Source organism: Amia ocellicauda, chromosome 3, assembly GCF_036373705.1.
Source record: "Amia ocellicauda isolate fAmiCal2 chromosome 3, fAmiCal2.hap1, whole genome shotgun sequence".
NCBI classification, from domain to species: domain Eukaryota; kingdom Metazoa; phylum Chordata; class Actinopteri; order Amiiformes; family Amiidae; genus Amia; species Amia ocellicauda.
The window spans coordinates 640,704-710,000 of record NC_089852.1 but is presented as its reverse complement, the minus strand read 5'-3'; the positions used below and the strand labels follow the sequence as shown (position 1 = coordinate 710,000).

General features: G+C 51.0%; 1 protein-coding gene across 2 annotated transcripts; it reads right to left on the bottom strand.

Moving 5' to 3' along the window:
- Window positions 1-14,931: 14,931 nt before the first annotated feature.
- sema3bl (sema domain, immunoglobulin domain (Ig), short basic domain, secreted, (semaphorin) 3bl) lies at window positions 14,932-53,576 on the bottom strand. Of its 2 annotated transcripts, XM_066697564.1 has the most exons (17): window positions 52,846-53,576; window positions 38,992-39,152; window positions 34,038-34,100; window positions 28,419-28,538; window positions 25,440-25,530; window positions 24,373-24,489; window positions 23,863-24,005; window positions 22,696-22,810; window positions 22,383-22,452; window positions 22,064-22,208; window positions 21,302-21,533; window positions 21,060-21,151; window positions 20,586-20,627; window positions 19,680-19,905; window positions 17,843-17,976; window positions 17,065-17,574; window positions 14,932-16,274 (listed from the first exon to the last, which is right to left on the bottom strand). In XM_066697564.1, exons 1-16 carry the CDS (start codon window positions 52,955-52,957, stop codon window positions 17,095-17,097), a joined length of 2,343 nt encoding a protein of 780 aa, XP_066553661.1. In that variant the 5' UTR covers window positions 52,958-53,576; the 3' UTR covers window positions 14,932-16,274; window positions 17,065-17,094. The 2 variants fall into 2 exon arrangements, with proteins under 2 accessions (XP_066553661.1, XP_066553660.1); XM_066697563.1 differs by having other exon boundaries at window positions 14,932-17,574.
- Between the last annotated feature and the right edge of the window lie 15,721 nt (window positions 53,577-69,297).

The window sequence follows — 69,297 nt, the reverse complement described above, 5'->3', positions numbered from 1 at the left end:
ACGAGCAGGGATCACAGTGATTGGCTGAGGCTGAGATGTTGGGACAAAAGCATTGTGATGTCAACCCAGAGTATCTCTCTTATTGAATTATCATACAGACGTGTGTGTGAGTGTGTGTATATCGGTGTGTGTGCGTTGTGCCTGTGTGAGTGTGTGTGTGTCGGTGTGAGTGCGTTGTGCCTGTGTGAGTGTGTGTGTCGGTGTGTGTGCGTTGTGCCTGTGTGAGTGTGTGTGTGTCGGTGTGAGTGCGTTGTGCCTGTGTGAGTGTGTGTGTCGGTGTGTGTGCGTTGTGCCTGTGTGAGTGTGTGTGTGTCGGTGTGAGTGCGTTGTGCCTGTGTGAGTGTGTGTGTATCGGTGTGAGTGCGTTGTGCCTGTGTGAGTGTGTGTGTATTGGTGTGAGTGTGTGTATTGGTGTGAGTGCGTTGTGCCTGTGTGAGTGTGTGTGTCGGTGTGAGTGCGTTGTGCCTGTGTGAGTGTGTGTGTCGGTGTGTGTGCGTTGTGCCTGTGTGACTGTGTGTGTATTGGTGTGAGTGCGTTGTGCCTGTGTGAGTGTGTGTGTCGGTGTGAGTGCATTGTGCCTGTGTGAGTGTGTGTGTCGGTGTGTGTGCGTTGTGCCTGTGTGAGTGTGTGTGTGTCGGTGTGAGTGCGTTGTGCCTGTGTGAGTGTGTGTGTATCGGTGTGTGTGCGTTGTGCCTGTGTGAGTGTGTGTGTCGGTGTGTGTGCGTTGTGCCTGTGTGAGTGTGTGTGTCGGTGTGAGTGCGTTGTGCCTGTGTGAGTGTGTGTGTATCGGTGTGAGTGCGTTGTGCCTGTGTGAGTGTGTGTGTCGGTGTGTGTGTGTTGTGCCTGTGTGAGTGTGTGTGTATCGGTGTGAGTGCGTTGTGCCTGTGTGAGTGTGTGTGTCGGTGTGTGTGTGTTGTGCCTGTGTGAGTGTGTGTGTGTCGGTGTGAGTGCGTTGTGCCTGTGTGAGTGTGTGTGTATCGGTGTGTGTGCGTTGTGCCTGTGTGAGTGTGTGTGTCGGTGTGTGTGCGTTGTGCCTGTGTGACTGTGTGTGTATTGGTGTGAGTGTGTGTATCGGTGTGAGTGCGTTGTGCCTGTGTGAGTGTGTGTGTCGGTGTGTGTGCGTTGTGCCTGTGTGAGTGTGTGTGTATTGGTGTGAGTGTGTGTATCGGTGTGAGTGCGTTGTGCCTGTGTGAGTGTGTGTGTATCGGTGTGAGTGCGTTGTGCCTGTGTGAGTGTGTGTGTCGGTGTGAGTGCGTTGTGCCTGTGTGAGAGTGTGTGTTGGTGTGTGTGCGTTGTGCCTGTGTGAGTGTGTGTGTCGGTGTGAGTGTGTTGTGCCTGTGTGAGTGTGTGTGTATCGGTGTGAGTGCGTTGTGCCTGTGTGAGTGTGTGTGTATCGGTGTGTGTGCGTTGTGCCTGTGTGAGTGTGTGTGTCGGTGTGTAAGTGTTGTGCCTGTGTGAGTGTGTGTGTGTCGGTGTGAGTGCGTTGTGCCTGTGTGAGTGTGTGTGTATCGGTGTGAGTGCGTTGTGCCTGTGTGAGTGTGTGTGTATCGGTGTGTGGGCGTTGTGCCTGTGTGAGTGTGTGTGTGTCGGTGTGAGTGCGTTGTGCCTGTGTGAGTGTGTGTGTATTGGTGTGAGTGTGTGTGTCGGTGTGTGTGCGTTGTGCCTGTGTGAGTGTGTGTGTCGGTGTGAGTGCGTTGTGCCTGTGTGAGTGTGTGTGTCGGTGTGAGTGCGTTGTGCCTGTGTGAGTGTGTGTGTCGGTGTGAGTGCGTTGTGCCTGTGTGAGTGTGTGTGTCGGTGTGAGTGCGTTGTGCCGGTGTGAGTGCGTTGTGCCTGTGTGAGTGTGTGTGTCGGTGTGTGTGTGTTGTGCCTGTGTGAGTGTGTGTGTATCGGTGTGAGTGCGTTGTGCCTGTGTGAGTGTGTGTGTCGGTGTGTGTGTGTTGTGCCTGTGTGAGTGTGTGTGTGTCGGTGTGTGTGCGTTGTGCCTGTGTGAGTGTGTGTATCGGTGTGAGTGCGTTGTGCCTGTGTGAGTGTGTGTGTCGGTGTGTGTGTGTTGTGCCTGTGTGAGTGTGTGTGTGTCGGTGTGAGTGCGTTGTGCCTGTGTGAGTGTGTGTGTCGGTGTGTGTGTGTTGTGCCTGTGTGAGTGTGTGTGTGTCGGTGTGAGTGCGTTGTGCCTGTGTGAGTGTGTGTGTATCGGTGTGAGTGCGTTGTGCCTGTGAGAGTGTGTGTTGGTGTGTGTGCGTTGTGCCTGTGTGAGTGTGTGTGTCGGTGTGTGTGTGTTGTGCCTGTGTGAGTGTGTGTGTCGGTGTGTGTGTGTTGTGCCTGTGTGAGTGTGTGTGTGTCGGTGTGTGTGCGTTGTGCCTGTGTGAGTGTGTGTGTCGGTGTGAGTGCGTTGTGCCTGTGTGAGTGTGTGTGTCGGTGTGTGTGTGTTGTGCCTGTGTGAGTGTGTGTGTGTCGGTGTGAGTGCGTTGTGCCTGTGTGAGTGTGTGTGTATCTGTGTGAGTGCGTTGTGCCTGTGAGAGTGTGTGTTGGTGTGTGTGCGTTGTGCCTGTGTGAGTGTGTGTGTCGGTGTGAGTGCGTTGTGCCTGTGTGAGTGTGTGTTGGTGTGTGTGCGTTGTGCCTGTGTGAGTGTGTGTGTCGGTGTGAGTGCGTTGTGCCTGTGTGAGTGTGTGTGTATCAGTGTGAGTGCGTTGTGCCTGTGTGAGTGTGTGTGTCGGTGTGAGTGCGTTGTGCCTGTGTGAGTGTGTGTGTATCAGTGTGAGTGCGTTGTGCCTGTGTGAGTCTGTGTGTCGGTGTGTGTGTGTTGTGCCTGTGTGAGTGTGTGTGTCGGTGTGAGTGCGTTGTGCCTGTGTGAGTGTGTGTGTCGGTGTGAGTGCGTTGTGCCTGTGTGAGTGTGTGTGTCGGTGTGAGTGCGTTGTGCCTGTGTGAGTGTGTGTGTATCGGTGTGAGTGTGTTCGTTGTGGCCAAGAGATTGCAGGTGGGGAGTTGTTATCCATTGTTATTGAATTCCCCATCGCTGTGTGGAGCTATTAGAGCTGGAGTCACGCACAAGCACACGAGTCTGCACACACACACAACATCGCAGAGACGGAACTGATTCGTACCCAACCTGTGATGGATGTTCAAAAAGCAGATTTCTGCTGCCACCCCCCCGCCTCCCCATTCCTCAGAGCGCAGAGGAAGCCCCGCCAGTGATCCTGTTACCCGTGAGCTTCTGGCTCCAGCAGCCTGCGGTCTGACAGTGCAGCTCCACGCTCCCGTCCCTAATTCTGTGTACATTAACCCGGCCAAGACATGCTCCCCTGACACAGCTGCGCAGGCAGGCCTGTGGCTTCTCTCCCTTTCACTCCCTCTCTCTCACTCTTTCTCTCAGTCCCTCTCTCTTGCTCCCTCTCTCTCTCTCAGTCCCTGTGGAGGGCAGAGAGAGACAGTTATCCAGCCTAATGACTGGAATTAGAGCAGGAGCTTCAGCAGCAGCCCCGCCCGCCTCCCCATCAGCCCGTGTGTGTATTCCTGTGACCGGACACGCATTTCTCCCTCTCTCACGCTGCACCGTGCCTGCAGAACCGGGCCTTTGAAAAAGTCGAGCTTCCCGTCGCTCTCTCAGTCGACGCCCATCAGTGTGACGGCAGAGGTTCCTGGCAAGCCAAAGAACAGCTTCTGCAAAGTGTGTTAAAAGTGCTGCTTCCTGCCAGTGGTGCGTGTGGACACACAAGCACAGTCAGAGCTTCAGGACACAAGCTGGACACAGTGCAACACGGTCCAACACTGTCCAGCACTGTCCAGCACAGTGCAAAACAAGCTGACAGCAGCACAAAGCCCTGCAGCTGTTGCTCTCCAGACTGACAACCCCATCTGTGCCGGGAAGCGTAAACAATCACACCCAGTGTGTTGTGAGTGTGTATCAGTTTGCATGGCGTGCCCCGCCTCCCTTGTTTGGGAATTCTTCAGTTGGCAGCTGTATGACGGGCTGCTCTCTGCGGTGCTGGACTGTGCTTTGTTTGTGCTGTGCCGTGCCATGACTATGTCTGTATTGTACTATGTCCAAAACTGCTATACTGTCCTGTCCTGTTGTGTTGTGTTGTGTTGTACTGTACTGTGTGGTGTTGTGTCTGTGTGTTGTGCTTTGCTGTGCTGTGTTGTGACTGTGCCATGCCATACTGTGCCATACTGTGCTGTGCTGTGTTATGTTGTGCTGTGTTGTGTTGTGTTGTTCTGAGCTGCGATGGCCTAGCTGTGAGACGCTGTGTGTTGCTCAGAGGGGAGGCAGAGAGAGCGGGGGTGCCGTGTCAGCACTGTGTACAGTCACAGTGCTGATCATTTCCGGGGGGACACAAGCACAGCGGCTCAATTAAAATGAGTTACTCTCAGACAGCTGACCTTGCACACCAGGCAGCCATTAATCTTGTGTGTGTGTGTGTGTTGTATTTGTGCCTGATAGATATTTAAAGTTGGTGTCGGCTGACAAACCGGAGGATTTCCTCTTCTTGTTTAACCAAGCAGAGTGATTAAAACAACAGCCACACACACTGCACGGACACACAGAGTGGGGGGTCTGAGCACAGCCAGTGTGTCGGAGGGGTGTGGCCTTGGGGGGCATCAAGGCTGTCCGTCTGTCTGTCTGTCTATCTAACCATATTTCTCTCTCTCTCCCTCTGTCAGCCACAGTGCTCACAGTGTGTCCACATACAGGTAATTCCTAACTACACACGTGTGCTGTGATGGTCCTCCTCTCAGGCTGCCCCAGGGAGGGCGTCAGGGCTCTGTGTTTAGTGTGTGTGAATGTGTGTGTGTGTGTGTGTGTGTGCGTGTGTGTGTGTGTGCTGTGTGTGTGTGCGTGTGTGTGTGTTGAGGTGAGCAGGTGCTGTGTGTGTTTGGTGGGGGGGCAACCTGAGAGAGCACAGGGGAAGCCTGCCTCTGAAATCAGATCCAGCTGTCTGGCTCTTTGCTGTCAGTATTTTCTGCAACATCTGTATGGAATGCACATCTCCCCTCGGGGTGCCGGGGGTTTGTGTGCGATGAGAGGGAGCGAGGGAGTGAGGAGAGAACAGGGCCGGGGTGTGGAGAGAGAGAGAGAGAGAGAGAGAGAGAGAGAGAGAGAGATTGAGTATCTGTGAGAGTGTGTGGTGCTGCAGTTGTCTGTGTTTTGTGTGTTGAAAGGGCGAGATGTGCGATTGTGTCGAGTCCGTGTGTGATTATGAGAGGCTTGTGTGTACTTATGTGCGCCACTCTTCTGTCTGGCTTTGTGTGTGTGTGAGTGTGTGTGTGTGTGCACATGTGTGTCTGTAAACATGTGCAGGGGTGAGTGGGGTTGTGTCTCGGAGCTCAGAGGCCCTGCGCTGCAGAAGTCAGCACTTTATGATGGCGCTCCTGTGGAAAACAGATTCATTTCCCACATTTGCAATCCCCATGACTGTAGTGGACGGCTTCCAAAAAACAAGGAAAAAAACACTGTTCCACAATCTGTACAGTCCTGCATGTTGTTTTCTTGCAGTCTTTCGTTGGCTTGGAAGGGTCGCATTCCCCACGTCAGGGTTCGCTACATGTGATTGGCACCAGAATGCACGCATGTATGTGCTTTAACACTGTATCGGTCCACAGTGTTTTGCCATATTTGGCTGTGGAGCGTCTTATCTGGGACATCTTTCTTCCCAGATTTAGCAGAAGAATACACACAAACACACAAACACACAAACACACAGACAAACACACACACACACACACACACAAACACACACACAAACACACACACACACAAACACACAAACACACACACAAACACACACACACACACAAACACACAAACACACAAACACACACACACACAGACAAACACACACACACACAAACACACACACAAACACACACACACACACAAACACACACAGACAAACACACACACACGAACACACACACACACAAACACACACACACACACACACACACAGACAAAAACACACACACACACAAACACACACACACACACACAAACACACACAAACACACACAAACACACAAACACACACACACACACACACAAACACACACACACACAAACACACACACAAACACACACATACACACAGACAAAAACACACACACACACAAACACACACACAAACACACAAACACACAAACACACACACACACACACACACAAACACACACACAGACAAACACACACACAAACACACACACAAACACACACACACACAAACACACAAACACACACACAAACACACACACACACAAACACACACACACACAAACACACAAACACACACACAAACACACACACACACACACACACAGACAAAAACACACACACACACAAACACACACACAAACACACAAACACACAAACACACACACACACAAACACACACACACACACACACAAACACACACACAGACAAACACACACACAAACACACACACAAACACACACACACACAAACACACAAACACAAACACACAAACACACACACACACAAACACACAAACACACACACAAACACACAAACACACAAACACACACACACACACAAACACACAAACACACACACAAACACACACACACACACACACACAAACACACAAACACACACACACACACACACACAGACAAACACACACACACACGAACACACACACACACACACAGACAAACACACACACAAACACACACAAACACACACAAACACACACACACAAACACACACACACACACACAAACACAAACACACACACACACAAACACACAAACACACACACACACACACAAACACACAAACACACACACACACACACACACACAGTCCCTCTGTCCCCTGTCTCTTTCCGGCTCCAGTCTGGCTGTTCCTGTCAGTCCAGCAGTTCCTCATCAGACACCCATTGTCCCGCAATGTGGCAGCGCTGCACCCCTGAGTAACTGACTCCCCAGGTTCCCACGCCGGGATCCCCCTCCACAGGCCGGAGCAGAGTGCCAGGACACATACCAGGGCGTTCGCAGGGATGGGCACCCCCCGCCTTGCCTCTGCTGGGCGATGGGAGCTGCTGCTCACCAGCGCTGGTGTCAATGGCGTCCCTGTACTCCCTTTGGCACAGAACGATACCAGCTGTTTCGGAGGGGGTGGGGGGGTGGCATTCCAGTGGATTTGAGCAAATGACACGCAACACAGACAATGAAGACTGATCTGAGTGTAGTGTGCGTGTGCGTGTGCGTGTGCGTGTGCGTGTGTGTGTGTGTGTGAGTGTGAGTGAGTGTATGTGTCCCTGGCACCGATGCAGGGCAGTGGGGAGCTCCTCCAACTCCTCTGGGGTCTGGGTTTTTTGGGACGAGCGGCGCCTCTCAGGGTCTCAGGAGCGTCAGGCCCTGCAGTCCTCGGACGGAGCTGGTCTAATACATCCCATTGCACCCAGTTTCGGGGTGTGTGCGTGTGTGTTGTCTGATCTCCGGGATTATCAGTGCCACTCACTCATGGTCCTGTGACCCCCTGGCCTGCATGTCTGTTTTCCAACTGCACCCTGAATGAATTAACTGAAACCTAAATTTGCTTTACTTTATTGTTATAAGGTTATAAATTACAAAAAGCTGGAGAATCTGGGTGCCTTACATACTTTTATATTTAACCTGACGTCCCCAATGGATTATCTGATTAGGACAATTATGAGTTAATAATTAATTAATTAAGGAACCGAGAGAACATAAAACTAGCAGGACATTGGGACCCCGGGGCCAGGACTGGGAACCACTGTTGTAACTCGTGTTTCTGTGCTGTGTAGTACGGTGTGCTGTACTGCAGTGTCGGGTCGCTCAGCCCTGTCCTCACTGTGCTGGGGTCGGACAGGTCCGCTCAGGCTGGGACATCTCTCTCATGTTCTCTGGCAGTGATGTGCTCCCTCGGTTCGAGGCCTCTGGGACTGTGTGAGCGGCGCCGGCTTTACTCACTTTAATTGCAGTTAACGCCTACTGAGCTATGAAACCCGCTTACTATGTGCGGTTCAAAGGGGCTGATGGAAGAAATATTGCCGTTATTTTTTATTAGTGACTTTTACAGATAGTCTCAGCAGTTCTCCTGCAGCCTGTTGGTAATGAAGGCGGTGTGGGATTTTAAGATGCGATCTCAGTGCAGCCACATCAAAACCAGACTCTGTAAGTCATAAAGAGAGGAGTTACCGACATGCTCCAGCATTGTGCGAGTGCTGGGTGCAAAGTGATGTTTTAATTAAAATTAGCAATAAATAGTTCATAACAACAGTGCAAAGGAAGGTTAGCTGTTGTGTTTAATTAATGTGATGCCAATTAATAGGTCATTTGCAATAGTAGGGGGGGCCAGGGGCAATTTTAACACTTTGTGCTTTTAACCCCATTACTCACACACCACTTCAGCGGCACCATTCATTTTTTAATTTAGGATACTTACATCTGTCTTTTAATTGTTTATAGTTTTTAAAGGCCTCTAGAAAAATCCTTTGGGTTACTATATTGGTTTTTACACAAGTCGTCAGATTTAAGTTCTCCACCATGCATGGGGGCAATTGTAACTATAGATGGGGTCAAATGTAACGCCCTCTTATAAACATGAAAGAATGTAAGTGCACTCCAAATAAAAAACGTTACAGTTAAACCAATTTTTATAGCTTTATTCAGAAATTCAATTAAAACATTTAAATGTTCTTGAACATTACATTATTATTCAAACAAGTTTCTGTTCAGTTGTAGCCAAGGTCTGTATTCAGAGTGCATCCAAAACAACACACAACCAGGAGCAAGGTTGCCATCTGCCATCTCAGTGTTACTCCATGACGCAAAGAAGTTAAACATTGATTTTTCAATTATGCGTCTCATCCAGTCACAACGTGCTTTGATGTAGGGCAATAGGAACACAGTGTTACTGCCCCCAACCCCAACGGCCATGACAAAGCTAACACTGACACATGACGAACATGCCAATATATAAGGTAAAGAAACACCAAAAACATTTTGAATGGATAAATGAATTAGAGCAGTGGTTCCCAAACCGGTCCTGGGGGACCCCCTACCCTGCTGGTTTTTGTTCCAACCGAGCTCTCAATTACTTAATTGAATCCTTAATTGAACTAATAATTTCCTAAATCAGAGACTTTTAATTATTTTAAACAGTAGGGGTTTTAAGTTAAGTATAGAATTATATTAAAAAACATATTGAAGAAACAACTATTTTTTACACAATTTAAAAAGTAAAATCTAAGCAGATTGTTACTTCAATTAAGGTCCAATTAAGTAATTGAAAGCTTGGTTGGAACAAAAACCAGCAGGGTAGGGGGTCCCCCAGGACAGGTTTGGGAACCACTGCATTAGAGCTTAAGGCACCTCCCTCTCTTTAGGCAGGAAGAAGGGGCGTCATGGGGCATGTGCACTTATCTTTTTGCTGATTGGTGCAATTCACAGTGTTACAATTGCCCCCGGTGTCCCTGGATTATACATGAACTATATCATTATCAATATTATTATAGTGAATACAAATATAAGTGTTGGTGGTGTCATCCACGGCGCAGGTGTGCTGGCCATGGCGGCCGGGTCAGGACAGGTCGGGACATGTCTGTATCGTGCTGAAGCAGCCGTGCAGTAAAGCCTGTTTCAATAGAGTCGTCCATCAGAAACAGCACACGCACGTCAAACCCATACGACGTGATGTGAAATATGCACCCGGCGGTACAGATGGCTTGGGCGATGCGCTATATTGCGTGTTTTACCTGTCTGACGCAGTCTGTGGGTGGAGATGGTAAAAAATCTTCGCAAATCGTCGTTTTAATGTCACACAGCAATGGTGTATTAGTTACACAATGATATTAATACTAGTGGATGAAAAGGCTGTATTTCTGGGTTACACGTTTGCTTAAGTTCTGTATATTCCCGAGTGAAGTCAAGTCAACCCACTGGCGCTTTAGACTTATGTGTGTATTATTGTGTGTTATTGTACTGTGTGTGTCTGTCTGTGTGTTTGTTTATTGTGTGTTATTGTACTGTGTGTGTATTATTGTGTGTAATTGTACTGTGTGTGTGTGTGTGTGTGTGTGTGTGTGTGTCTGCAGGCGCTCATTGCCACATTACAAGTGCTGACGTCACTTAATGAACAAGGCATGTGTGTAATATCCCGAATGCCGATCACTGCCTTTTCAACACTATAGTACATCCTTCAGCTTCACCACAATGATATAGGATCACATTACCAAACCGAAAGAGTTCTCATTAACACGCTAATTGCTCCAGTTCAGGTGAAAATTAGTTGGGAACTCATTTGGAGCAAAAAAACTAAATAAATTCAAGGGTCCCCCCAGGAAAAGCCCTTACTCCCATTAAAAGCACATCGGGGTGAAAGTGTTAGACTTTCCCCACACATAATGATTTCTTTTCCACATAAAGATTTATGGGTGCACTGTAAATGTTTCTCGGTGCAAAATTAATAAATAAAGGATTCGCATCAAAGGCGACAGTGAATTCTGATCTTTCATCTGGGGAGGATTAAGTTGTACTGTTTGTGCTCCACAGGCAGGACTGCGAAGCCCAGACAAGCCCAGCCAGATCCTTCAGCGCAGCCCGTTTAACGGCTGGTTGAGCGCCTCTCCGCCGGAAAGCTGTACAGATGGGTTGCATCACTTTGAATAGAGGCGTCGGACAAGTACAGAACAGGAATTACAGTAGTTTATAGATGCTTCCTGGTTCAGTTTCCCAATTGCTGTGCAGAGCAGGATTGTAGGGGACACCGTGTACAGGCATCTTATGAGATCTCTTTCTCTGGTGTGTGTTTATTCTTGTGCTTGTTTACATAGTCATACATAATATATATTATGTATACGCAGATGAGAGAGCCATTCGGACCCCAGCAGGGCCTCCAGCTGTATGCAGCACGGGACCCTCTTTAAAGCCCCACTGCGTCTGTGAGGCTGAGCTGCGCTGGGGCCGCTGCAGTGTAAGGAGAAGGGCATCAGGGCGTTTGTGTGACGTCGAGATTTAAAAAAACGGCAATCTCGAGAGCCAGGCACTCGGCACAACAGGTCCTCAATTAGTGTCGGCACGGGGGGGCGTGCTGCTGAGAGCCGGGCAGGTCTGTGGTGAGAGCGATGATGTATTGCCAACCTGGGGCATGATTTCAGTTTTTTTCCCAGGCCTGGCTGAGGGTCCCCCGCAGTGTCCCCAAGGACCCCGGTGTGAGGGCCCCTACAGCTGGGCGATGTTCATCTGTCTCCATTCACACCGTCCTGGCTGTTGCCCCCGCGGCACGGCACAGATCAGAGGTGAAGCCAGGCGCGCGGGGCCCTGACCCGGCCTGTCGGAGCTCCAGGGTCTCGTGATTTTGCATTCCAGCGCAACCTCTCAATTAACTTTAATTGTTCTAATTATTTGCAGTTGTACAAGTGTGTTTTTTATTAATTACAGTTTATTAGTGGAAAAAAAGCCAGTTTTCTTCTGTTACCTGTACATTGTGTTGAGAGCTGGAGAGACACGTTCAGTTCGTCTCCTTGATCAGTTAATCAAATCATTAAATCCATTAAGTAGTTGGGGGGCAGTGTCGGTGCGGGGCTGGCTGGGTGTAATTATGTAATGAATGAATGAATGTACTTATTTGTTCAGCTTGACATTTAATAACTTTCCAGGGTCACTCATTTGTAATGGTTAAAAAACAAATAAGCACTTGATTCAGAAATGGTTACTGCTTGAACATGCTTATAGAAGAGGGGGCATAGGACTGTTAACTTGTTTTAGGTAATTAAATAATTAGGCCAATTAACTGAAGTGGGAGCTCAAGAAAGTCGAAAAATCACAGCAGGAAGCTGAGCTGAGCTAAGTGTGTGTGTGTGTGTGAGGGGGAGAAGCCTGACTCTCCAAGAACAGGAGGGAGAATCACTTGAGTTTGGGAGTTAAATCACACAGGGAGACACACACAAGGGCCAGGAGAGTTGTTCGGACGGCACTAGAAACATAAGAACGTGTCCAATCGAGAGGAGGCCATTCACCCCATCGTGCTGGTTTGGTGTCCATTAATAACTAAGTGATCAAGGATCCTATCCAGTCTGTTTTTGAATTTTCCCAAATTGTCTCTTCAGCCACATCGCTGGGGAGTTTGTTCAGATTGTGACGCCTCTCTGTGTGAAGAAGCGTCTCCTGCTTTCCGTCTTGAATGCCTTGAAGTCCAATTTCCATTTGTGTCCCGGGTGCGTGTGTCCCTGCTGATCTAAAGTGTTTGTAATCTTGTCCATTGAAGTAGTGTTGTTACAGCTACTGATAGTTGCATTCTGGCAAGAGGTGTAAACCTAAAGTAAAATAATAATAATAATAATAATAATAATAATAATAATAATAATAATAATAATAATAATAATAATATTTTTTTATTTCTTGGCAGACGCCCTTATCCAGGGCGACTTACAACATAAGTGCAAAACAAAGTGTAAAAATACAGTTCAATAAAGGCATCAATCATTACAAATTCAAATTACATAAAACATAGCAATTATAGCAATTCAAAATAAAATACATTTTACAACTTCCAATTTACAATTTACAGTACAGTACACTACAGTAAGTGAGGTCCTACATCCTGGACGGTAAAAGCCAAGTGCTGTCAAGATGTCGGGTCACAGTCAAGGGCTACGGGAAAGGGAGCAAGGAGGAAACAATAAAAAGCACAAGGATCATTATAAAACTGCGAAGTGCTATCTAACGGGGATTAAAAGGACTAATATTACAAGTACTGTCTGAAAAGATGCGTCTTGAGTAAGTGCTGGAAGGAGGTCAAGGACTCACTGTTTTGACTTCGGTGGGCAGGTCGTTCCACCTCTTAGGGTCCAGGGATGAGAAGGAGCGGCTCTGGAGGAAGGAGAGTGAAGAGGAGGCAGTTAGTCTTCTGGCACTGGAGGAGTGCAGTGGTCTGGAGGGGATGTATGGAGAGACGAGTGACTGAAGGTATCTTGGTGCAGTGTGGTCGAGACAGCGGTAGGTGAGGGTCAGTGTCTTGAACTGAATGTGTGCCGGTATCGGGAGCCAGTGGAGGGAGCGGAGCAGAGGAGTAGCGTGTGTGAATCTGGGCAGAGAGACACCAGACGAGCCGCAGAGTTCTGGATGAGCTGCAGCGGCGGGTAGTGGATGCAGGCAGGCCGGCCAGGAGGGAGTTGTAGTAGTCCAGGCGGGAGAGGACCAGGGACTGGACGAGCAGCTGAGTCGAGTAGTCGGTGAGGAAGGGACGGATCCGGCGTATGTTGCTCAGGAATAATACAATATATATTCATATATCTGCTGTATTGTGCAGCACTGTGTGGTCAGACACAGTATGGCACGAGTGCTACAGACCAGAGAGGAGCCCAGAGCAGCTGGCGACAATCGAATCGCAGAGTGGGGGTGCTGCTGAGAAGCCTGGTTTCGATGTGTCAGCAAGGATGGTGGGGGGGATTCACATGGTGGTTTTTTAAACGAAGCCTTTCATCAGCGGCAGGAGGAACAGATCCGCTTCGGCCACAAATCCCCTCAGAAACCAGGGTCTGGATTCTTTCATTTTCAATCTGCTTCTTTTCACCTTCCTCCTCTCTTCGGGACAGTCCGTGTGGGTCTATCGTGTGGGGTGAGGTGGAGAGCAGGGCATGGGCGGGGGGGCGGCAGCGTGCACATATACGGTAACACCAGAGCAGAAACTTAGCACTTGCTGAACGATACTGTAGGAAAGCACGTGTGAAATGTGGCAGATGGTGTAGTATTTGTTGAAATGTTGCAGGAAGCGTGTGCTGCTCTGTGATCATGTGTTACAATGTCATTGTTTTAGTGTTGATTTGGAAGTGTTGTACTTCACTGACTTCTATTTTTATTAAATAATAATAGAACAGTTCACACTCATCTGAGCTCCAAAAGCAATAGAAAGTTATTTAACCATTGAAGGCGAGTCGGAGAAGTTGCAGCTCGATGACTGACAGAGCCGTCGTCTCGTGTGTGGTCGTCTTTCTTCAGTTATGACAGTCGCTGTCTGGACCGCTCTGTGCTGCTGCACCAATCGCCTTCTGTGTTTTTTTAATATACATGATTTCTTTTTAAAATCACTTCCTGATGTGGAGTCCTGGCGAAAGCAGGTCATTAATGAGTAAGATGACCAATAACTAGTGATGTAAGAGTTCCAGTAAGTTTGTGCAGGATCACTGCCAGGAACTACAGGATTGATAGTTCGGTGAAATGTGAGAAAGTGTCTTTGTGTGTCTGTGTGTCCATGTGTCTGTATCAAAGCAGGACGAACAGTCGTGCTGCCGGCTGTGATCGATGGTTTGGCTCTGGTGAACATATCCTTTGTATTTCACAATGTTTCATAAGTGAAAGTGGGTCAAAGTCTTTGGGGGGAGTTAAGAGTAAGAGGCTGAGCAGGAGGTTGTACATCTGTTTGTTTGGCGTTGTGTATTAAGATGTACACCCAGGCCTGGCATGCGCTGTGGAAGTCACCTCTGTGTGCAGTGGCCACGGCTGGGCCCGACTCCAAACTCTGACCTGCCTGCCCAGCTGCAGAGAGTGAGATGTGTCAATGGCTGTGGTCAATTCTGTACGCTATCGAAGCCATCAAAGTGCGTCTCAGCTGGCGATGGATTGAAGGAGGCAAGCGGGTGACATCAGAGCTGAAGTCATTCTCTCCCAGCTCGGGAGCCGTGAGGCAATCCAGGATGAGTCAGCGTGTTTGTTGGCTGTAGTTCTGGATGCAGACGTTGTCCTCCTCATCAAAGTGAAGAGGAGGAGGAGGAAGAACGTGTCCTGGCAGTCTTCTTCTGCTTCCAGAGCGCAGCAATAGTCTGTATTGAAGCCGGCAGAGTTTATTGGCTTGGCAGACACTTTTACACAGCGTGGTCACCGAGAGCGGGAGGAGAGAGGCAGGAAACTTCAAAGCCCACAACGCACTCAAGACACAGAGACACGGACGCCAGTTGTGTTACAAAAAAGATGACTTTATAAAAAAATATTACACTCACATTGCATGCACAAGGGAGGTCATTAAATAGAACATAAATACTTTAAATTACACCCCCTCTCTCTCCGCAGCGAGAGGCGCAGGAGCCCAGACCGGGCCGCTGCACAGATCGCACTTCCAGCCACACGGGTTCGCTCTGCCGCGTTGGCCCCTGTTCAAAACCGCTTTTAGCTGGATCCAGTGCTGATCGGGATTAAAGGGGAACCTCATTAACACCAGACGGGGGGAATGAAAGTCTAGAAGCAGACCTGTTTCAGGTGAAGCTCGTGTTTCATGCATTGACATGTATTGCTGGTGTTTGTTTACATGTGATCAATAAAACACACCTGTACAAAATAATCCTTCCACTTATTTACAAACACTGCGACTGAATCCTTCGTCAACACAATAATAATAATAATTTATAAGTGATTAAAATATCAGTGTTCTGTGGTTTCGACTTCTAAATCCATCAGGTTAAACAGTTATTGCATCATCGCACACCTTTCTCAAGGACTGTTACATCTCAATTCAATGTCACGTGACCAGAATCCACACAATCCTCTGACACTGAAGCATCGTGGGCCACAGCCGGCAGACTCCCTGTCAGAGGAGGGATTTAGAAGCAGCGAGGGTGATTAAGTTCAGTTTTTCCCTTGGACAGTAAAGCAGGCTCCTCCACAGTCATTTGTCTTTGAGTCACCTCTGTAATTGCATTAGGCCTCCCGAAACACAAACGCACTAACGCAAGCATGGGCCACACTCTGTCTTCATCGGTCGCAGAGAAATGTGGCGGCTGACGTGAAACGACAAGGGAAGAGTTTGGTAGACCATCATGAAGTAACGAAAACATGTAAGATTTACGGCATATGAATATAATATCCTGTGTGATGTCCTGGTTGTGGGGGGGGTTGATGTGTTGAGATAATAATCCCCCAGCAGAGGACACGGTTATCAGAGAAATGCTCGTAGGAGTAACAGACTGGAAACAGAAAAGTGCTGGCCTGCTCTCCATCTCTCTCTCACACTCCCTCTCTTCTCACTCCTCCATGTGCAGTCAGTAAAGCGAGTGTTTAAACATCATTAAAAGACCATCAGGACAGCCTGTGTTTAAAGAAGGAGCCAGAGGTTTCACTGCAAACTAAGCTCTGCCAAAGAAACGAAGGCTTGTTGTGTGGTTTGAGTGTCCCGCCTTCTCTCTTTCCTTCTGTCCTTGCCTCTGTGCAGTATGAGCTTTGCTGTTGCCAAACACAAGAAAATAATATGCATATTCCAACTCCAGATTTCAGAGCTGTGGTCGCCGCTGGGGTGGGTGAGGGCCTGGTGGAGAGAGGGAGAGAGGGAGAGGACAGTCTCAGTAGCATGCACGTTCACTGCGGCAGCAGGGAGGATATGAAGCTGTCGGTGGGGAGAAAACTGGTGCAGAAAGTGCTCCAGCGACCTAATCGGCAGGGTTTTAGGAGCCCCAGGAGAGTGATTCACACACAGGCAGGGGCTCTCAGGGCCTTTAAGGGCAGCTGGAGAACAGAGGGGGGGGGCAGGGTGAGTTTAGGCAGCGCTGGATGGGAGACGAGGGCGTCCACCCACTTCTCCACAAAGGAAGTCATTGGTTCAGTTTTTAGTCAGTTTCGATTGAAAAGGGCGTCCCATGTGTCCACATGAACCAAATAAAACAAGGATGTCACAGTTCACAATAAGCCAAGAGCGAGTCGCTGAGGAGTCTTTCAGTCTGAAGAATAACAGTGACAATAATAATGATAATATATAACCATGAAAAAGTAACAGTCAGGATTTAGTCTGAAATTGCAAACCAAGTGTCCACAGCAAGAAAATAGAAATATGAAGTGTCACTTTGATTTCAAAGATAAAAACGCAGAGAGACTGAGCTCCACTGAATACAGGGCAGTGAAGACGCAGCCCTGAACACAGGGGAACACGCTGAACACGCTCTATCACGTGAGGGATTCATGTTTCCCAGTCTGACCATTGTCCCCCTTCCGGCTGCTCTGGTTTGGCCAGCTCTTCAAAACGCAAAATAACAAAACAAACAAAACCCGCAGGCGTCCATTTTCTTTGGAAAAGAGAAAGAGGACAATCGCTCTCCCCTCACCCTCCGCCCTCACTCCTCGTCTCTGCACGTCTACACGTCTGTCCGGAGGGCCCGTGGCGTGCGGTTGGTCCTCTCCCCAGAGCCCTTGCTGCGCAGCTTGCGGGCGCTCTCCTGCGCCAGCCGGTACTTGCCCAGCATGGCCTTGTGTTTGCGCCGGAGCTTGTCACTGCACCAGACGCGCTCGCAGTACTCCTCCACGCGGGGCAGGTTCGAGGGCCCGATCAGCTGCATGATCTCCTTGAACCAGGAGCGCCCGCCCCCACTGCTGCGCTGGGCGTGGCAGGGCGAGGGCAGCAGGGGCGCGCGGTAGCCGGCCCAGTCGCCGCCCTCCTCCCTGGCGATGAGCTCGCCCAGCGTGTCGCCCCGCAGCACCTCCAGGGCCAGGCGGGCCAGCGTGCGAGTGAAGCCATGCTCCCGGGAGCGGCACACGTACACGCCCTCGTCCTGCCGGTGCAGCCGCCGGAACAGCAGGCCCTGCTCAGTGCGGATCACACGGTCGTCCGTCTTCACCTGCGGGGGGAGGGGAGAGAGTGGCAGGCAAGAGGGAGAGTTGGGAGGATGGAGAGCGAGAGGAGAGACAGAAGTAGAGGAGAATTAGCCACTCAAGAGACCTCTGGGTTTTAGAACTTGGAACTCAAACTCAAATCAGTTCCATGGAGCTTCACTGTCACAGAGTTCCAGCAGCTGCAGGGATGCGCATGTGCGTGTGTGCACGTGTGCGCATGTGCGTGTGCACGTGTGCATGTGTGTGCTGGCTGGGTTGCGTGTCCTCACTCACCTCCTCTCTGTGGTCGTCCCTCTGCACCAGCCATGTGACGCTGGCCTGTGGGGAGCGGGGGGTGCACTCCAGGAACGTGCTGTTGTGCTCGGTGCCGAACACCACCCTCTCCTCGCCCGGCTCCAGGTCCTCCACTGCAGGACACACACACACACACACACCGATCAGAAAAATAATCGTCATCATAATGCACTTCAAAGCGGGAGATCTAGTCTATCGACATGGATTATGGATTCATCTTTTTATGAACAGATAGGCAGCGAGTCTCTCAGCCGCAGCTGTTTCCACTGTGTGTAGGAACCCTTGTCAGTGGACTTGGATTAAAGAAATAAACACCATAATAATAACAATAATAATGATATTGTAGAGTAGCGAGACAGACTGATTAAAACCACTGTCAAAACAAAGCAACATATCAGACATAAACATCGAGTTTAAAAAGAAAGAGAATATGCGCAGTGCTGCCAGAACAATTAGAGTCAGTAAGAGAGCATTCCCCAGCCCCGCCTGTGTGACGGTACACAGCCCTGCCCACAGTAAACAGCCGCTGTCTGGGAGTCTGTCCTCGTTGTGCTGGGAATGCCGTTGATTGATAAGGCTGCTTTTAATCTCGACGCTTCAATGGAGGGACACGTCTGTGTGTGTGTGTGTGTGTGTGTGTGTGTGTGTGTGTGTGTGTGTGTGGGTGTGTCAGCCCAGGGATTTGGCCCGGTTGTGCATTGTGCACAGTGCTAATCTGTCTTGTTCCTGGCTGCTCTGAGCTCAGAGGTGAGGCTGCAGCCGAGCGTGGCGACCCACCCGCCTCTCCACTCGGCCCGCTCTCTCTGACACAGTCTTTCAGCGGGATCTCGTCTCCTTTGTCCCCCTGGACGGACGGTGACAGATCTGACGCAGGTGGCTTGACTGCTGCGAGCCCCACCCCACCAGCTTGTGTTTTAGGTGCCTGTGTCCTGACGTGTACCTGCCTGCCTGCCTTCAAATACTGCATCTCCCCAGCGCTGTGGGGAGGCAGGGCAGAGCGGAGAGCACCGAACATCAGCAGTCAGCCCCTGACTGTCTGGAAACAATCGCTCAATCACTCACTCAATTTGAACTTGGAATAGCACCCCTCACAAAGTTGCCACAGAGCGTTTCATACATATAAGCTCAAAGTTTGTTTTGTTAATGCAAAAAAAGTACAATAAAGAGTAAACCACTGAGCCCAGAGGAGAGAAAAGACTGTTATAGGAGAGAATACATCTCTGACGGAGCAGTAACCAGTGGGAAACAGCTAGGAGGTCCCTCACTGCCAAACAGCGGGACAGCGTCTCCTTACTGGGACAGGGTGAGGCGCACCCCCCACAGCTCGAAGTCTCGTCACACACAAGAGCAGCAATACACTTGAGTAGCTATGTCTCTGCTTCTCTCTCTCTCTCTCTCGTTCACGCTTAATCTCTCAGTCCATTTCTCTCCCTCTGCCTCTGCCTCTCCCTCCCTTTTCCCATTTCCTACCACCTGCCCCCGTGTCTCCCCTCTTCTGCTCCCCGCCCTGCACTCCTCCACCTCTCGCTGGGCCGAACTCGCAACATATTTAGTGTCCCCATCTATTTCCGCTTAATGAGAAAAAAGAAAAGCGTCGCAGTGACCCATCGGTTCAGTTTGCGAAACCCTGACTCTGCTTTTTCTCCCACTTTTTATTCCACTACTGGTTGTTTGGTTTTTCATTTTTCATGGGTGGAACTTGTAACATGAAAGTAAAATCTTCAGAATATGGGTCTCCTGTTTCGCACTTCCTCCTTCCCTCGTTCTCTCTCTCATTCCCTCTTCCTGCTTTCCCTCCCCCTTCCCTCTCTCTCACCGCTGTGGTTCTGGTCGACGCAGTGGTGTGCCGGGTTGCCGTGCCGGATGTCCTGCCGGCGGTAGCGGCGCTTGCCATGGGGGGTGTAGCGCGTGCAGGAGGTGCCGTCCCAGGCGCAGTAGGGGTCTCGCGCCAGGCAGCACTCGGCGCAGGCCTGTCCGTACGTCTCGCAGCGGTGCAGCCTCACCTGGGCCACGCCAACGGCCGAGCCCACGAACAGGGTTTGCTGTGGGGGAGGAGAGGAGAGGAAGAGGAGATCTGTAAGGATGTGTAGAACTTTGATTAAAACAAATGGAATCTCTGAGTCGCTGTGGAATTATTACGGAGAGATGAGCGAGACACCTGGATTATAAATACATTTCATTTTTAAATTTATTCTTTATTCTTTTTTTCCTTGAACGATGCAGTTTTGGTGCTTAGCCTTCTCCACAGTGCCAGAATTAAAGGGTTAACAACTCTGTGTGGAGTATTCCAGGTTCGTCCATATGCACATAAATACACTTACACACACACACACGATGTATATTATATATATGTACACACACTGATATAGAGAAGTGCAGTGGAGTGTTTATCGTGATTCACAGGAGGACGGGTGCATTTATCTCTCACAGTATCTCTGGGTCTGTGTTTATCTGCTGTATAAATCTCTGTCAACCAGGAGGAAGTGGCGTCTCCTTATGCAGCCCATCTGCCCACACTGTTTATTCAGGATATATATACCATGTAGATCAGACATGTATCATATATAAACGTCTCTCTGTGCTTGAGGCCCCAGATCTGTTAATGGATTCCGGGACGTTCACCACACTGATGACTAAAACAGCGTGCTGGAGGAGCGGCGCTGGGCACAGCTGGGTTCGAACACACAGCCGACGACTTCACGGAGGAGATGACGTGACGTACCCGCTTCACCGAGATCTCCATGGATGTGATGGGCGCCGGCACCTGCAACCAGAGCAGAGTACAGCGTCACTCACAGCAGAGCAACAACAGGGCAACACACGCACAATGGGGCAACACACGCACGCACAACAGCAACAACGGGGCAACACATGCACAACAGGCCAACAAGGGGGCAACACACGCGCACATACACACACACACAACAGGGCAGCACACGCACCACAGGCTAACAACGGGGCAACACACGCATGCACAATGGGCCAACAAGGGGGCAACACACGTGCACACACTACAGGACAGCACACGCACAACAGGCTAAAAACAGGGCAACACACACACAATGGCAACACACGCAGAACAGGGCAACACCACACACAACAAGGCTACAGACTTGGCAGGGGGTAGGGTTTGGACCAGGAATGCCAATCAATCAATCAATCAATCAGTCTGCAGAGGGGTTGGGGGGCAGCCTACCTTGAAGACCTGCAGCTCCTCCAGGGTCACTTCCTCTGTGTCCAGAGAGTTGCCCCCGCGCAGAGAGATGACCTTCAGCACTGTGCCAATGTCTGAGGGGGGGCAGGTGGTTCAAATCAATCCATCAATCAACCAATCAGCATTTTGTACAGCGGCCTTCACGACAAGCTACACCCATAGCGTCTTATAACACGACACATAGTAGAGTCGACACAGCCGTCATGCCGTCCGCTCTCGCTCACCTGTGCCGATGAACATGACATCGTACTGCCCATCCTCGGCCTCCACCCGGTCCACCACGATCTGCCGCGGCCGGTAGCCCAGGTTGGTCTTGACCAGCAGAGGCTGGCGCAGGGCGGGCGTGACGGGCTGCACCATGAGCGGGTGGCTGCGGGCGAACTGGAGCACCGCGTCCGGGAAGTCCTTGGTGCTGCCGAACTGACGACCGGGCTGGCTGATGATCTTACTGGGGCACTGCAGGGGAGAAAGGGAGAAGAATGGAAAGAAGATGAGATGAGAGAGGGTGTGTTAATTAGTGCTTTCGTTTTATTGTTATAATATTTTCCAGATGTCTATCTTGCCACTTATTTTTTAAACGCATTCATATTTGTTTTCAAACTTGCAGGGAGTTACTGGAGTATTTTACAAGTTCTCTCTCTCTCTCTCTCACACACACACACACACATGCCTCCAGCTAAAAAAATATATTTTAACACAGATAGACTCATGACTGTGGAGACACTTTTAGACATGTTGTGATGTTCAAAGTCAGCTGTGGCTGCTGATGCACTGAGATGCTAAATAAGACACGGTTCTGCGTTCTCTGCTCAGTTGTGTGTTTCTGCTCATTTTGTTCTGTCAGTTTGAAACTCGTCAGCATGGCCTCCGATCGCAGTGCGTTGGTGTGTGTCTCCGTGTGTGCTGTCGCTGTCCAAGGCTTTGCTGCAGCTGCTCTTTCGTTGCTGTTCCCTGTGATCACTGTGATTGGTGTAACGAGAACTCACCACGCCAGGCCGCGGGTACGGGACCCGGCCCTCGAAGGCCCCCCACTGGTAGTCGGGTCCCTCCTTGTGGGCAAAGGGGCCATTGAAGGCCTCTCTGATATCGGCCATGCGGTACACACACACGGCAAACCCCTGGAACACGTTACTGAGAGAGAGAGAGAGAATTAAAGACTTCATCAAATTTGACCATCTTGTTCAATTTGACCAGGCATTAAAGAAAATGTGGAGACCCTCATGTAGTGTCATAGCAGTGTGGTGCGTGCACTGTAATTCAGTCTGGCTTGGCATCTTCACAGCGTCAAGCAGAGACCTGTCTCACCTGATGGTGCTGAAGATGGCGTAGACCTCAGGGTTCTTCTCGTCTTTGGTCCTCAGCAGGAACACGTCCTCTGCAACACAAACACAGCGACGGTCTGAGGAGCAGCCCTGAGGCGAAGGCGTGGGTCAGGAGTGTTATCCAGTTGTGTTGTGAGAAGTGTGTCGAGCCCAGTTGTGTTTGGGAACAGACACCATGCTGGCTCTCGGCAGAATGACCCTGTGTTCAGTGTGTGAAGTGCGGTGGAGTCAGGGGTCAGTGTGAGGGTCGAGTGTGCGAGTGTTTGAGTGTGTGTGTGTCAGGCGGCCCCTCTCACCCAGCTGGTCGAAGTGCGTGTCGATGCCGTGTGGCCCGGGCACGGAGCACACCAGCCGCGCCTTGATGAAGGTGCTCCACTTGTTCACCAGCACCCGCTGCCCCCCCGCGTCATTCTGCAGCCATGGACAGAGACAGGAGAGGGACGGTCAGGCAGGAGAGACACACACAGAAAATCCACATAGAACACAGACAGACAAACTCTGTTGGCCTCTCTCTCTCTCTCTCTCTCTCTCTCTCTCTCTCTCTCTCTCTCTCTCTCTCTCTCTCTCTCTCTCTCTCTCTCTCTCTCTCTCTCTCTCTCTCTCTCTCTCTCTCTCTCTCTCTCTCTCTCTCTCTCTCTACCCCAGCCTTGGACAGGTCTGGAGTAGTGCAGGAAGCTGCGCAGTCAAGGTCAGCAGAGCGTGGAGAGAGAGAGAACTCAACTCGGGGTGGGGGGGGGGGTGATCCCAGGCATTGCTCTGCAACACACAGCCCTGCTTCAGCGTCATAATGTGCAGCGAGATGAGAACCAGCGATGGAGACGAATGACAGAAAACACACTCGATGTTAAACAGACCCACAGAAAGTAATGGCTTTGGTTCCATGTGGAGTAATTCACAACAGCGCCGCAGCTCCCAGTGACGTCAGTATGTCAGGAGCCCCCGAAACAGCCCTGCGGTGCACGGTGCAATGCAGCTGCCCGGAGACTGAGGGTGCGAATCTCATTTCCTACTGAGAACAAGACCCACCAGATGAACCCCAAACAAGCCCTCAGCCAGTCGGGAGATCAGGTCTGTAATCAGGGCACTTGTCCGTCTCATGCATGGACACAGCGACTCCCGCCTGGGACTACGATCCAGTTAGTTTTCTAGGTAACCCCAAAATGTTCCAATTTCTGAATACTGGGAAGACCCGTATGAGTTATTGACCCGTTAGGTGAGACAGTTGTTCTATGAGAGGAGTTCTGGAGGGAAGTATAACTGGATTCATCCAAAACCCCCATTAAATTTTTTCCAAGTCTTTATAATGATTTAAGGGTTAACCTAAAGACAAATCTACCGTGCATCTCCAGGAGAAGGTCTGCCGGAACCCCCCCACTCCCCAACTGTAGAGGAAGTGACGTCACATGCCCCAGGTATACATGCCAGTCCCCGACTACAGCGGTGAACTCAGACACCCCCCTCACCGCGCACACTCTCCCCACGCGGCTGTAGATGGCGCCGGCGCCGCTCTCCGACTCCATGGCTTTCTCAGTGAAGAAGAAGTAGACCTTGTCGTTGTCGCGGTCGTCGGTGTCCGGGATCAGATGAGCCGCCACGAACCGCGGGTCTGAGGGGGGCGTGGGAGAGGATGGACGGACAGAGACGCACAGGGTCACAATCACACACACCTGCTATTATGTGATAGAATGTATGTATGTTTCTATTTATGAATGTGTGCATCTGTGTGTGCATGTAAGTGTGTGCGTGTGTAAGTATGTATTTGTGTACCTGTGTGTGTATGCATGTATGTACGCGTTTATGCATGCATGTGTGTGTGTGTTCATGTATGTACATGTATGTTTGTACCTGTGTGTGTATGCATGTGTGTATGCATGTATGTACGCGTTTATGCATGTATGTGTGTGTGTTCATGTATGTACATGTATGTTTGTACCTGTGTGTGTATGCATGTATGTATGTCTGTGTGTGTATACCGTGCAGTAGGCGCTGGTCGGTCTCAGTCCTCATGGTGGAGCGGCTGCCCAGGCTGCGGAAAATGACAGCGTCTCGCCCCAGGAAGTCTGCGGTCAGGCCCGTGTACAGCTCTCCTCCTGGGGACACAGGGAAGGACAGAGTACAGTGATGTGGTAAACAAAATGACAACAAAATAAATGTCTTTGTGTCTTTCTGTTATCCACACTTTCTTTTGTCCCTTTCTTTTGTTTTTTCTGCTCCTTTTAATATTTTTCTCTGCCTTTTCTTCAAACCCCTCTCTCTTTCTCTCTCTCTCTCTCTCTCATCCTACCACATCTTTACTACATTTCCCGGTCTGTTCTGCATGTCATTGGGCTCGGTCATGCTGTAAGCTGGCTCCTGCCTCTGACTGCGGGTCGAATCTCTCTGGGGCCGTGTGTGTAAATGTGCGCTGGCTCTAGTTCAGAGTGCTGGGGGGGGCGGGAGGTGCTGGCCGTATCCGCGAGTCTCTGTGCCAGCACTGCACCCTGGAGCAGAGACACACGGACACTGGGACTCGCTCACTGAGCTGCTGTGAACTCTTTACTGGAACAGGGAGAGCACAGTAAGGGGGGAGAGAGTGGGAGAGGGAGGATCGCAGACCGTTTTACCAGATCTGAGATTTTGCAATAAAAACATAAAACACACACCCTGCAGCACCCATTCAAAGTCATTTCTTTACGAGCAAAACAACAACGGAGGAAATAATATGGATAATAATGAGACAAAGGAATCGCTGCCTCCCCTGGGGTCTCAGCCGCTGGCACAGCCTGTGATTCACAGAACCGCACAACACTGCAGCGCAGGGTGGGAAAGTGTAGAGAACTGCAGTGTTGTGTTGTGCTGTGAAGTGTAGCAGAGTACTGCCATGTAGTTCCCAGTGAACAATATTCAAAGACACCAAACTACACAACATCAGTGTGGCAGTCGCCCTCGCAGCACCGAACACTGTCTCTGGCAGCAGGGGATGCAACACAAAGCCACTCGGTGCTGGTGAGGTTCTGGTGTCGGCGTTTCCGTTCGGTTAACCACGGCTCTCGGGACGTACCAATGAAGGTGCTGGCGAAGGGGTGGCTGGGATCGTGAGGGCATTTCCCCCGGCCGTCCTCCACGTTGGTCGGGTCCATCGTGAAGGCGTGCTGCGTGGAGAGGGGGTACACAAACGCACAGAGACCGGTGGTTAACACACACTGTCATATTTTAATTTGTGTTTACTAGTGTGTGTTGTGGAGGAGCTGGCAGTTTGTTACACCAATTTTCTCCATGACTGGAAAATGATTGCATGTAAACGCCACGAGAAAACAGCCATTTCTACGTAGAAATATGTGTGTGTGTGCGATTCCTTTGTTCAGTCCAGGCCTGGATGAACTTGTCTTGAACTTGGCCGCTCTGTGTGTCCGCTCCCTCTTTCCTATTGTGTATGTTGGTTGTGTGTCAACAGCTGTAAAGAATTTAAAGAATAAAAGACAGTCACGACTGTCCTCAGCTCACCAGAAACCTGCCGCAGTAGTAGGGGTTGTAGTAATACGAGTAGTAGTGGTAGTAGTATGTACAACCAGAGAGAATGAGACCTTCCCTCTTTAGGAACTTGATTCCCTGACCTGAGCACAAGTAACACACAGACCGTAAAGCGTTTTTTCTTTCTTTCAAGCGTGGCTTTCCATTAACACAGTGACGTGTAATCTCACAGGTCCAGTTCACACATGAGGGGTAATCAGGCGTGTGGATGAGGTTAAGGCCTATTAAGACACTGCTGGGGAACAGCTCCCAGACCGAGCGGAGCAGGAAGCATGACAGGCCGTGTGTGGATCCCGGAGGCCTGCGGGGGTCTGGGTTGTATCGGCTCCGCTCCCAATTCCAGGGATGTGAACTACAGAGAGGAGCGCTGGGGGAACTGGCAGCCTCGACGCTCTGCGTATCAGAGTACCACGCAGGCGTGCCCTGTGGAGCTGCTCACTATTAATCATGGCCAGGCTCATCTGCCGACACGGGAGAGATGTAGAAAGCACACACGTGTCCACGGAAACAGGCACTGGATATATATCCGCATTTGTCTTTATATTTTACACACTATGAGCCCACGGCACAAACAGTACAGCTCTGAGGACGGATGCAGCTCTGACTGAACACACTGCTGACCGCCCCCGGCCACAGGAGTCACCGTAGCACGGCCAGCGGAGGAAACCCCAGCCAACTCTGAGCTCACACAACCCCGGCGTCTCTCCTCCCTTTCTCTCTGCGCCTTTTCCTCTTCTCTCCTTCCCCTCTTTTCTTTATCTCTGCCTAGGCCTGCCCCTCCCTCTCCCTGTGCGACTCCCCTCTCTCTGCTCTGAAGAAAAACCCGCCTGCGGTGAATCAATGTCAGACGTGAAGAGGAAACAGACCCCCTGTCTGCTGCTGATTAGCACAGTGTGTGAGAGTGTGTAGGTGTATTGGGGTGGGGGTGTTGTTCTAGAACATTCTAGAACCTCAGAATTCTGCCAAGTGAAACAGAGAGACCCATTCCGATGTCCAATACGAAGGGCTAGTGGCGCCGCTGATGTAATGGCCACACAATCTCTCCTGGGTGTTCAGTCAGCACACAGCCAGAGAGCTGCCACACAAGGCCCCCAGCCCCCCATGGCCCCTCTCCCTCCCTGCTGCTGCTCTGCGTTGGGCGTACAGCATGGGAAACATTATCTCCCCAGCCTCTCCACTGTCCCCCCGTGGGGGCAAAGATGAGGATGAGCTCAAAGTGGACGGGAAGCAGAACTAAATGCTATTGACGTATGAAGGCTGACCCAGAATAGTTAACAGCACTTACGCGTTACAACACTGAGCCGCGAACAAACCCTGGTCTGCCGGCGGGGACGTGCCGTGGAAGTCTGAGTCACGGTGGCGTGGAGCACAGCGTAGGTGTGATGAACCCAGGACGCAATCGGGGAAAAACCCAGCCAAAGCATGTCAGACCGCATGAGGGGAGGCAGGCATGACAACGCACACAAGGCGCCATTGAGCGCAGCTCCTTCAGCAGGGAGGGGGGGAACCCAGCGGGCCTCTCTCACAGACCGGACCCGTCTGAATCTCAGCAGACGGGGGAGGCTTGTTGCAATGGTGTTTTAAATAAAGTAATACCGAGAGGAGGGGTATGGCAGAGATGGACCGCACCACCCCCAGAGCCAGGACCCCTACAGCTTGATCATTAAGGACCCTGTATGAGGGTGGGGGGGGCTTCTGACCGAGGGCTGACCATAAATGTGCAGATCTGGGGAGGAGGCACTGTGCTCTAACGAGGATGAGAGATGGCCCTGTTCTGCTCTCAATGGGCTCTTTTACTCGACCCAGCAGCGACAAGCAATAAAAGAAAAAAGTGAAAAGCTGGGGGTCATGTTGGGCATTAATGACGCCGCATGCAGCTGCACTTTATTACACTTTCCCAGCGTGATTCATTTCTGGCCTGAGCCACCTCTTTCATTCTCTCCTTCCCTCTCTCCTTGTCTTTCACTCTTAATTTGTTTCCACGCGCCAGTCGTATTCTGCACAGACCTCTCTATTTTTAACGGTGTAACACTTGTAGTGTTAGACACACTGCAGACGCGCACACACTCGTTATCCGCCGGCCGTGGCCCCATCAGCACTACACAGGCTCGGGCATTTCAGAGCGCCACACTGGCGAGCTCCCTGGGGCAGAGGGTCTCAGGGAACGGGTCGGCACAGAGGACTTAGCGCAGGGGCCGACTGGGACACTTCTCTGCCAACAGTGGGCTATAGGGATCACTTAGAAGTCATTATAAACTGACTAATTCTACTGCCAACAGCGGTGGAATAAGATTGGCATGTCTAAGAGCTTTATTTTAAATGTCTTATTCTCTTCTGTAGCCCCTCAAATATTGCAAGTAATGGTCAGGACTATTGTGACACAGTTTAATGGGTGAAAGCTCACCTGAACACCTTAGACAAGCCCCGACCAGGGTCTAAACATACACAACACACACACATACATTCACACGCACACACACGGACACACACACGCACCGTGACCTCTCACCTCTCCCCGGTGACCCACGTAGACGAAGGCGCACATGGGCTGGAAGGCTCCGGTGCCGCAGGCCAGCAGGTGGGTGCGGTTGAAGGGGTGCAGCACCCGCACGTAGTTGGCGCATTCGCTCTGGAAGAAGACAGACCAGTGTCAGAGTCACATAGACAGAGACGGAGCAGACAGACGCAGCCCTGCACCGCCCCCGTGCCCGAGAGCTGGGGGGCTTTCTGGTCTTCATCCTGGCTGGGCTCTCCTTGACTAAACGGGACCAATAACTCGCTTCATTAGGACAAGCAAACTCGTTGTCCAGGAGGCCACACTGCTGACTCTGTCGATGTTTAACGCTATTTGAAAAAGCTGCCAGACTGAGGACTCCTGCAGGACCAGATTAGTGGACAATCACAAGATTATGCACAAAATGTGGGGAAATATATATGTACATAAATAAACAATCCTAGTTCCTGTAGCTCTGTGAAGTGTAGACAAAGCACGGGGACGCCCCGCTGCGGCCGTGATGACGTTAACGCTGAGGGGAAAGTCTATGAAAATTGAACTTGGAAGAGGAAACGTCGTGAGATACAGGTCTCTAAAATATCCGACAAAGACCGACATCATAAAATTAGAGAGAGAGAGAGAGAGAGAGAGATAGTTGAAAAAACTAAATAAATAAACTAAAATCCCTGTGATTTTCTGCAATTGTTTTCCCCCCACAGAGAGACTAATGTGCCAAGAAGCGGCGTGTCTACAACAGGAAGCCAGAGGTAGGGCCACTTCCTGTGTTGGCACGGCTTCCAGGAGGAGACAGAGGCTCTAGCTGCCCGAGCGGAAACTGGCCTGATGCTTCAACCACCACCCCCCCCTGCCCCCGACGCAGAGGTCAGGAGGCCAAACTCATCTGGGGCTCTGGGAGGAGACGGGGTCGCCCAGCTGCAGGGAGGGTACGGTTACTGAGAGGGCCGCGATTGTTTCCTGTAGGACGTAGTGGGAGACAGAGGGAGATTAATCTGCCGCAGCACTGGGCGGCCAACACTGGGTCTGCCACAGCAGGTGGATAAACTGCGTCTCTCTCAGTCTGTCTCTCTGGCCAACTGTCTCTCTCTCTCTCGATCCGTCTCTCTCCTCTCTTTCTGTGACCGTCTCTCTCTCTCTCGGTCTCTCTCTTTTCCGCACCTTCCTCGTCCTACCGTAGTAAAAATATGCACCTCTGCGGACCAGCCCTGCCTTGTGAAGTGTCTGCCCCAGGCCCTGCACACAGCGCACAAATCCGGGGGATAAGACTGCCGCTGGGTGGTGTAGATGTCTGCTCCTTTGTGTGCTTGGCGTTTTACCAACCATAATCTGTATGTTAAGGCTGCTGTATGTTAGTCACCCTCCACCTCCCTCTCCCTGCAGGTGCAAATCTGTCCAAGTAAAACAGAGTCTAATCTGGTAATTGTAAAGGAAAGCTGGTAGCCCCGCCAAGCAAAGCACGGCTGCCCTGGGGACGAGCCTCGGGCCGCACAGTCTGGAGTCTCTAACCCGCAGCAGCAGAGACTCATGGGGTGACACGCCACAGCACGAGTCGGCACTGAGCACAGCGGGTCCCTGCATTCAGTTGAATTCAGTTTTTGAGATACAAACTGCGGCCTTTGCACAATTCTTCTCTCTGTTGAACGATATCAGTCACAGTGGCTGAATTGTTCATAACATGCTCTCATCTGTCCATCTTTTTGTGGCCACACACACGCAGAAACACACAACGTCCCCAGTCTGCCTCTTTCGAGTTTTGTTTTTATTATTTTGTTGGAAGCTCTCACTGACACAGAGAAAACTGCTTAGAGCCAAATCCCAGGAATGTGCGAGAAGAGATTTCAGTTGCTCTTCTTGCTGACCGAGGAATTGAAGCGATCCAAGCTGGAGAGGGCAGGGGTGTGTGTGAGTCACAATAACCACCGTAGGCTTCTCGGGACACACGTGTGGAGACCGGGCCCTCCTGACAGGGTGCCCATTGTGTCAGGGACCGCTCAGGGGAGGTCCCCTCGTCTTTCTGCCCCCTCCCTCCCCGGGTGACGAGCAGCGCTGAGTGAATGAACAGTGATCGGCCGGGAAGCAATAACGCAGCAGGGGGCGCGGGGTTAATGAAACCTGGAGGACAAGGTCGCGACCCAGAGGGAATCACAATCCCAGTGTAAACAGATCGCAGCACCTCACCCGGGCCAGGGAGACGGATTACCAGGCCTTCAGATTAGCCCGATCATCACCCTCCATTAGGCAGCTAATTAGTGAGCTCTGGCTGCTTTGAGGATGGGGTTTGCTTTCCGAGAGGCTGAGGGGCAGACGGAGGCCCCGGGGCAGGGGGCAGACTGTCCTGGAGAGAAGAGGGTCTTGTCCCCCCAGCAGCGTTGTTCCTGAATGAGCGAACATGGACTGTGGAAGACAGGCTGGACTGGCATAGAGTGAGAGAGGGATGGAGTGAGTGTAGGGCAGAAAAATGAATCATTATTTATTGATCATTACTTTCAGTTTTGTTCCAAAAAGCGGGGGAAAGAGGGGATTACATGGCAGAAGAGTTTCAGAGCTGGAAGTGGGGGGGAAACTATTGCAAGGGAGCAAGAGGCTTTTAATCAAGTCTCCCAGTATGTGTGATGAATTTGGACACATGTTCAGACATTTTCCAATTTGTTTGAGTTGTTGTTGTTGTTGATTATTTTTGGTTGTGCATCGCTCACGTCTCAGTTCGATACTTTGCCGTCCCGTCCTGGTCCATGTCTCAGCTCTGGATACCTCCCTCACCTAAATTAATCTATCCTCACCACATTCTACAGGGGCACCATAGAGAGTGTGTTAACCAGCAGCATCTCCCTCTGGTATGAGAACAGTAACACCTCAAACAGAAAGGCCCTGAGGAGGGTGGTGAGATCGGCAGATAGGATTATTGGGGTCACATTGTCATCTATGGAGGACCTGGCTCAAAAATGCATACTGGCCAAAGTGACCAGCATCCTGAAAGACCCCACTCACCCCAGTCATAAACTTTTCTCCCTCTTGCCTTCGGGCAAGAGATACAGAAGCCTGCGTAGCAGCACTGTCAGGTTCAGTAAAAGCTTTTACCCAGCTGCAATTACATTGTTAAACATAACACTTCAATGACTGTACCCGTCACCTATTTTATCTGCTGCTATGCAAATGTGCAATCATATTTATTGAGGTTGTTGCAATATTAATACAATTGTCTCTCATAATCTCTCTCCCTGTCCCTCACAACTCTCCCCCCTCTTGTTGTGAATAATATATTGGTGAAATATCCACTGTTTATTTAGTGGTTTGTTGTTATTTATATCTGTGTTTTTATATGGAGCCAGGCTTGTAATTTCGTTCTGCTCTGCATCTTTGATGTCTTTGCTGAATGACAATAAAGAATATTCTATTCTATTCTATTCTAGCTCTGCCTGGAGATCCTTTCTTCCGTCTTGTTGTCACGCAGCTCTCAGTGGTTGACTAGTCGAGTTCCGGGAACGCAGTCTTTCTTTTCTTTTCTTTTCTCTAAGTCCGCTATCTCAGGGTGCGTCTTTGATCTCTCAGTCGTGGCCGGGGATCAGTCATCACCCTGTGGACAGGCTGCCTCTGAGAGGTGTCGGTCTGAATAACGACTCTGTTCTGAGCCAGGGGCGCTGAAAGACGCCGTCGCGGTGCTTAGCTGCGCCGCGGCAAAGTCCTGCGTGTGAAGACAGAGACAGACGTCCTTCTGCGGCATGCTGGAGTGAGACCGATCTCTGGGCTCGGCCGTCAACAGATCCCTGGTTACACAAAGCCAGCCCTGAGCGACCTCTCACCTCGCCCCTCTGACCTCCGGCAGTGGGACAGCTTCGCCAGAGCGGGTGATGCGAAAAAATAAATAAAAAACACAAAAACACCTACGCTGATTAGATTAGAGGGAGGATTCGGAAAGACAGGAATGTGCCACATCGGGGAGTAAAAAGAAAGACTGGGAGGGACTGGGACTGGTTAGATGCAGAGCCTTTCCTTACAGGCGTCAAACCAGACCCAGTCCCTCCCAGTCTTTCTTTTTACTCTCTCCTCTTCACTCAGACCCTGTATTAGAAAACCACAACGACACTTTCAGACAGGGAAGCAAAGCCCAGAAAAGGGGACTCGAACGGGACCCCGAACACGAGTCCAATCAGAGATCTAACAACACGGCGGTTAAGCAACCAGATCCAGGTCCGAGTCTCGAAGCCTCTTCCTGGAGTCGAGGAACGATCCCCCATCTGTTTCCATAACTTGCTTACGAAAGTAAACGGGCATGTGGCTTCCTCCGGAGATGTAGCCCAAGAGCGGAGCCAGTGCTGGGTGGTGTCCCAACTGAGGATTGGCAGATGTGGCCCAGCCCGGCGTTTACACTGCACAGACCCTCACAGAGCCGTGACACCGGGCAGCGCGAGCCCATCATTACCGCCCCGCTGCTTTCATGTTACGGCATCAGTCATTAGCGCACGGCCGCTCCGGCTTGCCCAACACGGCTATCGCGTTTCACAAGGTAAATACAGCCGCTAGCTCTGAGGGCGATAATGGCCATCACTTTAGGCTCAAAGCCAGTCTCTCTGTTTTTTTTTTCTCTTATTTATTTAAATAAACACATCCTTTCTCAGTTTTCACATAAGGCACGTCAGGCGAGTCACAATGCCTCTTTGTGCATCAGAGATGGGAATATCCTGCCATGGGTTTCCACTGCGAGCCGCAGGAGATGCCCAAATGTGTTTGGCAAGCTCCAGCCCCGTATAACTGATGGGGAGTGTGGATCTTAAATCTAAAAGGGTTTAACCTGTACATTACTTTAACTGGAGGAGGCAGCGGGAGCACAGACAGCTGGGCAGAGTTTCCCCACGCCCGGATTGGATTAGATTACAGCGCGCACAATTTAAGACTGCGTCGGAACGAATGACGACTCTGGGGAGTGCCGCGGAACGAGCCCGGACGGCTATCTGTAGGTATATAATTTCTCGGACCGTGGAAAAGACGGAAACGTATCGTAATTCTGTCTGGGGTCTTTCCCCTGCACTGTGTCCACCCTCTCACCTGCCACATCAAACGCACTCTCATTAACTCGAGCCATTGTTTCAGAGGGATTTTAAAACTCTATCTCCCATCAAGCGAGACACATTAATTCCTCTTTATGAATAGGAAGGGAAAAAGACGAATTACTGTAAACGATCCCAGATGGCTCCCCTGTTTCCCATTGTTAGTCTGACAGAACAGCGCTCTATCACTCTGCGTGGTTTTATCTCCGCAATAACAAGAGCCAGGATTGCTTTTCTTCCCTCCCGTATTAAATCAGTAATCAGATATTAAGAAAGGTTGCAGCTGAGAGATCGCAGCCCTTGCTCGGGACTGGCTGGCTAGGTTTTTTCAAAGTGCTGTATAGAAAGTATGGCAGCCCGATCGGTCCCAGCAGTGCTGTGTGCTTATGAGTGGGGTCACCTGAATGACTGTTAGCTGTGAGTGATACCGTATTATGATGATTTTTATTGTGTTGCTCAATATTTTCCACAGGGTACGTATTGCACTGGAGCACAAATTATTAAACCTGCAGACGGCAGACAGACAAACACAAATTCCACTGTCACCAGGCACCGCCGAGCTGTCACTCACCTGGGGATCTTTGCCCTTCGACACACAGTCCTCTCTGTTCCCTGGGAGAGGGGGCCAGTTGATCTGTGTTGAGAGAGAGAGAGGGAGAGGGAGGATCAGAGATCAGCACATACCGACACGGTGTACGCTACACAATTCTCTGTTACCGGGAGACTCCGCTGTATTCAGCATATAATGTTGCCCAGCACACTAAAGTGTGTCTCTTAATGGCTGTAATAACTAAAGAAAATCTCAATTTGAACTTCATTAGGTTGTTTATAACTGGCAGTTAAAATGTTTAGTTTCAGTTTTTACTAGCCCAGATGTTTGTTTAAGTGCCTTAAACTCAGCGAGGCGGAAAGTGGTTTCTGAAAACTGGCCTTGAACTTCCAGTTGATGCGTTTACTCTTCTGGGTGGGTTTTAAAAAATAAATGCCTCACTTTTAAAACGTCCAGTTTTGAAGCCATTCGCCTGGCTGCACGATCTGTCTGCCGTGAGCTTTGCTTTCTGACTGCAGGGTTTTCGATGCACAGGAACCCACCTGTCCTGTGAGTCACAAACCACCGGTTCGCCATGCCCAGAGAGAGGCTGTGTCTGCCTAACGCACAGCCCTCAATTAAACCGCTGTATCAAATCATAATCACAATCATAATCATCACATGCAACTCAGCAAAAACAAACACTGTAGGCACCACCTGAGGGCCGAGCGAGAGAGGAAGCTCAGATGCACCTGAGAGACTTTCCAGATAATTTCCACGTTGCATTTCCTGCGCTTCGCACCCTCCCAGCAGCTGCAGAGGCGGCCGGCCTTAATTTAGAGCAGGCACAGATTTCTCATTACAGGAACACAAGCAGCTCAGTCATTGACCCTGCTTTCCAGGCTCTCACCGAGTGTTGGAAAGTCTTTCTGTCTGGCTAAAGCTCAGTTTGAAAGGAGGGGATGGGGAAGGGGGGGGGGTGGGTGCACCGGATTTCCTCACTTTATCTCGGCAGTCTAGTCGGACTCACTAACAGACTGGAGAGGAGTGTGCATCAAGAGTTAACCCTATACACTGCACTGCAGCCTGTCTCCGTCTTACCTCCGACTGCAGAGACACAGACGGTCTGCTGGACTGAGGGGGGGCAGGGTACTTGAGAGAAGCACTGAATTGTGGGGGGTTTAGCCGGTGGTCTCTCTCTGTTGTCAGGGATCGGCAGAGTGTTTATATTGTAATATAATCAAATATATGATTTCTGATGCGAGCTTGTGTGGGAAAATATTACAATTTGGCATCCCGTATTTAAAAGAAAAACAATGCTATTTTTGTACATTTATTTATTCTTATATATATTTATGTGGAATTAGTTTTTTTCCTCACCACTCGAATGGGAATCTGACGCTGCTCACAAAGAGGCAAATATCTGCACCGCTGAGATATTCGCATTAGCGCACAAACCAACAAAACAAATCCCGACAAACAAAAGAAGAGACAAGCAGCTTCACTGTGGTTGAAAAATAACTCTGATCCCAGCGCGTAGTGATCCAGTTAGTTATGCAGAAGCCCTGGACAGATACTTTGGGAACAGACAGAGCCCCTGTGCAGACGTGGTGCAGTTCTTTGCACCACAAAGAGATTATTGTCCGTTTATTCTGGCAGTTTGGAAAACAGGCCACTTGAATTTGAGCACATGGACCCAGCGGGGGGAAGGAGGGAGGGAGGCCTGAATCCCCTGGGGTCTCCTCGTTAGGGGGTGTGATTTGCTATTTAAAGGCTGTAACGTGTAAACAACGGCTGCTTTTTCACTCTGGCTGAGGAAAATACAAAACATCCGGCTAAACAAGGTGAAAAATTTTAATAACTTATAACACGGTGGTGTAATATTGGCCGCCTGCCGTGGGTGTTCAGCTGTGACGCAGCCGGGTCTGTCCACGCTGTTCCTTGCATTGTCTGACTTGTTGACAGCGGGGAATGCAGATTCAATTACCAACATCCATTTCCTCCCACACTGCACAACACCTCAACTACACAGCCAAGAACTGGGATGCCTCCACCGTGGGCTCCGGAGAGACACGTGGGGATCCTCCAAAGACCGAAGTCTGAATTGGGGAAAGGAGTTGTCTGTCTCCATGTGCGTGTGCGTGCGTGTGCATACATTCACTTTCTGAGGCCTCCAATCGCAGCGTACACCATGCACACAGCTGATAAACCACTTCAGTTGAAGGCCTGGGTGTTATAGTTCTTCAGAGGGCAGACAGGGCCAGTCCCGGGCATGTTACTGTAATTTGGCTCCGAGATGCGAGGCTGCTCCCTCAGGGCGATGTTGAACTGTGTGTTCTTGTGAGGCAGCAATCTGTACGGGGGCTCCTTGTTTATGGTTCTGTCTTGAAAAGCTAACCGCTAATCCGCTAACCCAACACAGAAACACAGCTGCAAAACAACGCAGTATTTAAGTATTTAGCATGATTAGCATTAAGCGTGAACTTCCTTGGCCCAGTTAATGCAAATCTCACCCACGCTTTCAAAATCTACCTTCTTACTGCTTTCCATTCCAGCTGAACTGGGCATAATCAAATAAAACATGGATGAAATTAGGACGCCACGACTAGCACTGCAGTGCATTGCGTTTGTGATTTGATTGTGCTGAACTTCTCGCTCAGTGTTGCTTCAATAGACAAACAAATCAGACTAAGGCCCAGAGCTAATCAAAACTTTGACCTGCTGGCGAATGGCAAGTTAAGAACCTGTACTCACATACGAGCACACACAATAAGCGGCAGTGACATCATCCTCTTGCTGTCTTACTGACCAGGCTATCCTACAACTCCCCTTTCCCCATCTCTGGACTCCTGTGGCTCAGCAGAACGCCTGAACCTCAAGACCTACAGACAAGCCCCTCCGGCCCCCTCTCTGCCTGCAGACATGGCTCTCTCATCACCAAGTTTGTTAGTTCTTTAGCAGACGCTGTTACCCAAAGCAACCCACAGAGACACATGCATCATGCCACGCCTCTGATGCTCCCCCTCTACTGTACAACTGTACTCAGCCAAGCGTTCCAGGTTTGTTTGTTTTTTAAGTGAAATGTGACACAGGTTAACAATCAGTCCAGTCAAACCCTAAGAGAGATCAGGATAAATGAGGAGGTACTAAAGGGACTAGCAGAATTAAAATCAAACAAATCACCTGGGCCAGATAGGATATTTCCAACAGTACTTAAAGAAATGAGGGAAATTATTTATAGGCCGCTAACTCAAATATTCCAAATGACACTTAGAACAGGGGATGTGCCAACTGACTGGAAGACAGCAAATGTCAAACCAATCCACAAGAAAGAGGACAAAACTGACCCAGGAAATTACAGACCAGTCAGTCTCACCTGCATCACCTGTAAAATGTTGGAAAAAATTATTAGACTGAAAGTAGAGGAGCATCTTAATGAAAACCATATTCTTGGAGATAGTCAACATGGGTTTAGACGAGGCAGATCATGTTTTACTAATTTATTAGAATTTTTTGAACATGCAACTGCAGCTGTAGATCATGTGAAAGCATATGATGGGGCACTAAACTGGTCAGAAAAAGAACATAAAACCTGGGCAAAGAAGGAAGGAAGTGACACATTCACACAGCCATAGTCTGCCCAGGTGAGGAGCCAGGCCTGCGTCTGCTGTAGCTGTGCAGCAGAAAGTGTGAGAGGGAGGGGAATGGGTGTGAGATATATGGAGAGGCTGCAATATCACAGTAGTTGCAGTCTTGGCCGCCCCTCAAAGAAAACACAGTAGCCCTTCTCACTGCCTTCATTAATTGTCTCTGGCTGTGAAACAAGTTCATTTGGACGTTTCACTGCCTTGCAGGGGTCCCGTTTGGAGCTTTCTCTTCCTTCCCCCCTTGGTAGCAGACAAGCTTTTCCAAGACGTGTTTCATGGGGGCTCTTGACTCATTTTCCTTCCTTCCTACTTTCGTTCTACTCAATTCCCTCACGTTTGTTTTGGTACGTCTGGGGCCAGAGAAACCTGAGGGCCTGGGGCAAGCTGTATAAAATATCTTAAGTTAGGTTTTTCCTGGAGTTTAAAGAAGGCTGCATAGAGAGAGCCCAATCACACTGGAGCCAGTGCTCTACTTCAGGGAAAGCTTCTGTTTTTAATAGTTATGTTATTCAATACATAAGATGTACTTTGCAAAAGGCCACTGAAAAAGAAGAGGGAGTTAGCAGCCGTAAAGGGATCTCCTGACACTTTGAAAATATCAAATTCATCCGAGAGTTATTACAGCTCTTTGGGTTTAACGCTGATAAGGCCAGATTTATAGGCCTAGGATATTAAAAAAGAAAAGAAAAAGGGAAAGAATACCTGCTATCAGTGTGTCTGTCAGAAAGATTTAAGGAACTGTCACTTAGGTTTATGGCTGTGATGGGAGGCAGTGAGGAACTACTGCATTATTGTCTGGAGAAGACAAATTAATCTGGGGGAGGGGAGACTGCTGGGGGAGTGGGATACCTTGACACTAGATGCCTTAATGGAAAGTCTCTCCAATAATAACAAGAAGAAGAAAGGAGAGGATAATACACTGCTCAAGGTGTCTGTCTGAGAGGGGAGGGATGCAACAGTGTCCGCAGGTTGTGTTGCCCCCACAGGCTGAGCCTTCCCTGGTTCATCTCAGGGTTTTGAGTGAGAATGACCAGAGAGAATACCCCAGCCCAATAGCCCAACCTCAAGTCTTAGTCTAAACTCTGACCATTATTGTAGTACAGATTTAACCTAACAAGTCATAATCCGGCTCACAGACTAGCTTAAATCAATTGTAAGACAATTCTTTCATCCCTAATTCCAGCTAATTATGATCCAAGACCAAGGTTATTTGCGATACAGTTGAAATTCAGCGGTGACAGTGGACTATACTGTATTGTAGTTGTAATTAAGCAGTGACAGTGGTCTATAGTGTTCTGTATTGTAGTAGTGATTCAGCAGTGACAGTGGTCTATAGACTGGGGCCATACCTCTTTGGAGTCAGGGTTGGAGGGGTCAAGCCGCAGGGAGTACAGGAAATCCCGCCCCCCCAGGAAAAGGCGGTCGTGGTATTCATCCAGGAACAGGGCACTCAGGCCGAGGAAGCCCTGGTGTCCACTGAACACTGCCGACCTGTTCGTAGCCAGGAGATCTGCAGCACAGAGAGGGAGGGGATGTGGAAAAGACAGGGATAGTCATGGGGAGACGGGGCAGGAGTTGGCAGGGATAGGGTAGTGGGAGCAGTGGGGATGGTGGGAGGATTTGGGGAAGAAAAGGATAGGGAGGAAAAGAGACAGAGAAGGGAAGATGGGAGATATGGTGAGGAGTTGGGAGAGAGAGAAGGACAGGATTGTTACTATGGTAGAAATACATTTAATATCATAACGTATTAAAAAAAACACGAGAATTAAACCAGATCAGTTTAATTTCAGTCAATTATTATTATTATTATTATGATTATTAGTTGTCTGCCTCTGAAAATTGGAGTTGCAAGTCAAAACCAACTTTCCACAAAAAATGCAGACATATATCAAAATATATAGTTAGAATGCCTCGCAGGGTCATCAGTGTCTGCTACCTAAATGTTTAACTTCGGTCTAGTCTGGAGAAGCACTCCTCCCTTCCTATCCTCTCAGCTCACACTCAGACTCCTAATCCACCAGGGGCAGGGGAGGTGTCCTACTGCAACACTCAACACTGCGTTGGGAAGCCTGACAAAGTGGACTCCCCTTCTAATCCCCAGCAAATTCTGCACTCAATCCCCTCTTCCTGGCCACTGCAAACATGTGGATTAACCTGCCCTGAACAATGGTATTCTCCCACTTCTTCCAGAGCCCCTGTTGCTGATCTGAGTTCCTGTTGGGTCCCAGGACACTCCCTGCCTCCCTGCCTCCCTCCCTCCCCAGCTCAATTTCAAAGATAATTGTATTGGTGGGGGTGGGGGAGGAGGGCGCAGCAGGTGGGGGGTCAAACTCCTGCCACAATCTCACAGTAATATCAATCTCACTGGAATCTCCATACCCTGGTGTATTCTCAAAAACAAACTACGAACAAAGAGATATATAAGCTAAATAAAACAACAGGTGTGCAGTACAGGCCCAGGGAGTCCCAGAACTCTGTGTCAATCCTGTGCTCATTCTGTTTACAAGTAGAGAAGTATGTAGCAGACAAACACACACACACACGAGAGGCATTGGGATGCCTGTGTTCAGTTTAGAGATGCCTAGGAGTCCTTGGGTATGTTTGAGTACTCCAGTATGCTGAGCAACTCAGTGTTACAGGGTTGGACCGATACTGCAGCACTGACTCACTGAACACACTGTGTGTCAGTGTCTCAGTGCTGGGCTGCAGTGTGTTCAGTGTGTAAGTGTCTCAGAGCTGCAGTGTGTTCAGTGTCTCAGGGCTGCAGTGTGTTCAGTGTGTCAGTGTCTCAGTGCTTAGGATAGACAGAGTGGGAATAAGACAGCGGTTTTGGATCATGTTCACTGTGATTTCACCTGCTGAGCAGCTGTCATTCTCAGTCCAGTTTTTTTAAGGTGTGGCACTGCAGCCCCCCCCTCCACATCCATCTCTAAAACAATGAAGCTGATGACCACCAGTTGCTACCGGGTCACTCTACCAGCCGGTACCAGGCCAGGCCCAGCTCTGGGAGTCAGCCACACAAAAAAAATCTGTCAGAGAACAACTCCCCTCCAGTCCAGCCCGCCACACACTGAGGCCCGCTGCCGTCCTCGCTGCGAGACCCGGAGTCGGGTTACAGTGAAGCGCTGCCCCTCTGACACTCGAGCACATGTGAGGATTAGCACTGGAGGTGGAAGCGGCTGCTGGTCTTCACATTCCCCGACCAACACCTGTCTCTGAGATGAGCCGCCGCGAGGAGGACAGCTGTGTGACTGCGCTCCGGTCACCGCGGTGTGTGTGGGGCGCTATACGGCGCGGAGATGGGCCGGCTCTGGGTACAGGTCAGAACATGTGGATGGGAGGGTGTTACACAGCTAGTGAATTAGTGTTGCTTGGCAAAAGCTTGGCCGTTACAGGACACTCCAGTGCCCCGGGGTGGGACAGAGGGTGCAGGGAGAGTCCTCCTTCTCTGCTCAGAGTGAGACCCAGGTCCCGCGAGAGTGAGAGTGTCTGTGTGTGTGCATGTGTGTGCGTTCCTGCGTGTGTGTGTGTGTGTGTGTGTGAACATGATTATGTGAATGTGTGTGTGTGGTTGAGAGAGAGAGAGAGAGAGCGAGGTCCTGTGTGTGTGCATGTATGCGAGTGTGTGCGCATAAATGTGATTACGAGAGAGTGCTGGGTCCTGTGTGTGGGTCCTGTGTGTGGGTCTGTGCGTGTGTGTGTGTTGGGGGGGGTCTGGGGCCGCGGACGCTGCGATTGCGTCACAGTTCCCCTCTGCATGTTTGATGTGCAGCCAGGACAGATTTCTGCGGTTCTGTGTGCAGACAGGAACTGAGGAGCAGCCAATCGCCTTCTTGAGAAAGTGGGGAACCGAGGCCGAACTGCAGAGTGGAATCGAAGGCCCAGGGCCAGGAATAAATGAAGACAGAAACAGAGAGAGACACACAGATGGACAAGCACAAACACACAGAGTCTGATACACACACACTTTCATATCAGTCCCTGGCCTCTGAAGCAGTACGTGCCAAAGTTTTTTTTGGGTTGTTTCCCCCTTAACTTCACTTCTTGCTGGTTGGTCCCAGTAATCCTCTGGTGCTGGTTCTTCGTGCCGTTCTAACTCTCTACTTCACATCAATAAAAAATAAACAATGGAATAAAATAAAATAAAAAACTCCGGTGCTAAGGCTGAGAACAGGACTGGGAGCACAAGGTTATATATTTTGGGGCTGGACAGTCATGTCACGTACAAAGTGTCCCCAATCAGCTTTAGTTTCCTTCCTCTCTCACAGTCATGCTTTCTAAAAACATCCCTGCACAAGATTTATTTTGCTACGGTGGCAGAGAAAGGATATTCCCAGCCGGAAAAAGAATACAGAGAACAATAATGAGGTCTTGTTGAAATATGTCTGTATCTATATATATCCAACACTGCATTATTCAGCTATTTCTCACGGCGGAATACATGCAGTTAATGAATCATCCGCTTCAGGAGCCACAGCCAGGCTGGCGTGTTTGGGGGCTGGAGCCCCCAGTCCGCCTCCATCAGCGGCTCCGGGCAGGACGCTGACAGACACGGGGCCTCCGTCAGCACCGGGGCGGCACGTCTGTCAGAGGCCAGCCGCCAGCGCTTACTGAGGGACCGCAAACAGACATGATCCTGGCCTGCCACAGGGGTCAGAAGCCAGGGCCACAGCTGCACACGAGGGGCCCCCGCTGCAGCAGTATCGCATGCCTCCTAACAGGCAGGGCAGCACCTCTGTCCAATTAGAGAAAGGGTTGGGATGTCCCCAGTGACAGCGGTCTCTGCACACTGACGGCATGTGAGGTTCAGGGTCGTGGTCAGGGGCGGGGAGTGTGGCCCGGGGCCCGAGGAGCAACTGTGTCTCATGGTGTCCATGACAGCCAGGCCTCCATTTGCTTAAATGGAGTCACTGATGGCTTTAGTTAGTCAAAAAACAAGGTCATCTTTAGACACCTGCACAGCTCATGCAGGGGGAAGAGAGCTGCAGAAACACTGACAAGACTGGAGACTTCGCTTTCAGGAGTTGTAAGCTGTGCAAAGTCTCCAAAAAGAATTTGTTTTAAAATAAATACATATATTTTAAAATATTTTGCAGGTCCGGCCCAAAATGGCATCCATCTTTAACACTTTGGAGGAGTCAGGAACGCCAATAGAGCCGCCACCATTCCTGACAAACACTGAAGCTGCTACAAAGGGAGATTGTGTTTTATTAAGAGCAGCGAGAGGATTCATGAGGTGGGGAAGGGCAGCAGCAGAGCACTGCTTTCATCTCTTCACCTGACACCTTTCACAACCACTCAGGCCTGCCCTGACACAGACACACAGACACACACACGCAAACTCCCCTCATTATCCACTGCACAGCTGAATTTACAGCCGCACCTGTGCAATCCGATGAGGCTTTGCTGGCGCTGTCAGGCCCGGCCCCCACACCATTCCACAGCCCAGCCCGTGCCAACACGAGGAGACACTGTCAGCGCACACACACACACACACCACGGAGGAGAGCTGTGGTTTCTGTCCACGGCTCCATCATGAAAATGTCGGTGCCAGCCGCTGGCTCAGGGTCAGAGCGATGGTCACACTGCGTTTGCGTGCCTCCACTCACTCTCACTCTGCACTGGCCACAGACTCACCAACTGAGTTTGGGCTACAATGAAATCCACAATGAACCCCCCCCCACTCACAGCGCTGAGGACAAGGTGTCAAGAAAACACCCCCCCACCCCCACTCCCACCCCCACTCCCACCCCTCTGTCGCTCTGGGTGTTTGTCCAGATAATTGGAAGAGAAAACCTGCCTGCCCGCATACCCCTCTCTCCTGCTGTAACTGCCCCCTGCCTGGCTGCCCGTCCACCGTCCTAATTCCCTCTAATTTGTGTGGTTTAGTGTCCAGCTCATCTCAGCCCTGAAACCAGAGCCCAGGGATAATATTGATTCAGCAGGACAGAATCAGGACCCCAGACACCCCCGCCCCACACCTCCGCAGAGGGAAATCTAAAGCAATTAGCATAGCGGGGTCAGCCACAGACACCCAGACACACTATACTACATACACCACACACACAGGGACCCACACTTACTGACATTCAGACAACGACAAAGAGAGGCAGAGACACTTACAGAGAGGCACCCACGGGCAGTGCCAGACTACACTGGTACACAGAGGGGCAGCCTCAGCACCGCTTGCCTCTCACTAATGACGCTTAATTGGGCCCTTCAAGCTTTATCCGAATCCAGCCCAGAATACCGTCCCCATTTACCTGCCTGGGCATCTCTCAGGTTCACACGAGAGCAGGCAATGGATTGAAACTTTCCAACCCGTGTGCCACCTCTGCCCTCCAGGTGCCAGCTCTCTGCTCTGCAGTGGAGAGAGGGGGCTGCTTAGGCCCTGGTTTGTGTGACTGTCTGCAAATGAAGGAACGCCGGGGACGAGGCAGAGGGAGAAGAGCCTCCAGGGCTATAAAAGGACAGAGCCGAGCTGCGCTGACTGCACAGCCTGGCAACATCTGAACCCAATTAGAGCGATGCCATGCTGCACATACCAGGCATACAAGGGTCTCTCGCTCTCACATACTGACACAGATACACACACTCACACACACTGGACACACACATAAGGTAGAGGAGCCAGCCTGCCCCACACTCTCCCCCCCGTTCAAGCACTGTATATTATTGTAATGTGACGGGAATGCGAGGAATCCAGTCCCGCTGCAGAACTGCTGGTCCCCTCGGGGCCGAACTCCGCCGCCTTTCGATTATTTGCTGGCTTCCACCTGCCATCGCAGGCGGACCAGACAGAGGCTGCATCAGGAAGCACAGCCTGGGTGCCGGGGAGGAACTCGCACAGGCAGGGTCCAGGGCTGCAGTTTTGCGAAGGTAGGACGAGAGGAGTCCCTCCATCCCACTGCCATTCTCACACCTCTGCCAGTGAAGCCGCCAGCTGACAGTTAGGTGCTGTGATAAGGGCAAGAAAGGAGAAGACAAGCTCTTGTTGGGCATCTGGGGCACGTGTGCCACGCAGGGCCTGCCACAGACTGTCCGTTCCCAACAAACGATATTCATACCATTGTGGCCGGAGCGCTTAGACACCTAAGAGTCCCCTCTCAGACACAGCCAAACCGGGTCAGATGCAGACGCACCCAGAGATCTGCGTTTGCCAGCTTGGCTTTTCTGCGTCACGCAGGGTCTGACGCAGACGCTCAGGGCAAGGGCTGATGTTGACATCCTGGACCTGGAAGTGCGGTGGGAGAACAGGACAGTCCCACTGTGTCTGCTTGTGCTCTTCTCAACAGGGCAAGGTAAACATACCTCACATGTGCACTGTGGCCCCTGAGCCCCGACAGGGGACCCCAGTGCAATAGAGTCCCCAGTCACCATCCTGACCTGGAGCAAGCAAACATTACAGTACTCTCAGACACACATCTTAGCTTTCCTAATCCCACTATTGTCTAATTATTATTATTATCCACACATGCTTCCCCGCAGCTAATGTATTATTCCACCTGGCTCATGAAGTGTCTCTTTTGTTTCGTCCTGTTTTCTCAATGTTCTTTCTCTTTATTAGATTAACAATAAGACTCGAGCGAAAATAAACACCGCTGGCCCAGCTGGCGTCGGGCTGCGCTGTTGTTCTTGGCCGGCGTTGTGCAGACTCCGTGTGCGTCGGCGCGCCGCGGCCGGTCAGCCCAGATCCGGGACCTTTTGAGCAGCACGATGTCATCTCGACCGCCCTGTGGGGGCGGCGGGGGGGTGAGGTCATCGCATCCTGGCAGAGCAGCGGGGGGGCGGACGCGGACGTACATCAGCGCCCGACCAACGCTGCAGTGTTTGCGTTCCTGATAAGGTGGCCAGTCACCCTGGATCCTGAGGGCCCCATCTGCACCAGCCATCCTCAGCAATGGCTTTGATTAGTGATACCCCCCTCCACATTAAACACTCCCCCTCGGGGGGGCACTGAGCACTCGAAATCCAAAGGGGTGGTCCTGCTGGCGTGGGAATCTCGGGCCCAGTGCGACCCGTCCACACGGTAGCCGGAGTCTCTAAGCAATGTTTCGCTTTCAAATCTAACAACCCACTGATTTTATTCTTCACAGATGCGACACAGATGTTCCGTTTTTAAAGTTGATGCTGTTTGAATCCTGAGCAGAACGGAGCCAGAGAGGAGCCTGAAGGCCTCTGCTGAACGGGCCCAGGTGGACTCCTGTCCCAGGACTGAGGCGCTGCTCCAGGTGATTTATTTGGTTGTTTGTTTCCTATAAGGACTCTGACTCCAGTCCTGTCTGCCTTGATGAACAGCCCCTCCCTTCCTTCATTAAATTAGAAGTTGCGCCAGCAGTACATGTCCTCAGCCCCCCCAGGCCAGCTGTGTTTCCCATTCAGTGCTGAGCTCCCAGAACCCGGAGAATTCCTAATTTAACGGCTCTCCTGTGTGTGTGTGTATTTGTTTGGACTGCGCTACAGATCTGCAGTCTTAATTAAAGTGAGGAATGAGAGGGGGGCACCAGACCTGTATGGCGCTGTGTGTACGGACAGACGGCTCCCAGTTTAACGAACCCATATGGGGCAGCTGGGGGCCCAGGCTGGCCCTGTCAGCAGCTCCTGACTGTGTCGAATCCATTGCTGTGCCGAGGCCTCAGTGTTGAGGCGGGGGGGATTTCTCACAGAGATCCTCCTCCACGGAAAGGCCTGACACCCTGGCTTCTGGACATTGACCCAGCACTGTCACTGGCACCCAGACCCCGTGCCACTGTGGCCATGCATGGCCTGACACAGTTACTGACTGACACCCTGACTGACTGATGGACAGATTGGCTGTAATACAGACAGACATACAGACAAGGCTGGTTGAAGGATTGACAAACAGATTGATTGACTGCCTCACTGCCTGCCCGATGGAAGGACTGGTTGACAATCCCTGGTAAAATATTTTATTATTTATCTTTATTTCTTGGCGAAAAAACACAGTTTGTGCAGATCTACTATAGCCCAGCATTGCAGACAACATATAGCAAGTATGATGTATATTTTGGGTGTTTTCCTCCAGTGCGGACGGTGGTAAATAGTTCAGTGCTGACAGAACCGCAAAAACACTGTGTGGAAAACAGAGCAACTTGTGTACACTTTCTCCACTTGTTTATACAACAGCAATTTCATTCAAATTGGCCATAGAAAACACTGTTGAACAGACCTGCGCTGTACTGGACCACGCTGACCCGCTGTGAACAGACACAGGGCTGTACTGGACCACAGCTGTGAATCCACAGCTGGCACGGCGCTGCTCACCCTATGCTTACGGCAGTGTGGCTTATAAACAAAGCACTTTGTCGCACAGACCTCAGTAGTAAATTTACAGTTTATAAACAATAAAACAATAAACAGTATGGTTAGCCACTATTGTGTGTTTAACTGTCGCAGGAGGACAGAGAGAGCGGAGCACCGTGCCCAGAGGAATCAAACTGCGCCAAGCAAAGCTAATGCCCCCCCCCCTCCAAAATAAAGAATGAAGGGTTAGTTTAATCCCGGTTGAGAAGAAGCATTACAACACAACACAATGATCATTCCTGTAACGCAATACGCACTGCTTTACCCCCGCAGGGATTTACCGTTCTTTCAGTACAATGGACTGCTTTTCCAGTCCTCCTGGACACACACGCACACACGGTGCCCAGAGCCTCTGACAGCTGACACACACTCAGAAAATATACAAACCCCTATAGCAGTGTAGCAGCCGGGGGGTGTAAATTGCTGAAGGTATAGCTTTCCCCGCTGTAACGTAAATACCCTGCCCTGAACTGTGCTCCTCTCTGACAGCTCCAAACAGGCTCCATACAGTAAAATATACACAGCCTCCTCACACTGTTTACACAGGGCTGAGAGACGGGCTGGGGGGCAGGGGAACATACACACACAGCACGGGCTTTTTAAACTGCATCCATCACTGCCGACTGCTCTGCTGTGCGGTGCGCTGCGGTGCGCTGAGCTACACACGGCCGGCCACCGCCTCTCGGGTGGGAACTGCAGGCTGGCAGAGGGAAGAACACGGGAGGGTCGCATTTGCTTATTTTTTGTGCGTTCTTTCCCTGGGTTAAACCCCCGGGCTGCTGTCTTGAGTTTCTCTTGCGGTTTATAATTGGTTACGCACCCTGTAACCGGCGCTGTGTCTCCGGTCAGCGCCGCTTGTGTTGGCTGGCTCCTAGTCTAATTGAGCCTAGGCCCTCTTTGGTCACGCAGTCAAAGAATGAAAAGACACAATAATATCTATCAGTCAATCAATCAATCAATCAATAAAACAATAACAAACCTTAAGGGCAAAGACAGCTCATAGTGTGCAATGTCCTGCCCTGAAGAGGCGCTGGCCGTCTGAGCCTGGGTTCATGACTAATCTAACTCCTGTACCAAGCTGGGCTCGACCTGCGCCCCATGTCCATAACAACATCAATCGCAGTGACAGAGCTGATGAAATGTCAGGAGTCAATCCAGCCCGTCTGACAGAGACACTAGGGCTGCCGAGCACTCTGTCACTCAGTCACTTAGACCACGACCTGCGGTTAAGGGCCTCTGTAGGCTGGAGCAGAGAGAGTCAGTGGAAGAGCCCAGGTTTAAAAAGAAAAGGAAAAGCTACCCAGTTTTCTTTAAGCACAGACCCTCTTTGTTTGGGCTATTGGGCAATTCCACTGCGATCCCCTGAGCTTGTTGATCGTCAGTGCGGCCCTGAGCTGTGCTCATCTGCGGGGTGGCAGACTGCACTCTGGCGATTGATTCAAGTCTTCAAAATCATGAAGAGCATCGACCACATCAAACCAGAGGAGCTTCTCCAGATCAGCAGGGACACACGCACCCGGGGACACAAATGGAAATTGGGCTTCAAGGCATTCAAGACAGAAAACAGGAGACACTTCTTCACACAGAGAGGCGTCACAATCTGAACAAACTCCCCAGCGATGTGGCTGAAGAGACAATGTGGGAACATTCAGAAACAGACTGGATAGGATCCTTGATCACTTAGTTATTAATGGACACCAAACGAGCACGATGGGGCGAATGGCCTCCTCTCGACTGGACACTTTCTTATGTTCTGATGTTCTTAAGTGAGCAGCACATTGCCTGACGGACAGCAGACATCAGGGCTCAGGACTGCACTGCACACGACGGGCGATGGACGCAGTGACAAATGCCTTGACTGTGAGAATAAATACATGAGTAAAAATAGCTCCTATCAAAGCACACCTGTAAGTATTTCCAAGCCCCAGTGAGGGGCTGAGAGACGTGGTCAGCTCCAGTAGTGCATTCAGAGACGAACAGGGAGGTGGTTTAATCAATACATCATCCACACACAGGGCTGATCAAAACCCCAGCGGTGCCTGATGCCAGAAACACAATCTGCCTTCGCACAGATGTCGGTGACCAATGGGAACCAGGGCCGGGTGCCACGACGCATTACCTAATTGGATGCAGTGCGTGTTTTCTCAATAAGCGGCCACCAGCCAAGGAAGGGAGAACAATCGCCTATTGTTCCTCCTGGAGCCAAGGTTTACCCACCTCCTCACAGCCGCGCCCCAGAGCGGCTGCTGCACCAAGGTTACCCAAAATCTGGATGACATGAAAGGATATGTGCCATTTGAGGGGAAATGGGGGGTCAGGGGGCAGATGCAGCGTTTGCCCCCCGCTGCTGTTTGGCTGAACTTCCTTGGACTGCTGGAAATGTGGGAAGCGTTTTAGGTGCGAGAACAGCGTCCACCCACTCTGTTATTATTGATATGTTTTGCTGTTTTCGTCACTCTGCTCTGAGCTTCAACGCCAGTCCTCTCTGAGTAAAATTTAGTGTCGTTTCATAGCCTCTGACACACAACTGGCACCTCGCTGTGGAAAGAAAACTAACCCATGACTTCATGTGTAACGAATACCGCGGGTTACAGTCCTCCTATATATGTGTCAGCAGCACTTTGTCTGTACGGTTTATTAGGCACTCCTTGGCCCCCACCAGCGGCAGTTCAAACGGACTCGTTTCAGTACTTCAGTCCGATCCGCAGTCTCACATGTGTTTGATTAGGGGGCAGCTGCTGCAGACGGCGGTGCGACTCCTGCCCTGTGTACTTCGGAGGAGATCTCAACGCTCTCTGTTCAGGGGTGCGTCGGCCCCTCCGTGGGCGCGGCGAGGCTGCTGGGGGGTGGGGGGGGCAGTGCGCTCGCAGGGCCGAAATCATGGGAAGCCCTCGGGTAGAGAGACACAGAGAACACGCCAAACGCCAATAAGAGCCCGAGCTATTACTGTCTGCACAAATCCCGACATAAAAACTTTTACAAATTACGTGAACGGGAGGCTGTGTTCGGCCTCGAGCTGACACACCTGATGGGCCAACTTTAATTTAAAAAAAAAAAAAACTTTTCTTTCTTTTTTAACATTCTTCCAGAGTGTGATAGAGCTCTGAGACAGGAGCCCTGCCTGAGCCTGAAGCTGCATCTGTCTGTGTCCCTCTGTCCGTCTCCACAATCTCACAGACTCATTCACAACATCTCCACAGCTGCATGTATAAACACATAAAGGAATAACAAGAAAGCATGAAAAAGGCACAGAGATACAAAAAGAAAGACAGAAAAAGAAAAAGGAAAAGAATCTGTGGGCCCGAGAGCCACAGCGCTCATCTGGGCAGTGTGGGGGCCCAGCTCCAGACACGGGGGGCTCCTCCTGCGTTCAGCATGGCATTCGTCTGACTCATTGATCATCAAAACCAACAAACCAAATCAAAAGAAACCAAATATTATGGTAATGTATTTATTTATTCTGGACTGTTTAAAAGCCAGGTTTCACAGCCATAGCGAGCGCAGTTTTCACCCGGAGAATCCCTGGGGAATCTGCATCCACAGAGCGTCCAGCACTTTTCAAAGCCTGGTGTACAGTGGGAACGTCTCCCAGTCACTGGAGGAAAGAAACCACCCCCTCCAGCACCAGCGACAGACCACAGCGACAGCAAGCTCATCGTCTCGCCCGGCATTCCCAGCACTGCACCCTAACTTCCTGTGACACACTAGCCTGTACCCCCACACGGGCAGTCCGCTCTGGCAGTACAGCCCATCAAACCTTCGACAGGAATAAAAATAACTCCGGTCGTTAAAGAGGAAGAGAGAAACACAAACAGATTGGCTGCATCCAGCTTAACAAGGGTCACAGAGAGCAGCCCGGGACGCAGGAGGCCGAATGTTCATCTCCCGCAGAATGGCCAACTGCTCTTTCATGTCTTCATTTTAGGCAATTAAATCAGCAATTAAGGCGGGGGGGAGAGGTGTAGGAGGCTCCCAGTGTTGGACAGTTCACCCTTAAGGTCTTGTTTTTCAGTTCATCAGAGCACTTTCATAGTGGGACCACAGTAATTAATCTGCCTGCGGTACAAACATATCACCCCCACACAGCCCTGTGTTATACACCAGACCTAGTACCAACACGTGGAAGGGTTTGAGCGATCTCCGTTTTGAGCTTGGTGTTTTGTGGCAGCTGTATTATGTCCAGGCGAAGGCTGCTCATATTAAAGAGGACAGGGCATGGTAGGAGAAGGCTGGGACATAAACTAACAACTGTGGTTATAGAAATGCTTAAACAAATCTTTCAATTACAGTCACAAAGCCACGTCTGAGATTCCCTGGCTTGATATAAATAAATAAACCAAACAAACACTAGATTACAGTAAAGACCGAGTCCTGGCAGGAGTACTGGGTCATTAAATGAAGCCCAAACCGCTACAAACAAACTGCTTCAGCCTCTTTGCCATTAACAGTCCCGACTTCACACTTCAATACACCGCCGGTCAGAGCTGGAGGAAAATCTACCACCGTCTCCATTGACCCGAGTTTCTACTTTTACGATTTGTTCTAGTTTCTCTCAATCAAACATGTGGCACAGTAGCCTATCAATTATTTACAGCTATGAAATAATACTTGCATATTTCGTGTGCGCTACACACAGGGGGCTTATGAGGCTCCGCTCGGCCCAATGAAACGCACCGCGGCCTGTGGAGCAGAGTTCACAGATCATTAAACACAGACGGACGGACGGACGGACGCACTGCAGTACCCACACTACAGCGACACGGTGTTGCGATGGGTGCTCTAATTGGCTGGGGTTTCTTGGCGTGAAAAGGAGCAGTAATGCGTGTGCATTGACCCGTTCAGCGCCGGAGAAGAGCCCGCTCCTCAGCGCAATGGATATTGAGGGACTGCGTGTATCTGCGTGTATAGGACAGGATTCCTGCTGTCGTGTATAAGCATGTGGTTCATAGAAAATCAGCGCATCCACTGCAGCTTGTGCGAGGTGACCCGGTACCGAGGAGGCGGGCTGGGACCCGGACAGCGGCGCTCCACGCAATCGCCTAATTACTGCTCCTTCGTCACCATCATCATTATTAACGGCTCCTCTTGGCGCACACAGTACAGGTTTCCGTTTTAGACACAATTGTAACCGCGGTTTTGAATTGGGATCGGTCTGCATCAAAGAACTCGGCCCCCTTTCATGGATTTAATGTATAGCGAAGTGTGGCAGATCATTCATTCGTGGATGTATCGATATGCACACAGGCACCTGCCCGGCGAGCAGCGCACAGCGGCCCAGAGGCTCCGGCCCTTCACAGCCGCTCCGCCGCCGACTCCTGTGCAGCCGCTGAACATGCCGCGTCACCGGGACGCATGCAGGGTCACATGAAGCCCCGGGGCCGCTGTGGTGGTTTGGGATGCCTTCCACTCGTCAAGGTGTTTTATTCCCAATTATGCTTCAGGAAAACCGAGTGTATCCCATACATTTTTATATTATACATTCATTTCTACCCAAAGATTTTGAGAATCGGAGACCTGATGTTCTCATTGATTTCATTCATTCATTATACTTTTCGTTATATTTCCAAGAGTTTCGAAGAACCAGTGGCCACCGCAGCTGTGTGATACAGTGCAACCCATCAATGACATTGTATCAAAGCTGGGTGCCAGGGTGTGCCCGTTATTGCCGGAAACATTTAAAACGCACCGAAATACACAGCAGCAGAGACACAATGTAACACTTGTTACAGCAATATTCATTGTCCACAGTTCCCCCCGGAGGGTTTACTGGTTTGATTTTGCGACACCAGAGCACAGACAACAGGAGGCAATCAACGTGAACAAATCACCGTAAGAATAAATTCGTACATACATTCATACACACGCACGCACGCATGTACCTTTGTAGGACAGGCGCAGTCGGGGCACATTTTGTTTGGACATGTCCGCCCTCACGCAGTGCAGGACACACAGGACAGCCAGCAGCCCCCGGGTCAGCCCTGCGGACCCCATTGTCCTGCCGGATGAGTGTGTTCTTGAGTCGGATCAGCTGTGGTGGGACAGCGCGGTGTGTCTCCCGTCCTCCGCGTCTCTTCTCCGGGCAGGCTGTCCGAGGCTGATCTCCAGGTATGTGCGGCAGTCTGGGGTGTGTGTCCCCCTGGCAGCAGTGTGTCCCCCGGGTGTGTCACAGCTGTACTTGTTTCCACGCAGCGCAGCCCCGCACGTCCGTCCTGTCCACCGCGGTGCAGAGGTTTGTTCTCCGGGTCCGTTTTTTTGGTTTCTGAAGGACCCACCCCGCGTCTCTCCCAGCTCCTCAGGAAACCGCTGCGAGACCCGCCTCCTCCAGCGCTTTCAAGGCAGAACAGCGACGATGATGATGATAATAATAAGAGGCATGCTTGCATTCATACAGACAGACACCCCCTCACCCAAACGGGCGGGTCGCAGCCCGTTAATCCCTTCCTCTCTCTCTCCCCCGCCTTTAACCCCACAGGTCCGCCATCCTTCACAAGTCCTGGACAAGTGTTTCTAATGAAGAGAGAGAATCGCAGCTAAACAGCTCTCACAATCAGGAGACTCATCAACTGACCATGCAAACTCCTCACAGGGTTTGTGTTATTTGAAAAGGGTGCGTATTTTTGTTTGCATTTGTATTTATATATTATTTTGTACCCCCACCCGAATACAAAGCCTGGCGGAGCTCATTAAAGCGCTGGATGAGACAGAAGAGCAAACCTACCAAACCAGTGACGTCAGCATTCCTGTTACCTCAGTCATGGCAACGTTTAATTGGCAATGACCAAGTGAACCTGTGTGCAGCAAACTGTTGCAATCAGCCTCACAAATTAATCCCAGCACACACACGTGTAGCACTGCACATGTTTTTACCTCCACCTCTGCATATTTTAGATGCTATTTTTAAGATCTTCTATTTATTACACAATAAAAGATAAAAGCTCATGCAAAATAAAGAGGTAAATCAGAACCGCATTGAGGCGGCTGTATTTCAGTCCAGAGACAAAGTCCTAGACACCCAAATTGGGAGCCATGGTCTCGAAAGCTACTGTACTTCATTTGCTGTCTGTTAGAGCCTTTAAACCTCCCAGCCCCCTTGCAGGAGTTTATCCACAGAAAGGTCCCATGTTGAGGGAATCCCTGTATTACATCGAAATATATACAAAAATATACAATATATTTATGTTCTGTACATACAGCACTTTTTCACATGGGTTTGCCCAACACCACCCATGACAGCTGAAGGAACAGGTGAGAGAACTAAGGAGAAATTCCACTCCAGTGGTTTTACCCAAGTGGCCCCGGGGCTCCAGCCAGGCAGGGGACCATTCGTTACAGCTGGACCAACGCTCCCTGGACACTAGAGCCCTGTGCAGTATGCTGACAGGACAGGCTCTGGCGAGGAATGCAGCTCGGTGTCATTTTGGGCTGACCAGGAAGATCGCTCTGAAGGCCCTGTCCACCCTGCTGCCCTCACCTCCCTGGCCACCACAGAGGTCTGATCAGCAGGGTGGACAGGGCCTTCAGGACAGGACACCAATAAAGGTGATGAGTGGCAAGAGGCCGGGACTGGGCGAAGCTGGAGAGGGGAGTGGCAGCGATCGGGGGTGTTCCCAATTAGCGCCTTGCCCACCTAGCAACCGCAGACGAGCGATTGGAAGTGTTCATCCAGCCTGCCCTTCTCACCTGCCCTGGCCTCTGTCTGACCCAATGGACCGTGGAGGCAGCCCAGTTCACCAGGGGTGAGGCAAGGCCTGCACAAGTCACGAGTAACACACATCACCATCACCATGTTCTTGAGCAGACCAGAGAGAGAGAGAGAGGGAGGGAGTGGAGAAAAATAAGTTGGGAGATTTTTAATCAGTCTTGTCCTTGTATATATATCAATGCATATCTTTCAATTTCACAAAATCTCTGGATTTCAACAAGCCCTGCAGCGAGTACACAGGCGGGCAGGCATGCTGTGGGAATTGTAAATGTTTCATCTAGTCCGAGTGCTTGCCAGGGACAAGAGGATCCAAGTAGAGAGAGGGAGAGAGAGAGAGAGATGGAGAGAGGGATGGAGAGGGAGAGAGAGAGTCTGACATATCTCTGCAGCTGAATCGTCTCGAGAGGCAGCGCAGAGGATCCGTTTCTCTCACTGCCTAATTTAATCAGCCGGGGAAAATGGGAAAGAAAAAAGGAAAAGGAAAGAAAAACAGAAACCCCAGGGAGCCGTGGGCAGCGCTGAGTGCGTTCCTCTCCAGGCCGACACACTCCCCCAGCGCAGGGCTTCTGTCCAGACTGACACGCATCTCTGCAGGTGCCCTGTGCTGTGGGAGGCTGCTTTGCCGTGGCTGTGGGGGGTCAGTTCTCTGTGTGTTGTTTTCTGCGCGTTGGGTCTTTTGTGCCAGCGGGGCGTGTGGGTGCAGCAGGTCGTGATCATGGGAGCCTTGTGCGAGTGTTTGTGTGCGTGTGCGTGTGTGTGTGTGTGTGTCTGCCCGTCAGCCTCGTCCGCCCTTTCCTCGGGCTTTAAGGGAATCCTGGGGAGGCTTGTTCCCCCTCAAGACTTGGCCCAGGCACACATCGAGGAGAACCCACACGTGCTCTCCTGGGTTAATTTCCTGTCCTGGTCCAGGGCAGGCCAGTGGTATAGACATGTATATATAAGCTGTCCATGTACATGTTCAGCTCCCTCTCGCCCCAGGCTGTTGCTGCAGCTGGTGCTGTCTGGGCCCCCGATACAGGGGTCTCGCTCTGTGTCTCCCTGTGTCCTCTAACCCCTCTGTGCCCTGATTATGGATTTCCCCACAGCCCCCCAGGGCAGCGCAGAAGTGATCGTGGTTTTCATCACAGTTCTCTCCCTCTCCCTCTCCCTCTCCTCTTCTCCCTCTCTCCCTCTCTCTCTCTCTCTTCCTCTCCCTCTCCCTCTCCCTCTCCAGACTAGACCCACTGTTCCCTGATTAAGAACCACGAGTGCATGTCAGACCTCTTCCAGGCATCTGCTCCATTCAGCCCCAAACAAGGACACACACACACACTGACACACACACTGACACACTTAAGGTTGCCTGACCCCCAGCATTCATCCCACTTTTATCCCTCTCTCTCTGTTTCTCTGCAGTGTTTCCTCCACCGCAGCTCTCCCATTAAATAGAGAAATCCAACCCCACAGTCCCGGCCCAGTTCCCCGCTGTGTGTCCAGTGCGCCTCACATCTGGTCCGCTACGGGACAGGCCATGTACCCCACCTCCCCCTGAACCCCCAGCTCCTCCGCTCACCAATCGCGTCTCTCAATCGCGTTGGTCGGAGGCTTTGGAGGCGAGGGCCGGCCGGCCTCCAGCGTGTCCTCCTGGACCTGTGGCTGCCAGAACCGTGGGAAGAGTTCGCCTGGAGGGACTGTTCCTGGAAAATCGCCGGCGACTTCCTCCTAATGTCACCCCAAGGCCTCTGCGCAAGTCTTCTGTATGCCCTGCTGCGCTGCAGAAAGCACGTCATTAATAATAACAGCAATAACAAAAATACGATGGTGTTCAAGAGAACGAGACGTAGCGCTGTGGGAAGGCAGGGAGGCCCTGCCCTACCTCCATGGTCTCGACCGGGTCCCGACCCCGACACCTGACTCCTCCGGGCTCTGCGTTTACTTGTTTACCCGACCGGCCTGGCGCTCGTTAATCAGCGTGTCGCCCGGAGGTGTGTGTGTGTGTGTGTGTGTGGGGTTCAAGTGTGGTGCCGCGGCGCTAATGAAGACGATAGCGGTGACACTGCCCCGCTGGGGGGAGTCTGCAGGCAGGCCGTGTCGGAGGTCCTGTTTCTGATCAGCACCACGCCTCGCTGACCGTGTGCAATACAGCAGGCGGGGCAAACGGTGGACTGCTGCCGCGACAGTCTTGTTCAAACGAGCTCTGAGTTCTCGCCGGTATTCTTGGGGGATTCTCAGTCTCTCCCCCACACACAGACGTGCTCTTTAATATGAGAAGAGATACAAGCGGCGGCAGGCGATGAACGAGGACACAGACTGTCGGACACACCAGAGACCTGCGTTCGTACACACGATCGAACTGACTTTTGTTTTTACGCTTCAACTCAGTTCAAGTCGAGCATTCCCTCCCTCCCTCCCTCGCTCCCTTGGCGAACAGCAGATATCTCTCTCTCTCTCTCTATCTCTGTCTCTCTCTCCCTCCCTATCTATACATATATATATACAACAAGCACCCCGGCAGGTCTGGGTTTCGTTGTGAGCCCCAAGATGGCCGGTGAAGAGAGTCAGAGAGCATTGTACCCCGACCCCTCATGTTACGACACAGCAGAGGTTTTGTGCTTCGTCTCCTGCGCTGCGGTAGTGGTTGTTGATGTTTCCCATATTCTGATTATTATTGAAACCCCCTGTTGCAAAAGCACTGATGTCATAAGGCCTGTTATTTAAACGAGCTCTCTCTCTCTCTCTCTCTCACACACACACACACACACACACAGAGCGTAGGCGGGACCCCACAGCGCAGCTCCACACAGGGGGGGTCTAGGCGAAGTCCCGGAGATGCTGGTGATGAGATCGAAGACGTCTGATCATCTGCAGGACATGCGGGAGGTTCTCGTGTGTCACCGCACCACCTCCTCCTGACACACGCGGTGTACACAACCGTCGCACACAGACTGAGGAGGACTGGGCAAACCACAAGATGTGCCACAAACATGGCTGATGCTGCACAAGTGTTGAGCTCTCCTGGCTCCTGCGCCTCCATTCCATCCTGGCACTGAGACCCGAGCCACGTCTGCATCAGAGACCAATCGCCTGGCAGGGAGAGACGCCCGGGCCTGATCGGCACTAAAGCAGCACTTCCTCTGCTAATCAAGGTATTTCCTAGATCAGGCTAATGATGGTTTGGGAAACCATTATTATAAACTGTATCTCTCAGATGATCAGTCTTTTGAACTCAACTCTTTCAAGTCTTTATTTTTGATATAATAACAGTTGCCAGGCCCTTGTTGTGACCCGCATCGGGCTCCTCCCGCTTCAGAAGACAATGCGCTGCAGTGAAGGCAGTGAATCAGATGAGGGTTTATTAATGATACTGTTTCATGTGTGTGGTTAACCATCTTGTCTTAAGACCAAGACATACATCCTTCAGCAGCTCCAAACAAAGAGCACTTTGGGGCCGATTCAATTTCTGAGCTGCTCGAGAAAGCCCTGAAAGCCGACTAAACCACTAATTGAAAACCCAGATGGATGGGAGCAGAGGCACACATGGCACCGAGGAGCAGCGACTGGGAGACGAGCTGAGGTCTGAGAACAGCAGACTGCCAGGACGGGCCACCGGAGACGAGCCAGAGCCTTCAGGGAGTTTTACCAGGAAAACAAAAATCTTTGCATATTTTCACGTGGCTGTACTACGGTTGTGCCACAGTTTTAACAGGCTTTACTACACTCTCGCATGAATGAGCCATGCTCTGCCACAGTACTCATGCTTTGAGAATAGATATCACGGCGTATTCCCATGGTGCAGTGCGGAAAAGCACAGTGAAGGCACGCTGAAGCCATGGGAAACCCGCTGTAAAACTGAGCGGAGAATTCTTTTTGGACCCTTCCTTCCTTCCCTCCTTCAATCCTCTCACTCATTTTCTGTTGTTGCTTTTCCTCTTAATTTATCCCCTTTTCTTGACTAAAACCTAAACTCTGTGCAGAGGCGCTGTCCGCCCTGTGGCTATTGATGAATGAGAAAGACAAGCCAAATAAATCAATTAAATAAACAGGAAAAGCACAGACTGTGAGTCCAACAGCAATAATATAAAACTGGAGCGAGGAAGCGCCAGGGGGGGCAGTGGGGTGAAACAAACCCAGGGTCTCTGCCCCGCCACGGGCAGCGCCAGGTTACGACACCCGTCAGTGGAGTCGTCCTAACTCACACAGCGATCCGAAGCATGTGTTAGCAATCGCTTTTATATAGAGAGAGAGCTTATAAAATCCACCCGCCCATCCGCCTTTCAAAGGACTGAGGGATTTACGATGTGCCATGCGCTGTATTGTTCTGGTACAGGGAGCACCGCGGTGTGACAGCGCTTTCTGCATCTACCTGCCATATAAACTGAGTGCTGCGCTCTGGGTGGAGAGCCCCCCACAGCAGTGGGAGACCCCCTCGGGAAGGTTCCAGGTCAAAGGAAACGCCGGGGCGAATTGTGAATTGACCGCAGGGCGAAGAGCGGTGACATCTGCGCTCGTGAGGAACTGAGAGAGACGTATAGAGTCCTGTGTCGTTCTCTCAGCGTCTTATCACTTCATTTTAAAACAATAACTCTGAGCAACAAACTGCACAATCTACACATCTACAGAACCAACAAAACCACCGGGCTGGGCTCCCTGGTTGAGGTCCCACCTGCCAACCACCTCCTCAGGAACCGGTGGGCCATTTTCCCCTCCAGGCCCTTGACTTCCTCCGTGCTGTGAGCCCGGCCGTTCCCAGCAGTGACATGGCCCCGGTCTTGAGTGAGTGCTGGGCCCGGGCCGGTGGCTGGGTGGCTGGGTGGCGCTGTCCCTGTGATGAATGAATGCACAGCTCAGGGTGTCCTGCTGCCAGAGCCCAGGGATCCGGGTAATCAGATCCAGATGCTACAGAAGTCAAGTAGGATTTGCACCCCGGCCCCCGAGTCCCCCCTGTCCCACTTCCCACCCACATCTGCGTGGCTCAATGCCGGTTAGATCCTTGTCAGGAAGCTGCGCCGCAAACCTGTTTCATATCAGCCCCCCCCACCACTGTACAAACATCTTCACTGAATACCAGAGGGACCGCCTGCCGGCCTGTTCTCGCCCTGCTGCCCTCTGCTAATTTCCCATTTCCCTGTGGCGCCTGGGCGTAATCCTCTGTGAAGTGCCCCCTAAATGGGTCCCAGCGGAGCAGCTGAGGGCAGAAATGACTGCTGCCTGGAACAGACCGAGAGCCCCCCGGGAGAGAAACGGGCAGAGTGCTGATCCGGCTCCCTAATTTATTACATCCACTGCTTTCTTGCGTTCCGCCACTCCGACATCCCTTGCAATTCTTTCTCACATTATCATCCTGGATTGAATGTCTTCTCTAGCTGTTACAGATATAGATAAATAAATGCTCCCGCTTGGCCACCAGTCCCCACCCCTCCGATCCGTCCCATAATTAGGCATTTAAAACATGGGGTGGTGCCCTCACACGCGTGTGCATCGGAGGGGATTGAGCGATCAGCATCATGGTATTGGGTCACCTGGGATAGAGGGGCAATCGAGGGGCAGGGTGTGGGGGTGTCTCTGACAGTGTGTGTGTGTAGAGGGGGGGTGGATGTAATTTGCCCCTTTACATCCCTCCTGTCTTGCCTTTAAGAGCCTCTCCAAGAGGACTGAGGCAAGAAAGCAGGGTTTAGCTCCCTGAATGGCTGGCCTCAGTCACCCCCCCACAGTGCCACTTCAGCCCCCTGCGCAGCGTTACTGTTCGGCCACTCAGAGTCCGGGGGCGGAGCGCCGAGTGACCCTTCACTTAATTGCGGTTCTCTCCGGTCAATCGCACTTTCAAGTGAAAACCAGTGATTTATCCTGAGCCCCATTCATAAAAACTATGACATTAAGAACACAAGAAACAAACACAAACAAACCCACGCAGGCTGAGGTGAGGAGCTGAAGAAGTGTTTACACTTCGCTGATCCGGTTTCCTGTTTCTCCTCCTTTCTTTTCTTTTCTGTTCTTTTTTAAACTGACCTCATGTGTGGCCTTCCCCCCCCCAAGGGAGTCCAGTTCATTTGTTTAGGAGTCAGTAGTGGGACAATAAGAAACTAACAAACAAACAACATCCTATCACTGTGGCAAAGAAGAAGAAGCGATAAAGGAAAGAGAAAAGAAAAGGAAGGATAAGAACAGGTCCTGGGTGGTGTGTTACCAGGTCCCTCCCAGACCCGTCCTTCTTCAGCCAGGCCTTGCTGGGTCATCACCTTGGGAATGAGTTATAACATTGGTCTGCAGGAGAAGCCATTAGGGATAATCCCCTCGGCACGGGGCAGCAGAGCGGCACAGACTCCGCAGGGCATTTGTGTGTTTGTGTCGCGATCTCAGCAGCTCAGGTTTAACTGCCATGATCCATATTGACCGGGTGGAGGGGGCGATGGAGGGGCGAGCAGGACTCTTATCACTGCCCACAGAGACCCCACTATCCGGCCAAGCCCTGGCCTTCTGTCCGGTGATCTCCTCCCACTCCTTCAGTGACCTCAGCTCTGAGTCATACTGGTGAATGTGTGTGTGTGTGTGTCTGTGTGTGTGTGTGTCTGTGTCTTCATCACCACTCACAGCAGGAATTCACTTATTTTTTGTTGTTTCCACCTGTGAGACACGATGATCACCACTATTCGCTAATAACAGTTCGTACGTATATCTGTATCGAATGTTTGTTTGTTTTGTATCTTTCTAAAACTACTTACTCACTTTCTCCATCCAAACAATGTGGGGAATCAATAAAAAAGGCAAACACAATGCTAGGGTATATTGTCAAAAGTGTAGAATTGAGAACAAGGGCAGTGATGTTCAGACTGTACAATGCACTAGTTAGAGCTCATCTGGATACTGTGGACAGTTCTGGGCTCCACACTTCAAGAAAGATATCGCTGCTCTAGAGGCAGTTCAGAGGAGAGCAACCAGACTTATTCCAGGTCTGAAGGGAAAGTCCTACTGAGAGACTGAGGACCTGAACCTTTTCACCCTGGAACAGAGGAGACTACGTGGGGACTTGATCCAAGTCTTCAAAATCATGAAGGGCATCGACCACCTCAAACCAGAGGAGCTTTTCCAGATCAGCAGGGACACATGCACCCGGGGACACAAATGGAAATTGGGCTTCAAGGCATTCAAGACACTTCTTCACACAGAGAGGCGTCACAATCTGAACAAACTCCCCAGCGATGTGGCTGAAGAGACAATGTGGGAACATTCAAAAACAGACTGGACAGGATCCTTGATCACTTAGTTATTAATGGACACCAAACAAGCACGATGGGGCGAATGGCCTCCTCTCGATTGGACACTGTCTTATGTTCTTACTTTTCTTTCTGAATTGAGTGTGTGTTGGTGTTGGGCGCTCAGGGAACAATCGGGCCTTTCCAAAACACAAGCTCTCAGAATCAAGACCTTCTTTTCGCACTGTATCAAATGGGATCTTGCACCATCCATGACTGTGCCAGGCCGTTTCTTCAAAAGGAGTAATGATAAGCACGTCTGGCCGGGGCTCACTTAAATCTCTCTTTCAGAGCTTGTCTCTAAGATTAATAACCTGCAGAATTTATGGCGTTTCACATTTCGGAGGAACAGAGAGAGAGATGAAAAAGGATGATGGCGTTATGGCTGTAGATTTGCGTGAAAATAGAAATCGCTCTTTTAAAAATACCTTTCACTATCAAGCAGCAGCAGTGATTAATCTCTCTTTATCCTCTGGGGTCCCCCCCCCCGCAGCATGCCGTTCCAGATTCCACACCGGACCTGAACGACTGTGCCGTCAGCCCCACAGTCAGCCGCTCCGGGCCGGGCCGGGCGCTCCCAGGTGTCTGTGTCGAATCGTCCGTCATGGGTTTCACGGCGATCGTGGAAGGGCCTCACACAGAGCCAGGCAAGGCCTCGATCTCTCGGGCCCCCCCGTCCGAGCCTCCTCTCTGCTCAGGTGGATGACATATGGAGCCGGTTACCAGGCCTCTCTCACAAGGCAGGCCCGCGGTCCCACGCTGCCCTGGAGAAGTGGATTCTGGCTGCAGGATTGATTGCCAATAATTGGGGGCCTGTTGCTGTTTAGCGAATCCTAACAAATATGTCAAAGTAAATACACCATTGTGTAAAGAGATGGGCTTTGCTTTAACACATGAATACAGGGGTATACACACACACACACACACACACTCACACACTCACACACTCACACACACACACATTGATTAATTAATTAATTAGAAAAGCTGAGCAAGTAAGATTTTTTTTTATAGATATGTTTATAGCGCCCCTGCACACCAAACACACACACACACTCACACACACACATTCTCACTCTCACTCTCACTATCTCACACACACACTCACACACACTCACACACACACACACACACAAACACATTCTCACTCTCACTCTCACACTCACACACACACACACACTAGGAATCTTTCTCCATGAAGATTAGGGGAGGATCTGGAAGCAATTTTCCTGCGCTAAGCTGCAGGCTAAATAAACCCTGAGTGAACAAGGCGGGATTGGGCTCCATCAGCTGTGCTCAGAGCCTGAGGAATTCCCAACACAAGAGGACCTTGAGTGGATTGTGTGTGTGTTTGTGTGTGTGGGGGGGTGACCCCTTCCTCCATACAGCCACAGAGGGATCAGCACCGCCACATTAGGACACCTAAACCTGCTTAGCAGAGATAATAATATGTGAGGCTGATCCCAGGCCCGAGGGTGGGGGGGGTGCTCTGTGACACATGGTTCAGTTCAGGGGTGTTTTTAATTCTTAGCGTTAATGGAGGGGAGATTATAAAGAGTGAGTAAAGAAAGCAGCCCCTGTGATCCAGTCCAGCTCAGTCCGGCCCCACCGACATCATCAGCGCTTTCATGTGTCAGTGTTTTTATACCATTAAACTCACTCAACTCTCCACCCCAGATCCCAGTCCCATCACACGTCTGTTCTCGAGTTTTCCATGGTGTGCGATGACCCATCTCTTAATGGACAGGGCTGGTCTTTGGGGGAAAGACTGCTGTCACCATCACGCTCAGAAGCTGCTTCTTTGCGCAGCGTCGGCTTCTCATGGAGTTCGGATGAGACGTTCGGGAGGAAATCCAGCCCCCCCCACCCACCTGCATGCTCACCTACACTCCCCTCGCCCGTCATCATTCATCCCCCATCACACGCTCTCCCTCCTTTTCGGTCTCGTGTCGTCTTACCTCTGGGATCTCTGTTCCCCGGACCTGATCGCTAGGTTGCCACACCCTCTCCTCCGCACTGCAGACGTTGTTAACTGTCAGCTGAGCAACCGTCGGCACGCACTGCATTGTGGGAGTCGCCCCAATCTCACTGAAATGCTACACGAGATTCCAATGGGAATTAGAACATTTTTGAACAGCGCTTGGTGTCTTGGAACAGGTGCACAACAGGCCGGGCGTGACTCTGGGATCTGGGATCTGTGCCCGCTCAGACTTACAGGTTTGGCCAGACTTATTCCAGGTCTGAAGGGAAAGTCCTACTGAGAGACTGAGGACCTGAACCTTCTCACCCTGGAACAGAGGAGACTACGTGGGGACTTGATCCAAGTCTTCAAAATCATGAAAGGCATCGACCACATCAAACCAGAGGAGCTTTTCCAGATCAGCAGGGACACTCGCACCCGGGACACAAATGGAAATTGGGCTTCAAGACATTCAAGACAGAAAACAGGAGACACTTCTTCACACAGAGAGGCGTCACAATCTGAACAAACTCCCCAGCGATGTGGCTGAAGAGACAATTTGGGAACATTCAGAAACAGACTGGATAGGATCCTTGATCACTTAGTTATTAATGGACACCAAACCAGCACGATGGGGCGAAAGGGCTCCTTTCTTTTGGACACGATCTCATGTTCTTACTTTTCTTTCTGAATTGAGTGTAGGTTGGTGTTGGGCGCTTCTTTCTTATGTTTCTTATGTTTCTCTCAGTCTGTCTGTGAAATTCGTGGCTCCACCATAAACCTGACGCCAGACTCCACGCAGGCAGCGAGAGCAACAGACAATGGCTCTTCATGACTATTTCATAGCAGCAGAGCGAGCAGATGTGCGATTAAGTGCACTGCTATCATAGGGGAGGAGGGGATAAAAGCTTGATGTCTTTATTTGTTCTTCCAGCCCAGTGCCTTCTGTCCTCTGATGTCAGACATGCTCTTAAACGTTATGAACGACTGAACTCCAGCTCCCCCCCCAAGCGAGCACGGCCCCGGCGGACAGGCGGGAACACAGCCGCGCCGACAGAACGGCCCACGCGGTGATGCATGACTCTCTGAGGGCTGCGATCTTCATCGGGGGAAGCGCTGAGGTCAGGCTGGATTGTCTCCTGCCAGCTGCCTGACAGGCATTGGTTTATACAAGGCGAGGGACACTGCGTCTTAAGGGCGCTGCGCTGCCCTCGGCCTCGACCAGAGCGCACAGGGGCTTCCTGTGAAACATGAACGCCGGGAGAGAAATGCGATGAGACAAGACTTCAAACAGGGCCGGGTCGAGGTGCTCCGCCGGGAGGGGCACACATGTGTCAGTGTCCCTCTGGGCTGGTGTCCACATCTCCTGAGTTTCTTACTAAACTGTCCAAAAGAACAAGGGGATTCCAACAACATGGCATCCAGAATACTTAGCAATCTTTAACACTTTTATAAATACATCCAAACACCTGATTCAGTGAACTCAACCCCAACCACAACCTGAACGAAGGCCTGTGTTCCACTCAAACCCTAAGCCTGGCCGAACCAATACCAGACTCTTCAAGCAGCATCAGTGTAACTGTAACAGCGTTGTAACCTTCACCTGGAACCCCAGCTGAGCCTGACGTCCATCCTGCCTTCATATCATCTCTTTAAACCTCGGCACTTTCTCGTCTGCTCATTAGTGTCCAGTTTTCGTCTGTGTCGTTTCATCGTGTTGTTTCTCTGAAGTCCCCGAATCTCAGGTCCAACAGGGCTTCCAATCTCCCCGACCGAGTCCTCAATTCACCAACATCAGTCTCTGATTGAAGTCACCGCACCCCTGACCCCGGCCCAGCGCTAATGCTTCTGACACGTTTCAGTTCACAAATATTACAGTAACGATATGAATAGGCAGCCCTGTCATCTATGAACTCCAACCCCCCCCACTTCAAAGCTCTTGAGTGCCTCTGACTGACAGATGTGTGGATTGTATTTCTCCCAGTTTAGCCACCGGCCAGGGATCAGAGAGTCCCCCTTCACTCACTCACCCCCCTCGCCCTTTGACCTCGGCCTGTCTTCTGTGCCCTCGCAGCGGACAATGGACATCAACGGACATCAAACACGGTGCCCGTCTCCCTCCTTCAGCAGCGCAGCGTCAAAGCCCAGCCTAGTGTGAGAGTGCAATCCCTTCCTCCTCCCCAGTTCCCCTCACCCAGGCCCCTTTGTTTCCCGTTGGCCGTGTCTTTTTGCCCAGGCCTTCGGTGCAGAACGCGTTCTAGAGGTTCTAGAGGTTCTAGAGTCTCTGGTGCTCGATGCCTGGCATCCTCAGTCGACAGCTGTCTATTCCTCCAGCTAATTAATATCAAAACCAAACCTATAAACGAGTCAATAAAAATTTAAATCTGTCCATCAGAGCAGCACAGGACTTACAGGTGCCTCCCCCTCCCCCTTTCTGAGCTCCAGTGGAAGAGGCTGTCAGTCACTGTTGTCTGTAATTGGGACTCATTGCAGCCACTGACGACTCTTCACTGATGGCAGCCGAGCCCTTGACCTGCCTGGCTGTCGAAAGACCTAATCAAGGTGCTGTTGCTGCTCACCCCTCCGTCTCACACACACTGAGATACACACACCCCCTCACAGACACACTCACTGAGATCCACACACGTCCATCTCACACACACTTGTCCACACTGCCCTCTGGCCCCTCACCCTCCACAGCATCCTGTCCTCGTCCACTCAGCGCGGCCGGCTGGCGGTCAGGGCCTCCGTGCTGCTCGGCCCCGCGGGCAGCAGGTGTTCCCTGAAACAGGAAGTCTCTTCACAAGCACAGCCGTCTGAAACCCGATCCACTCAGAGAGCAGGTTACTGCGCGCCGAGGGGGGGCGGCTCTACGTGTGTAATTAAGTCTGACAGGTACAGAGCAGTGGCCCCCTCAGCAGCCTGTGCCACAGTTATTGGGCTCTCGAATGAGAAGGGTGACCCCTGTCAGCAACTGCCTTTGAGGTTGTGATGAAAGCCCAGCTGTGTCCCTCGGTGCACATCAAAGGACCGCAGATTACAGACGATTGAAGTAGAAGTTTAAAAAGATTGTGATCTCTAAAGATTTCCGACTTCCCTGTGTTTTGTTGTTGTTTATCTGCAGGAATGAGCTCCTTCGGCTCTCTGTTATTCCCTGTGTTCATTTGAAAGGCAAAAGTCTGGTCCAGGATAAGCTTTCTTCCCGGCCTGATGGCGCTCTTGAGATAAGCTGGCTGTGCGAAGGACAGATCGGCACTCCGGCCCTGTGTGAGTACCAGACACGTGAGGAGCGGAGAGGGGAAGGGGACATTGGGGTGCGGTGAACGCTTTGAAGACTTAGACTTGTTTAAAAAAACTTGACCGAAATCAAAACACTGACCTCCCCGAAACTCGCAGATCACCTCGATGGCTGTATCCCTGGTTTTGTTCTCTGGCAGCCCTCAGCTGAGGAGAGCGCAGTTCAGCCCGATAGCATCGTGCACCGCCTGGACAGCGGAGAGATAACGCCTATCTGACACACCATCTCGCGCTGTGCGACTCGCAAATTAACACCTTTGAGAAGCATAATGCCGGGGCGCTATCTGATCCCAACAGACACAAGTGCCGGTTTAAACCCAAATAAGAAGAAAAAATATATGTATATCAAATGGTGTGTGTTTTACGTTAACCCATTTATGTATGTTTGTCAGAGTTCACAGAGCGCCGGGCCTCAACACGGGCGCAGCGGCTCCTCACAAGGTGGCACTCGGAGAACGGCGGCGGTGGTAAAGTGCGTCACCCATCCCAGGCCGGCTTCAAAGACCCGGACGGGACCGACCTGCCCACTCTGTCACACAGCCCGGCAACGCGAAGCGCCGGAGATGCAATTAACCACATGATCCTGTGCCGTCATGTTTTACAGTAGGAAAGGGCTGCTGACAATAACTTGAAACACACTAGGATGCAGGTTTGCACTTTCTGATTTGCAGGGAGGTCAGAGCTTTGATTCGGTCCAGCCCTGGGTTTATCAAATCTGGCTGCTGTGACGCACACAGTGATGTACTTCCTGTGGGAAACGGACGGCCCCGTCCTGCCCCACTTACTTGCCAACGTATCTTTGGGAAATTGCAGTGACAAGCATGCGAGCTGAGCGAGAGAGAGAGAGAGAGGAAGAAAAGCCAAGACAAATACTCGAGTTTCATAAGAAAAAAACAGTAGCTGTCCGGGAATGTCGGGAACATGATCACATTTTCACATCCCTCTCTGTTGCTGTAGTGGCCGGCCAGTTCGGTGTGTCTAATGGAGAGCACAGCGGCAATCCCCCCAGCTCTGGGGACGGCACTCATAAATAGACAAGAGAAAAACCTGTCAGGAGTGTCTTCTCATCCGCCGCCCCTCCACCTCTCTCTCTCTCTCGTCAATTTCGCAGGTTTCACCCTGACCCCCTCCTGTACCCCTCTCCCTGTGATCCCCTCTCTTCCCCCAACATGTTGTGAATAAAGGCCTTTGTTTTGACGCCACTCTCTGGAGTTCCATTCAGCGCCCGTCAATGGGGCGGCTTGCGTCTTGTGCTCTGAAAGGGGCTTCCCTCCCCGATCCGGACAGACCCGCGTTCATTTGCGACACACGGAGCAGGGTTATTAAACAGCCGAAAGAAAGGAAGAGAGGATGAAAGAAAGAAAGAAAACACAGATGATAAGGAACCTCTAATTGGATTGTAGGGGGTGAGGGGGACCTTTTCTTACAGGCACTGTGAAGAAGAAGAGGATGAAGAAGATGATAAAGCACACTATTGTTAGGATTGAGAAGAAGTCGCCAGCGCCTCAGACACAGGCAATGTCTGAACACCACCCGTCACGCCTGCGATGGGTTCCCCGTGTCATCTCTAATTCTTAGAGAAACTCTTCCTCCTCAGTCTTAATGAGACCTGTGGCCCTTGTGGCCCACTGCCCTCAGGGACCCCAGCTGAGCACCATTCATGACCGCACCGATAACCTGTTTCCTTTGGCTCGGCTCCTTTTGACCAGGTGAGCCCTGCAGCTGGCCTCTCTGCACCCCCGCCCTCCCTGGGACTGCGTCTCCCCAAGACCAACTCGGTTTCTAACCTCGGCTGCATCCTGGGCAGACGTTCAGACAGACGGACAGACAGACGTCACACTCAGATCCCTCAGCGGCTTCTCTTCCTGCTGGCTGTGGCCCCGCACTCATGCAGAGGGTCATGTTTGCACAAGTCAGGGAGCAGGAACGACCGCACATTTCACTTTTATTTGTCGGATTTCCTCTTGTTAGTGTATCGGTCCCCTGGCTGCCGCTAGGAGTCTGCAAGGGGGGTCTTCTGTGCACGGGCTCTGCTGAGAGACTGAGAGCCGCAACCCCCTCCACACCCCTGCACTCACAGCCCCTCATCCCCTCACTGTTTCAGCCCGAAGTACTGACCCAAAGGAAGAAACTGATGGGCTTT

Bases quoted from the DNA above. Each gene is read 5' to 3' on its own strand.
- sema3bl (XM_066697563.1), bottom strand. From the start codon at position 52,957: ATGGGGTCCGCAGGGCTGACCCGGGGGCTGCTGGCTGTCCTGTGTGTC. The intron at 22,209-22,382 runs GTGAGACAGGTC...TCTCTCTCTCAG, and splicing joins GCCATCTTCAGCACCATCAG to TAACGTGTTCCAGGGGTTTG. The intron at 21,534-22,063 runs GTGAGTTCTCGT...TCTCCCCTGCAG, and splicing joins CGTACCCGCGGCCTGGCGTG to TGCCCCAGTAAGATCATCAG.